Below are 72,089 nucleotides of genomic sequence, written 5' to 3' on the forward strand. Positions count from 1 at the left end.
CTGTGGAAGCGGTTTAGTTGATGATTTTCGAGGCGGCAGCGACTCAGTTTTCCTTGACTATATCTGACTCAACAGGGGTTGTGTGCTCTCACGAATCCAAACGTCACATGTGGAAGCATTTTTTATGATGATTTCTGAGTCGGCAGCGACTCAATTCTCGTTGGCTATTTCTAAGTCATTAGGGGCCATGTGCGCTGACGAATCCTTGCCTGATCATTGGAAGCAGTTTCGTTGATGATTTATGATTCGAAAGCAACCCAGTTCACCATGACTGTTTCTAACTCAATAGGGGCTCTATGCGCTGATGAATCCAAGCATCACCTGTGGAAGCAGTTTTGTTGACGATTTTTGGATTGGCAGCAACTAAGTTTTTGTCGACTATTCTAAGTCAACAGGGGCTGTGTGCGCTGCCGAATCCACACGTCACTTTTGGAAGTTGTTTCGTTGATGATTTATGAGTCTATAGCGACTCAGTTTTCGTTGACTATTTTTTGAGTCCACAAGGGTTGTGTGCGCTAAGGAATCCACTCGTCACATATGAAAGCAGTTTCATTGATGATTTCTGAGTCGTCAGCGACTCAGATTTCCATGTCTATTTCTAAGTGAACAAGGGCTTTGCGTTGACGAATTCAAGTCTTACCTCTTGAAGTGGTTTCGTTGATATTTTTTATTCTGTAGCTACTCTGTTTTCGTTGACTACTTCTGAGTCAACAGTGGCTTTGTGCGCTGACGAATCCAGATGTTACCTATAGAAGCGGTTTCGGTGATGATTTGTGAGTCGTAAGCAACTCAGTGTTGCGATTTCGCGGTCGCACAAATTAATTACCCTAGCTTAAAACACACAAGATAGTATAGAGCAAGCAAGGGGTCGATCCCACGAGGAAGTTTCAAGTCAGATTTTTATGTTGTACGTTATGTAATTGGGGGGATTTGGTTTGTGATTATCTAAACTATGACAGCAATTAAACAAGCAAACAAAATCAATTAAAACCGAAACTTATCAAGAAAACAAACCTTGGTCGGAAGCACACATCCACCAATGAAAATTAGAACCGATCCTTGAAACGAAAATTACAGTTTATGTTCTAAAATTTTATCTTTTCTTAACATTGATTAATTAACGGATCCGCCGTATAACTAATCCTAACCAACAAACAATCAAAGTGTCCGCACTAATGATTCAATTTAATGGTAGCTTTAAGAACTAGATAATTTCATCAAGATTAACATACAAGCTGTCCGCAGCTTGTATCACTTTGTTCAAATGTTCTCCCTAAGTTCAATAACGTAGTTCCGCCACAATTATCAAGCTTAGTTGCTTCACAAGTTCATATATCACAACTCCGGTTTTGATATTAAACTTAGCAATAGATTGTTCACAACAATAACTTAGAGTCCGCTCTAGCAATCATCATCAACAATCATAGGAAATATGCATAGGAAAACAATCATACTCATTCATAACATAAACTGAAAATAAAAGGAAGAATAAATCTCACGGTTCTTGAAATCCGAAGGTTTGTTGTGTCCTTGCAACCAAGCAAAGAGCTTAGCCTTGCATAACTATTGAACAACTACTTCTAAAGAATGAAAAGAGCATGATTTTTGGGTTTGTAGAGGAGAGAATTTGTGTTTATTCTCTGCTGGCTGCTGCCTCCTTCTGCTCTCCCTCTTTTCTTTTGCTGCTGCCCCTTCTCTCTTTCTTTTTATATGCTAAGAAACCCTAGTCTCTATTTTACAAAATAGTCCTTCCTTAAGTTGACAGTTTACATTTAAGTACTTCAATAACTATTTTTCCTAAAAAGGAGAAATAGCCTTGCATGAAATCTTCAAACTCTGACTTAGAGGAGCTAAATTGCTGATATAAAAACTTGGATGTCGGTTTAGATGCTTCGGAATGTAATTTGGACTCGTTTCTTCACGAAACCCGTTTGCTGGCAGAATTCTGTTGTCATCTTTGGAAAATCATATCTCCCTCATATGACATCGTTTGTGGCTGAAATTTGTAACGTGGATAGGTCTTTGAATTAGGAATCCATGAAAATTGAGTAGCTCCAGATATTAAATTTTGAATGGCCAAAGGTCAACATTGGCAGAATGCGAGATTTGACTTTGCAGGATGTGATTTCCATGATCTTTCTCCTTTTATTTTTCTTGCATTACATTTCCAGAAATGTATGGATGTTAGCTTTTTAGTGCCACTAGAATCACTTCATTTTGATCTCTAAAACTCACGCTCTGCACAAAACATCTACTGAACGTCAAATCTGCCAATTACCTCCAATTTACTCCTTTTTGCATCTTTCATCCAAAAATACCTTCAAAACAAAAAACAAAGAATATCAAGGCATTTTATATATAAAACATGGACAAAACATTAGGTAGATGTGGGTGAAACTATCGAATAATATGGTTACATCACTCAGTGTTCCTTGACTATTTCTGAGTCAAATGAGGCTTTGTGTAGTGCCGAATCCAAACATTACCTTTGGATAATGTTTCAGTGATAATTTCTGAGTCCGCGGCGACTCAGGTTTCGTTGATTATTTCTGATTCAACAGGGGCTGTGAGCGCTGACGAGTCCACACGTCACCTGTGGAAGCGGTTTTGTTGATGATTTCTAAGTCGGCAGCAACTCAGTTTTTGTTGATTATTTCTGAGTCAATTTGGGCTATATGCGCTTACAAATCCACACGTCACCTATGGAAGCGCTTTCATGGATTATTTCTGACTCGGTTGGGATTCTGTTTCCTTGACTATTTCTGATTTAACATGGGTTGTGAGCGCTGCCGAATCAACGTGTCACGTTTGGAAGCGGTTTCGTTGATGATTTCTTATTCTATAGTGACACAGTTCACGTTGACTATTTGTGATTCAATAGGAGCTGTGTGCGCTGACAAATCCAAGCTTGACCTGTGAAAGCGGTTTAGGTGAGGATTTCTCAGTCGGCAGTGACTCAGCTTTCCTAAATTATTTCTGAGTTAACATGGGCTGTGTGCGCTAACGAATCCATGAGTCACCTGTGGAAGCGGTTTAGTTGATGATTTTCGAGGCGGCAGCGACTCAGTTTTCCTTGACTATATCTGACTCAACAGAGGCTGTGTGCTCTCACGAATCCAGACGTCACATGTGGAAGCATTTTCGATGATGATTTCTGAGTCGGCAGCGACTCAATTCTCGTTGGCTATTTCTAAGTCATTAGGGCTGTGTGCGCTGACGAATCCTTGCCTGATCGTTGGAAGCAGTTTCATTGATGATTTATGATTTGACAGCGACCCAGTTCACCATGACTGTTTCTAACTCAAGAGGTGCTTTATGCGCTGACGAATCCAAGCATCACCTGTGGAAGCAGTTTTGTTGATGATTTTTGGATCGGCAGCAACTAAGTTTTGTTGACTATTCTAAGTCAACAGGGGCTGTGTGCGCTGCCGAATACACACGTCACTTTTGGAAGCTGTTTCGATTATGATTTATGAGTCTACAGCGACTCAGGTTTCGTTGACTATTTCTGAGTCCACAGGGGCTGTGTGCGCTAAGGAATCCACTCGTCACGTGTGAAAGCAGTTTCGTTGATGATTTCTGAGTCATCAGCGACTCAGATTTCCATGTCTATTTCTGAGTGAACAAGGGCTTTGCGCTGACGAATTCAAGTCTTACCTCTTGAAGCGATTTCGTTGATATTTTTGATTCTGTAGCTACTCAGTTTTCGTTGACTACTTCTGAGTCAACAGTGGCTTTGTGCGCTGACGAATCCACGCGTTACCTATGGAAGCGGTTTCGGTGACGATTTGTGAGTCGTAAGCAACTTAGTTTTCCTTGACTATTTCTGAGTCAAATGAGGCTTTGTGTAGTGCCGAATCCAAACATTACCTTTGGATAATGTTTCAGTGATAATTTCTGAGTCCGCGGCGACTCAGGTTTTGTTGACTATTTCTGATTCAACAGGGGCTGTGAGCGCTGACGAGTCCACACGTCACCTGTGGAAGCGGTTTTGTTGATGATTTCTGAGTGCAGCAACTCAGTTTTTGTTGATTATTTCTGAGTCAATTTGGGCTATATGCGCTTACAAATCCACACGTCACCTGTGGAAGCGCTTTCGTGGATTATTTCTGACTCGGTTGGGATTCTGTTTCCTTGACTATTTCTGATTTAACATGGGTTGTGAGCGCTGCCGAATCAACGTGTCACGTTTGGAAGCGGTTTCGTTGATGATTTCTTATTCTATAGTGACACAGTTTACGTTGACTATTTGTGATTCAATAGGAGCTGTGTGCGCTGACAAATCCAAGCTTGACCTGTGAAAGCAGTTTAGGTGAGGATTTCTCAGTCGGCAGTGACTCAGCTTTCCTAAATTATTTCTGAGTCAACAGGGGCTGTGTGCGCTAACGAATCCATGAGTCACCTGTGGAAGCGGTTTAGTTGATGATTTTCGAGGTGGCAGCGACTCAGTTTTCCTTGACTATATCTGACTCAATAGAGGCTGTGTGGTCTCACTAATCCAGACGTCACATGTGGAAGCATTTTCGATGATGATTTCTGAGTCGGCAGCGACTCAATTCTCGTTGGCTATTTCTAAGTCATTAGGGGTTGTGTGCGCTGCTGAATCCACACGTCACTTTTGGAAGGTGTTTCGTTGATGATTTATGAGTCTACAACGACTCAGTTTTGTTGACTGTTTCTGAGGCCACAGGGGTTGTGTGCGCTAAGGAATCCACTCGTCACGTGTGAAAGCAGTTTCAGTGATGATTTTTGAGTCGTCAGCGACTCAGATTTCCATGTCTATTTCTGAGTGAACAAGGGCTTTGCGCTGATGAATTCAAGTCTTACCTCTTGAAGCGGTTTCGTTGATATTTTTGATTCTGTAGCTACTCAGTTTTCGTTGACTACTTCTGAGTCAACAGTGGCTTTGTGCGCTGACGAATCCACGCGTTACCTATGGAAGCTGTTTCGGTGACGATTTGTGAGTCGTAAGCAACTCAGTTTTCCTTGACTATTTCTGAGTCAAATGAGGCTTTGTGTAGTGTCGAATCCAAACATTACCTTTGGATAATGTTTCAGTGATAATTTCTGAGTCCGCGACGACTCAGGTTTCGTTGACTATTTCTGATTCAACAGGGGCTGTGAGCGCTAACGAGTCCACACGTCACCTGTGGAAGCGGTTTTGTTGATGATTTCTGAGTCAGCAGCAACTCAGTTTTTGTTGATTATTTCTGAGTCAATTTAGGCTAGATGCGCTTACGAATCCACACGTCGCCTATAGAAGCGGTTTCTTTGATGATTTATGAGTCAATAAGGGTTTTGCGCGCTGCCAAATCCACGCGTCAACTTTGGAAGCAATTTCGTTGAGGATTTCTGAGTCGGTAGCGACACAATTTTCCTTGATTATTTCTGACTCAATAGGTGGTGTGTGCGCTGACGAATCCATGTGTCACATGTGGAAGCAATTTGAGTGACGATTTATAAGTCGGCAACCATTTAGTTTTCCTTGACTATTTCTTAGTCAACAAGGATTGGGTGCACTGCGAAGCCACGCCTCGGTTGTCGAAGAAGTTTCATTGATGATTTTGAGTCAATAACGACTCAGTTTTCCTTCACTATTTCTGAATCAACATGGGTTGTGTGCGTTGATGAATGAAGGCGTAACCTATGGAAGCAGTTCTGGTGACGGTTTCTTAGTCGGCACCAACTTAGTTATTGTCAACTATTTCTGAGTCAACAGGGGTTGTGTAAGCTAGTGAATTCAAGTGTCACTAGTGGAAGTAGTTTCGTTGACTAATTTTAAGTTGGCAGCAACTTAATTTTCCTTGACTATTTCTAACTTAACATGGGCTATGTGCAGTAAGGAATCCATGCCTCAGCAGTGGAAGCAGTTTCGTTGATGATTTATTAGTTGACAATGACTCAGTTCTCCATGACTATTTCTGACTCAACAAGGGATGTTTGTGGTCATGAATCTATGCATCACCCATGGAAGAACTTTTGTTGACAATTTTTTAGTCAACACGGGTTGTGTGCATTGCCGAATCCACGCGTCACCTTTGGAAGCAGTTTCGTTGATGATTTCTGAGTCGGCAGCGACTGAGTTTTTGGTGACCATTTCTATGTCAACAGGGGTTGTTTACACTGTTGAATCCACGCGTTACTTTTGGAAGCTCCTTCATTGATGATTTCTAAGTCTGCAGCGACTCAGTTTTCATTGACTATTTCTGAGTTAATAGGGGCTGTGCTAGCTGACGAATCCATCGGTCTCCTGTGGGAGCAGTTTTGGTGACAATTTCTGACTTGGTGGAGACTTAGTTTTCCTGACTACTTCAGAGTCAACATGGGCTGTGTGCGCTAACGAATGCACGCCTCACCTGTGGAAGCAGTTTCATTGATTATTTTTTAGTCGATAGTGACTTAGTTTTCCTTGACTATTTATGAGTCAACAAGGGCTGTGTGCGCAGATGAATTCAAGCGTCACCTGTGGATTTGTTTTCGATGATGATTTCTGAGCCGACAGCGACTCAATGTACGTTGACTATTTCTAAGTCAACAGGGGCTGTGTACATTGACGAATCCACGCATCACCTGTGGAAGCGGTTTCGTTAACTATTTCTGAGTCAACTGGGGCTGTGTGCGCTGACGAATCCATGCCTCACATGCGGAAGCAGTTTCGTTGACGATTTCTAAGTCTACAGCGACTCAGTTTTCGTTGACTATTTCTTTGTCAATTGGGGCTTTGTGCGCTGAAGAATCCAAGTGTCACTTGTTGAAGCAGTTTCATTGATGATTTCTGAGTCAACAGGGGCAATGTGCGTTGTCAAATCCACGCGTCACCTTTGGAAGCGGATTCGTTGATGATTTTGAATCGGCAGCGACTCAATTTTCCTTGACTATTTCTGAGTCAAAATGGGTTGTGTGTAGTAACGAACCCACGCTTCGTTTGTGGAAGCTATTTCGTTAATGATTTATGAGTCGACATCAACTCCGTTCTCCTTGACTATTTCTCCCCTATGGAAGAACTTTCGTTGATGATTTTTTAATCAACAAGGGATGTGTACGCTACCGAATCCACGCGTCACCTTTGGAAGCGGTTTCATTGACGATTTTTGAGTCGACAACGACTGAGTTTTCGTTGACTATTTCTAAGTCAACATGGGTTGTTTGCGCTACTGAATCCACGTGTCACCTTTGGAAGCTGCTTCGTTAATGTTTTTGGAGTCTGCAAAGACTCAATTTTCGTTGACTGTTTCTAAGTCAATAGGGGCTTTGTTCGCTAACGAATCCACGCGTCACCTATGGAAGCGGTTTCGTTAACTATTTCTGAGTCAACAAGGGCTGTGTGTAATGATGAATCCATGCCTCACTTATGGAAGCAGTTTCGTTGATGATTTCTAAGTCTGCAGCAACTAAATTTTTGTTGACTATTTTTTAGTCAACAGGGGCATTGTGCGCTCACAAATCCAAGCATCACCAGTAGAAGCGGTTTCGTTGATGATTTTTGAGATAGCAGCGACTCAATTTTCATTGACTATTTCTGAGTCAACAAGGGTTGTGTGCGCTGACAAATCCACACGTCCCCTCTAGAAGCAATTTCGGTGATGATTTGTGAGTCATCAGCGACTCAATTTTCATTGACTATTTCTGAGTCAATATGGGCAGTGTGTGCTTCTGAATCCATGCTTCACCTGTGGTAGTTGTTTCGTTGATGATTTCTGACTCGGCAACGATTCAATTCTCCTTGACTATTTCTGACTCAACAATGACTCAACAGGAGATGTGTGCGGTCACGAATCCAGGCGTCACATGTGGAAGTACTTTCGTTGATGATTTCTGAGTCTACAGGTACTATGTATGCTGCTGAATCCACGCGTCACCTTTGGAATTGGTTTTGTAGATGATTTCTTATTCGGCAGCGACTTAGTTTTTGTTTACTATTTTTTAGTCAACAGGGGTTGTGTGCGCTGCCAAATCCAAGCGTCACCTTTACAAGCTGTTTTGTTAAAGATTTCTAAGTCTGCAGCGACTTAGTTTTTGTCAAATATTTATGAGTCAACAGGGGCTTTGTGCTCTGATGAATCCAAGCATCACCTGTTTCATCGGTTTCATTGATGATTTCTTAGTTGGCAACGACTCAATTTTCGTTGACTATTTCTCAGTCAATAGGTGTTGTATGCCCTGACGAATCAATGTGTCACCTGAGGAAGTGGTTTCAGAGACAATTTGTAAGTCATCAGTGACTCAGTTTTTCTTGACTATTTCTGAGTCAACAGAGGCTGTGTGCTCTCATGAATCCACGCCTCACATGTGCAAGCAGTTTCGTTCACGATTTATGAGTCGACAACGACTCAATTCTCCTTCACTATTTTTTACTCAATATGAGCTATGCACGCTGACAAATCCAGGCATCACCTGTGGAAGCAGTCGTTGATGATTTCTGAGTCTGCAACAACTTAGTTTTCATTGACTATTTCTGAGTCAACAAGGGCTGTGTAAGCTAGCAAATCCATGTGTCACCTGTGGAAGCTGTTTCGGTGATGATTTATGTGTTTACAACGACTTTGTTTTCCTTGACTATTTCTAAGTCAACAGGTGTTGTGTGCGATGATCAATCCAAGCGTTACTTTTGAATGTTGTTTCGTTGATGATTTCTCAGTCGACAGCGACTTAATTTTCATTGACTATTTCTGATTCCACATGGGCTGTATGCACTGACGAATCCACGCGTCACCTGTGGAAGTGATTTCATTGATGATTTTTTAGTCTGCAACGACTCAGTTTTTCTTTACTATTTATAAATGAACAAGAACTATATACGCTGACGAATTGACGCCTCACCTATGGTCGCAGTTCCGGTGATGATTTATGGGTTGGCAGCGACTTTGACTTTTTCTGAGTCAAAAGGGGTTATGTGTAGTGAAGAATCCAAGCATCACCTTTGGATGCTGTTTCATTAACGATTTCTGAGTCGGCAGCGACTCAGTTTTCGTTGACTATTTCTGAGTCAACACAGGCTGTGTGTGTTGATAAATTTTCACATCACTTGTGGAAGCGATTTCACTGTTGATTTTTTAGTTGGCAGCAACTTAGTTTTCCTTTACTATTTCTAAGTCAACAAGGGCTGAGTGCACTAACAATTCTACGCCTCACCTGTGATAGCAGTTTCAGTGATGATTTATGAGTCGCCAGCAACTCAATTCACCTTGACTTTTTCTGACTCAGCAAGGGCACTATGCACTTTCAAATTCAGGCGTCACCAGTGGAAGTTGTTTCGTTGATGATTTCTGAGTCGGCAGCGACTAACTTTTCATTGATTATTTTTTAGTCAACTGTGGCTGTGTAAGCAGGAAAATCCATGTGTCGCCTGTGAAAGTAGTTTCATTGATGATTTCTGACTCGGTAGGGACTCAGTTTTCCTTGATTATTTCTAACTGAACAGAGGCTGTGTGCACTGACAAATCCAGGCATCACATATGGAAGTGGTTTCCTTGATGATTTTTGAGACAGCAGCGACTCAGTTGTCCTTGATTATTTCTGAGGTCGATAGGGGCGGTATGTGCTTAAGAATCCACGTTTCACCTGTGGAAGCAATTTCGTTGAGAATTTCTGAGTCAACAGGGGCTCTGCACGCTGACGAATCAATGGCTCACCTGTCAAAGACGTTTCGTTGATGATTTTAAGTCGACACCGACTCAATTTTCCTTGACTATTTTTTAGTCGACATGGGCTATGTGCACTAACGAATCCACGCCTCACCTGTGGAAGCAATTTCAGTGACGATTTGTGAGTGGATAGCGACTCAGTTCACCTTGACTATTTCTGACTCAACAGGGGCTATGTGCGTTGACAAATCCAAGTGTCACTTGTGGAAGCGGTTTCAGTGATATTTTTTTAGTCGGCACTGACTTAGTTTTCCTTGACTATTTCTGAGTCAACATGGGTTGTGTGCGTTGACGAATCCAGGCGTCACCTGTGGAAGCAGTTTCATTCATGATTTCTAAGTCAATAGTGCTTCTGTTAGCTAGAGAATCCATGGGTCACTAATGGAAGCAGTTTCGTTCATGATTTGTGACTTGGGGGGACTCAGTTTTCCTCGACTAATTCTGAGTCAACAAGGCCTTGATGTGCTAACAAATCCATGCCTCAGTTTCAAAGAAGGTTCATTGACGATTTTAGTCGACAGTGACTAAGTTTTCCTTGATTATTTCTGAGTCAACATGAGCTGTTTGTACTAACGAATTCACGCCTCACCTGTGGAAGCAGTTTTGTTGACGATTTATGAGTCAACAGGGGTTGTGTGCGGTCACGAATTTAGGTGTCACTTGTGAAAGCACTTTCGTTGATGATTTCTGAGTCAACAAGGGTTGTGTGCGTTGCCAAATCCATGTGTCACCTATGGAAGCAGTTTTGTTGATGATTTCTGACTCGGCAAGTACTCAGTTTTCCTTGACGATTTCTGACTAGGCAGTGACTCAGTTGTCGTTGACTATTTCTAAGTCAACACGGGCTGTGTGAGCTGACGAATTCACGCGTCACTTGTGGTAGGGGTTTCGTTGATGATTTCTGAGTTGGCAACGACTGAGCTTTCCTTGACTATTTCTGAGTCAACAAGGGCAATGTGTGCTTACGAATCCATGCATCATCTATGGAAGCAGTTTCATTAATGATTTCTGAGTTGGTAGCGACTTAGTTTTCCTTGATGATTTCTGACTCAACAGGTGTTGTGTGCGTTGATGAATCCAAGCATCACCTATGGAAGCAGATTCGTTGATGATTTCTGACTCGGCAGCAACTCCGTTTTCATTGACTATTTCTAAGTCAACAGGGGTTGTGTGAGCTAATGAATCCACGCCTCAACTTTCAAAGCAATTTTGTTGAAGATTTCTGAGTCATCAGGGGCTGTGTGCGCTGACAAATCCACGTGTCAGCTGCGGAAGCAGTTTCATTGAAAATTTCTGAGTCGGCAACCACTTAGTTTTTGTTAACTATTTTTGAGTCAATAGGGGTTATCTAAGCTGGTGAATCTATGTGTCTCCTATGGAAGAAGTTCATTGATGATTACTTAGTAGAGCATATACTTGTGATATCTCATGGAATTATGGTTAAAAATTATGTGAAAAGAAAGAAGTAATGCTTGATGAAAAGATGGGCAAAGTTGCAAAAGGTAAAAAAGAAAAGAAAAAGAAAAAGAAAGGAAAAAAGAAAAAAGTGCTCCTTTATGTTCTTAAGATTTTATATTGAGAGAGCTTGAAATCAAAAGAAGTTAAGCATTGGTGATTAAAGATGAAAAATTTATGTGCTTTGATGGAATATCTTGTTTAAAATATCATTTTTTAGAATTCTCTACTTTCTTTGGTTTGAACCTTTTCTTTTACTCTCTTTTACCTCACCTTAACCTTAGCCCCATTACAACCGAAAAATAAGACCTTTTGATTCATGCATTGCTTGTAATATGTTAATAATGAGATGAGATTGAAGAGCAAGCTTATGGTAGAACATATTCATTTATTGTTGGAGTGTATATCAATGAGAGGAGCTATCACTTTGGCATGGCATAGATTTCATTTAAATCCCAAAGATCAATTGAGTTTTGAAGTTTGCATGTAAATAAATTCATGAAAATTTATACTCTTTATCCTTCTTGATTGTATTCTTATTTATAATGCATATATTCTTAGATATTGATGAGAGATTAGGAGATTAGTCATAGTGATTTGATTTAATTTAATTTCAATTTGATGTTACCAATCCTTTCTCGAGGATGAGCAAAAGCTAAGTGTGGGGGTATTTGATGCAACCATATTATTTGATATTTTCACCCATATTTAACTAGTGTTTTGCCTATATTTTATATATAAAATGCCTTGATATTCTTTATTTTATGTTTTAAAAGCACTTTTTGATGAAAGATGCAAAAAGAAATAAATTGGAGGTAATTGGCAGATTTGACCGTTAGTCAATGTTTTGTGCAGAGCGTGAGCTCTAGAGATTGAAATGAAGTGATTCTAGTGGCATTAAAAAGCTAACATCCATACATTTCTGGACATATAAGGCAAGAAAATAAAATAAGGAAGAGCATGGAAATGCAGCCTTCAAAGTCAAATCTTGCAATCTGCTAGTGTTGACCTTCGGCCATTCCTACTTGAATATATGTAGCTATAGAAGTCCAATGATGCAAACTCAATTGTTTTGGATTCCTGGCCCAAAGACCTATCAACACTTAAATTTCAGCCAAAAAAGATGTCATATAAGGGAGATATGATTTTTCAAAGATGAAAACTGAATTCTGCCAGCAAACAGGTTTCGTGAAAAAACGAGTCCAAATTATGTTCCAAAGTATCTAAACCGACATCCAAGTTTTTATTTTAGCAATTTAGCTCCTCTAAGACAAAGCTTGAAGATTTCATGCAAGGTTATTTCTCCTTTTTTAGGAAAATAGTTATTGAATTACTTAATTGTAAATTATCTACTTAAAGGAGGACTATTTTGTAAAATAAAGACTAGCATTTCCTAGGATATAAAAAGAATGAAAGAAGAGGAGGGGGGTAGCCAGCCAAGAAGAGAAAAACGCCCCCTTCCTCTAAGAAACCCGAAATCATGCATTTCTCCTTCTTTTTGATTAGTTGTTTAACAAACATGCAAGGCTAAACTCATTTTCTTGGTTGCAAGGACACGGAAACCTTCGGATTTCAAGAACTGTAAGATCTATTTTACCTTTTCTTTTTAGTTTATATGATGAACATGTTTGTTCTCCTATGCTTATTTTTTCTATGATTGTTTATTTTAATTGCTAGAGCAAATTCTAAGTTATTATTGTAGACAATCTATTGCTAAGTTTGATATCAAAACCGGAGTTATGGTATATGAACTTGTGAAGCAACTGAGTTTAATAATTGTGGTAGATCTACGTTATTAATATTAGGGAGAACATTCAATCAAATCAAACATAGGATGCAGACAATTATGTTTTCTTGATTAATCAACTTATCTAGTTCTTAAGGCTGCCATTGAATTAAATTACTAGTGCGGACACTGTGGTTGTTTGATGGTTAGGGTTAGTTATATGGCGGATCCACTAACTAACCAATGTTAAGAAGAGATAAATATTCAGAATATAAATTGATGTTTCGTTTCCATGATCAGTTCTGATTTTTATAGGTGGATGTGTGCTTGGGACCAAGGTTTGTTTTCTTGATAATTTTCTGATTTTATTTAATTTTGCTTGATAGTTTTCTATTTTCTTTTGCTTTAGCCTAGATAACGTCCAACACCCCCCCCCCCCCAAATTGCATATCATCTAGCATAAAAATATGACTTGAACCTTCCTCGTGGGATCGACCCCTTGCTTGCTCTATACTATCTTGTGTGTTGTGTTTGAAGTTAGGGTAATTAATTTGTGCGACCGCAACATCGCAACACAATCTGCCCTACAACTATTGGTCAGGGTTCACATGTGTGAAACACCCAACTCATATCTGAGTGTTTGCTTGGTAATGGTGCACATACGTGCCTTAATCATTTCTCGTAATGCCCCCATACTGTCTTTACGAAAATCATCATTGGGCAGATATAAGACCATTTGAAGACTAGATAGAAAGTCTACCCATCATGTAATGGCCTAGAACCTTTCTTTAGAGTATAAGCTCCCTAAATAGTCATCTTGCATGGGTTCTCACCATCCATACCCAATGTGCATGTACATACATTTGCATCTGTACATATACGTCCATTGTAAATACCGTACATACATGTGAGGTTGAAATATAGGTCCCCAAAGAGTCTACAACACTCAACTCAGAGCAAGAAACATGGAAGATGAAGAGTGGGCTCACCGTGACGTCTATTTTCAAGAAGAGTTGGAGTCTCTGAAAACAAGCGTGGCTTACCTTACTAGCTTACTCGAGCAAACACTAGAAAATACCTTTGGTGAAGTTCCTTCCAACCAACCTATCATCTTTGTTCAAACCCCAACATCAGCTCAGTCTAAAGAAATAATGGGTGAACATGGTTAAGAGCCTCAACACAATCCAACCTTTCTGCAAAAGCTTTTGTGGGGAGGCTGATCGAAGGGGAATTTTTACCAGAGTTGGAGAATGGAGCTTGGTTCCTGTTATGTAAAAAAAAAATACCTCTTGATCATGCCTACAATGCTTTAGTTTCAACCTGTTTCAGTCTTGTTGTAATTTGGCTCATAATGCCACAAGACTTTCTCTGTCAAATGAGCCTTTCTTGTTAATAAGATCATGTGTTTTTCTGTGTTTATAACATGTGTCATAACCCAATTTTTGACCATTTTATTTTAATTATTATTATTATTTTATTTACTGAAAAGAATAAAAAAAATGATGAAAAAATAATAATAATGATGATGGAAAAACAAGTAAAATGAAATAAATGAAGAATGAATTAAAATTTGGGTTAAGCGCAAAATGATTGGAAGTTTTGGGGTTTAATTAAACTTTGAAATTAATCTAATTAAGCTTGGAATTAATTTAATTAATTCAATTAAGGGTTTAATTGGAGAATTGATAAATTTTTAGACTTAATTAAGCTTGAATTAATTTAATTTATCCAATCAAGGGTTTAATTGGAGAATTGATAAGTTTTGAGACTTAATTAAGCTTGGAATTAATTTAATTAATCCAATCAGGGGCTTAATTGGAGAATTAATAAGTTTTAGACTTAATTGGACTTTGGATTTAATGGAGTTAATTTATTCAGGGACTTAATTGAAAAATTATCAAAGTATAGGGGTGATTCTGGTCAAAATTGCAACAGATTAGAGTCCAAGGATTGTTTTGTAAAATACACTAAACTGCAGGGGTCCAATTAAAGTTTGTCCATGGGCTTGCTTATGAAAATTCCAAAACGTCAAGGACCAAAACGCAAATGGCCATTAGCAATTGAACGGCGTCGTTTCAGGAGAACTGTTCGTCTTCTTCCGCTCACCAAACCAGAGAAACGGATGCCCCTGCCATCACTACTCCTGCAATAAACGGTCCTAAGTCTTCATTACCAAGGGAAACGCATGCCATTCACTGACTATAAAAAACCAGAGAAGGGATGCGCAAACAAAAAAAGGGGAACGGAAGCTAAACCCAGATAAAAAACCAAAAACCAGAGGATAAAACAGAAAAAAAACGCAGAAAAGAGAAGGAAAATTAAAGGAGCAACACAGAGAGGAGAATTGGCTTTGCAATTACTTTCGTCCCTGCAGACAGAGAAAGACCCAGAATCAAAACCAATTCAAAGCAGGTCGGCCTCTTCATCACCTTCTCAGCTTCAAAAGTTGCTGAGAAAACAAAAGGAACATGTAGGCAGGTGAGCGCAGAAGGAAGACAAAGGGAAGGAGCGGGTGAGGATCCATCAGCACTGTAAGCGTCTTCGGTCTCCAGCACCAGGTAAGCAAACTTTTGCTTCTTTGTTAATTTAATTAGCATTGGCTCTGTGCAAGTGAATTTTAATTCACTTGCACACTGAAGCAACGCGCGTGCGTTAGCACACGCGTGTTGCTCAGCCCAGCCTGGTCACCGGCTTAGGCCAGTGACCGGCTGGGCTGGGCTGGGTCTAGCCCAGCCCATATGGGTTGAGCTGGGCCCAGCCCAAAAAATAAAAAAAACAAAAAAGTAAAAGGTAGAAAAAATAAAAAAATGTGTATGCATGAATAAAAATAATGTAAATTTATTGGTTTATTCACTGACTCCAGAGTCAGGAATAAAAATATCGGTTTAAATTTATATTATTTTTATTCATTGTATTTTATTTTATTTAGCTAGAAAAATAAAAAAAAAATATGCGCATGCGTAAGAATCAATTTATTTTTATTTATTTATTCATTGGCGCTAGAGTAGGGAATAAAAAATATTGATCTAATTTTTCATAGCTACGAATTTTTACCAACGCCAGAGTTGGAATTATTCCAGCTCGAATATTCACTAGCGCCAGAGTCAGGAATATTGTAAACAAATCATCATAGCATAAGCGAATAAATGTTTAGCAATTTAAGACAAAACCAGCAATGCAGTCTGCCTCAGGCAGAACGTTTAAGGGATGATAATATCTTCCTTTTTACGTAACCAATCCCGAGCCATAGAATCTTTGTTGACCAGTTAGGATTCCTAGTGATCATAATACTAGGTGGCGACTATTCAAACAAGACCTTTTCCCCTTAAAGAACCAAATGCCAGAAATCTGTTCTTTTTCCATAATCTAGAATTATTTGTGGGCCGCCGCGATGTTAGGTGCGACAACGTGCCTTTATTTTTGTTATTATTTCATGCAAATAATACATTGAGCACAACCTTTACTCACAAAACAACTACAACAAGAATCCTTTGGTGTGTTTCCTTTTTCTTCCAAAACCATGCATGATCTCACATGTTCACAAATATTTTTGGGAATTCAAAGTTTTAGTACAAGACAGAAATCATAGTGGTGTTTGTCCAAACAAATAAGTTCTGGAAATTCAAGTAATCCCTTAAAAAGGTAACCAAACACCTAGAAAACCTGAAGGACAACCCAAAACTTTAAAGTTGAGCTTTAGTGAGAAACCATTTTACATATTCGTATGAAGGTAAGGCTTACTGATCCTAAGTGCATACATTTGAATGAGGAAAGGCCTTATTTGGTAATCCTTTCACGAGGCTAAAATAGGCCTTTTGCAGTCCCCATTTGAGCCTAATACTTCTCTTGAGATAAATAACCTTGGTTAGGATCACACCCCTATACTAGGGGCAAGTGTAAAAGATATACAAAAAACCTCGACGATTGACAGTGCCCAAACAACACTGGGGTGCATGAAAGAAAATTCTTAATGATCAAAGGTGCCTAAAAAAAAACTAAGGGGCGTGAAGAAAAATCCAAAGGGTCCAAATGATTTGAGCTTTTCAAAATAACTGATATGATGATGCTCAACCAAGTGAAGAAAAAAAAACAAACAAAAAGCCCAAACCCAACACTAGGGGGCACAATAAACCATTTTGAAAATAAATTCAAATGACATAAAGTCAGGAAACAAGCACTAGTGATCCTTAGTCTTGAAATTCCTTAAAAACCTTTTAGGCCTATAAATATCCTTTTGTTCAACCAATGTTGGGATAGGTATCGAGATTTTCTTAATACTTGCCCTCATCATGGTTTTGAAACATGAAGATTGGTTTCATATTTTTATGAAGGGTTAACACCTAAAGATAGGCAAATGGTGGAATTGATGTGCAATGGAACTTTTGAAAATAAAGACCATGATGAAGCAATGGAGTACCTAGACTTGCTAGCTGAAAATGCTCAAAATTAGAACATTACAGGCACTTATGAGGCACCAGATAAAACTCACCCTCATACATCTAGTGGAGGTATGTACAACCTTAGGGAAGATCATGACCTCCAAGCTAAATTTGCATCTTTAGCTAGAAAAGTTGAGGCACTTAAATTTAAAAAGAGTGGTCAATTAAAATCTGTTCAAGACATTGTGTGTCAAATCTGTGAAACGAATGAACATGCAACCAATGACTGTCCAATTTTGCCTTCTTTCAAGGAATGCCTCCATGAACAAGCTCATGCTTTAAACAGTTTTCAAAGGCCCAATCATAACCAAAATACAACCCTGGTTAGAGAAATCACCCAAATTTTAGTTGGAAGAGTGGTAACAATAATGCACAAACTTCACAGCCACCGTTTTAAGCACACCATAACTTCCAAAATTCTCATAGATATACACCTCCTTATGCTCCACCTCCTAAAAGAAATCTTGAGGAAACATTGCATGCATTCATTGAAAAGCAGGAGACAATCAACACTTAAAATGCTCAAACCATGGCAGATCTAAAAGATGCTCTTGCAAAATTCACATATGCTCTCAGTTTTCAAGAAAAATGTAAGTTTCCATCTCAACCACAGCAAAATCCCAAGGGGCAATACAATGCAAATGCAAGTAGTTCCGGAAGTCAACACCCATCAAGTCAAATCAATCATCACTCTTCGCAGTGGTAAGGTTTTTGAAAAACCCACTCTTGAACCTTGTGAGAAAGATGAGTTAATCTCTGAGGGTAAGGAAGGGGTTGAATCTGAATATTGCAAAGAAAAGACTGATTCCCCGCCAGCACTTCCATTTCCTCATACCATGACCAAACAAAGGAAAGTCAATCACAACTCTGAAATCTTTGAAACTTTCAAATAGGTAAAGATCAATATACCTTTGTTAGATGCTATTAAACAGGTACCTTCTTATGCTAAATTTTTAAAAGATCTGTGCACTATGAAGAGAAAACTGAATGTGAAAAAGAAAGCCTTTTTAGCCGAACAAATAAGTGTCATTCTTCAGAACAATAATGCTTTGAAATATAAAGACCCTGGTTGTCCTACAATTTCTTGCTTTATTGGAGAACATAAAATTAAGAGAGCTTTACTTGATCTTGGAGCTAGTGTGAATTTACTTCCATATTCAGTCTTTCAGAGTCTCAATCTAGGTGAGTTAAAAACCAACTTTTGTAACTCTTTTACTTGCTGATAGATCTGTAAAAGTGCCTAGAGGAATAGTTGAAGATGTGTTAGTACAAGTTGATAAATTCATTTATCATGTGGATTTTATTGTCTTGGATACACAACCTGTTGAAGCATGTAATTCAATTCCTGTTATTTTAAGACGTTCATTTCATGCAACTTCTAATGCATTGATTAATTGTAGGAATGGACTGATGAAGTTATCATTTGGAAACATGACATTGGAGATGAATATTTTCAACATTTGCAAGCAACCTAGAGATAATAATGATTTACAGGAAGTGGACTTTATTGAAAAAATAGTTCATGATCAATTTGAAACTATTTCCAGTAAAATTGAGTTTAATGAATCTGAGATTTTGCAAATGGTTTATTTTCAGGAAGAATCAAAGGCAAGTAATTGGAGACCATAAATTGAACAATTGCCACCACGATCAATTGAGTCTATACCTTCAAGTATTCAACCACCAAAACCTAATTTGAAGCCATTACCATTCAATCTCACATACTCATTTTTTGGAGAAAATGAAACTTTTCTGGTAATAATCTCTTCCAAACTTAATGCACATCAAGAAGGTAAGTTATTACAAACTCTAAAAATGCACAAAAATGCATTAGGATGGACTATAGCTGACATAAAAGGAATTAGTCCTTTGATTAGCACACACAGGATTTATTTGGAGGAAAATGCTAAACCCTCTAAAGAATTGCAACAAAGGCTTAATCCTAATATGAAAATAGTGAGGAATGAAGTCATCAAGCTTCTAGATAATGGAATCATTTATCCTATTTCTGACAGCAAATGGGTAAGTCCTACCCAAGTTATACTGAAGAAGTCTGGAGTCACTGTGATAACAAATGAGAAAAATGAGTTAATTCCAACTAGAACTATTACTGGTTGGTGCATGTGCATTCACTATAGGAAATTTAATTCAATGACTAGAAAAGATCATTTCCCTTTACCTTTCATGGATCAAATCCTAGAAAGAGTTGCAAGTCATGAATTTTATTGTTTCCTAGATGGCTATTCAGGTTACAACCAAATTAAAATTACATTGGAAAATCAAGAGAAGACTACTTTCACATGTCCATTTGGAACTTTTGCATATAGACAGATGCCTTTTGGATTATGTAATGCACCGACCATGTTTCAAAAATGCATGCTTAGCATATTCAGTGATATGGTTGAATGTTTTCTTGAAATTTTTATGGATGATTTTTCTATTTTTGGCGATTCATTTGATGATTGTTTGACTAACTTAGAAAAAGTTTTGAGCAGGTATGAAGAGAAGAATCTAGTGCTGAATTGGGGAAAATGTCATTTTATGGTAACAAACGGCATTGTACTTGGTCACATTGTTTCATCAAAAGGAATTCAGGTTGACAAATCTAAAATTGAGTTAATTGCCAACTTGCCAACACCAAAATCTGTTAAAGATGTTAGATCATTCTTAGGACATGCTAGTTTTTATAGAAGGTTCATCAAAGATTTTAGTGTCATATCTAAGCCATTATGTAACTTTCTAACAAAGGAGAATGTTTTTGAATGGACTAAACATTGTGAAGAAGCCTTTGTTAAACTTAAAAACTTGCTTACTTCTGCTCCTGTCATTCAACCTCCTGATTGGTCATTACCTTTTGAAATAATGCGTGATGCTAGTGATTATGCCGTAGGTGCTGTTTTATAACAAAGAAAAGATAAGAAACCTTATGTGATTTACTATGCAGGTAAAACTTTAAATAGTGCTCAAATGAATTACACTACCACTGAAAAGGAATTACTTGCAGTAGTATTTGCATGTGACAAGTTCAGATCTTATCTTGTTGGCTCACCTGTTGTTGTTTTTAGTGATCATGTAGCTTTGAAATATCTTCTTTCAAAAAAGGATTCTAAGGCTAGATTGGTACGATGGATTTTGTTACTTCAAGAATTTGATATCACAATCAAAGACAAGAAAGGCACCGAAAATGTTGTCACGGATCATTTGTCAAGATTGACAATAGATTCCACATCTAACATCACACAAATCAATGATTACTTTCCTGATGAATATTTACTTTATGTTGCTACAATGCCTTGGTTTGCTAATATTGTTAATTTTCTTGTTTCAGGACATTTTCCAGCTCATTGGAGCACCCAAGACAAAAGAAAGTTCTTGAACGAAGTGAAGAACTTTTATTGGGATGACCCTTATTTATTCAAATATTGTCATGATCAAATATTTCGAAGATGCATTCCTGACAATAAGGTAAGTAGTGTCATTAAATTTTGTCATTCTAAGGCATGTGGGGTTCATTTCTCATCAAGAAAGACAACTGCAAAAATCTTACAAAGTGGATTTTACTGGCCCACCATGTTCAAGGACACGCATGCATTCTGCAAGATTTGTGAAAATTATCAAAAGTTGGGATCTATTTCAAAACGTCACATGATGCCTTTAAATCCTATTCTTGTCAATGAGATCTTTGATTGTTGGGGTATAGATTTCATGAGTCCATTTCCTCCATCATTTGGTTTCTTGTACATATTAGTCGCAGTAGATTATGTTTCAAAATGGATAGAGGCAATTCCAAGTCAAAACAATGATCACAAAACAGTGATAAAGTTTTTGAAAGAAAATATCTTAAGTCGATTTGGAATTCCTTGAGCCATGATAAGTGATGGTGGAACACATTTCTGCAACAAGTCATTTGAGTCTTTAATGAAGAAATATGGAATCACACACAAAGTTGTCACCCCTTATTACCCTCAGACAAGTGGACAAGTAGAACTTGCTAATAGGGAGATCAAACAGATTTTGGAGAAAACAGTGAACCCTAATAGGAAAGACTGGTCTTTAAGACTTAATGATGCATTTTGGGCTTATCGAACTGCTTATAAAACATCATTAGGTATGTCACCTTATAGACTAGTCTATGGAAAACCTTGTCACTTGCCTATGAAACTTGAACATAAAGCTTATTGGGCTATTAAAGCTTTCAATTCAAACCTTGATGATGCTAGTCAGCTGCGAAAATTACAAATAAATGAGCTTGAGGAAATAAGAAATGATGCATATGAAAGTTCAAGAATTCATAAAGTAAGAATCAAAGAGTTTCATGATAAGAAAATACTGAGAAAAACATTCAATGTTGGTAAAAAAGTCTTGCTTTATAATTCTCAACTCCATTTATTTCTTGGAAAACTAAGATCAAGATGGAGCGGTCCTTTTATTGTGAAACATGTGTATCCATATGGAGCCTGTGATATCGAGAATCCAAAGAATGGTAATGTTTTCAAGGTAAATGGACATTGTTTGAAAGTTTACTTTGATAATTTTTCAGTTGAACATGACTCTATTAAATTGGGTACTCCTGTATATAAAGATTGATTTTTTTTCTCACATTGTTTTTGTGTTTCTTTTTGGTGTGACCTTTGTTTTGCTAGTTTCTCTCACCCCAGTCAAATGGCGGATAACGGTACTCCGTGACTCTTAAGTCCATTCTTTCAATTTCCCATGATAACTGATATCTGTGTATATATTTGTGAAATTCTTTGCTCTTTCTCCCTTCTTTGCATCTCTTTTCCACTTTTCATCTAAAAAAAAGGACACCGCTCTTGAAAAATTGAAAAAGTATTTTCCCACTCTGCCTTAGAATGCAATTACAAAAATTTACCGTGCTAGGTGTGAAAGATTGAGATTGTTAATGAACCATGGAATTCCTGAAGATATTCATTGGCTAATTGAAGCAAAGGTCCGATTATCAGATGAATCCTCCATTTCTTTCATTTCATACATGCCTAGAACAGGTAAAAGCACTTTTGCAAAGAAACGTCGTGCAAAACGACTGAAAGTTTTTCACAGATGTGCTAGATGGATTTGTAATGCAAAATGTCATTATTTAGATAATCTTCTATTGACTCTTGAGATGCACCCTAGTGGAGATGTGCATCGTGCAATTCATGATTTATGGCCACAATTCCATAAAGAACATGCTCGACATAGTCTTGGGAATCTAACTAAAAAAGTCCATGTTTGCCAATTTTTAAGAAAATTGGATAGGAAGCCTATCCCCGACTCATAGAGGGCGTTGAAGCCGTTCTTGGACGTAAAACCAAGGGAAGATGTGAGCCACAATCACAACTGCATGTACATACACATGTTTTTTAAAAAAAATAAAAAAAAAAGAGAGAAAAGAGAGAGAGAGAGAGAGAGAGAGAGAGAAAGACTCCAGTTGGCCTACATATAGGTGGTATGATTGCATTTTTAATTTCTCATCTATAAAATCTTCTCTTCCTTCCCTTCATTTTTACTCAACCCATACATTCAACAGATATCGAAGTGTCTAGAAATGGCAGGTTCCTCAAGTCATCAAATAAGAAATATTTGTGTTTTCGGTGGATCCAGTCTTGGGAAAGAAAAGGAGTTTTTAGAATCAGCAAATTATCTTGGTCAGGTATTAGCTGAGAGAAAGATTCATTTAGTGTATGGCAGAGGCAGCCTTGGGTTAATAGGGGGTGTGTCAATAGCTGTATTTTTAAGAAGCAGTCAAGTTTTGGGGGTCGTCCCCAAAGCTTTAACAAAAGAGGACCTCCTTGGAAAAACAATTGGAGAGGAACTACAGGTCTCCACAATGTCTAATCGGCTGAATACAATGTTTAAACACGCTGATGCCTTCATTGCCTTACCAGGTGGTCTGGGCACATTAGAAGAGATCTTTCATATTTCCTCTTGGGCCCAACTACACATTCACCATAAACCGATCGATTTGTTAAATGTTAATGGTTTTTAAGATAAATTGTTGTCTTTTCTTGATCAAGCTGTGGAACAGAAATTTCTAACATCTTCAGCACGACAAATCATAATCTATGCTGCTACTATTAAACAATTGATTGACCAACTCCAATCTTTCATCCCAGTAATTGATCCCTCCATGAGTCGCATAAATTGGTCAACTAAGGAAAGCCGTAAAAAGCTTAGATTGGATTTGAGCCTTCGTTTGTGAAACCTTGTGTCTTTTTGTTTTATTATTTTGTTTTGTTATTTCTTATAGTTGTTTAAGTGTGTTTCAGGTTTGTCAGTGTTTGTTGTTTCAGGTGATGTCTTCTATACTCTATCTATCTACCTTAGCACATTGAGGACAATGTCTCATTTTGGTTAGGGGGGAAAGGGTAGTCGATACCTAAGAAAAAAAAATTAACTAACTGTGTTTTCTATTTGCAAAACTATTATTACTAATATGGCAAAGTCAAGGAGTTCTTTTGTTAAAGTGACTCTTGAGACGCATCTTAGTAAACATTCTTAACAAGGTCTATCATAATACTTCTTGAAATATTCAAGTTTACAAACTCTCGCATTATTATCAATTGATTCTGCTTATATACTAATTTAACAAGTATTCTTAAACCTTCATTTTCACACACACTTTAACATATGATTGTGGGTTGCACATTGGATTATTACATTATTTATGTTCTTTTGTTAAAGGTAACAACTAAGGAAAATGGATAGTATATAATTTGCAAAAAAAAAACAAATAAAAACAAATAAAAAAAAACGTAGATAAGTTTGGTTTCCTAGCCTCCCTAATCTAAGCAATTAAGCACGAAGGGATGTTTTAACACCTAATACCCTAAAGTCAACTGACTTGGGAGATATTGGCCCAACGTTTGTTACATAGGTTGAGGAGAAAAGCTTAAAAGAATCAAACATTGCACTATCTACGTATCAGTATCTGCAACCCGAGTTATTAAGCTCGAAGGGGTGTCTCAATACCTAATGCCCTAAGACCAACTGGTCTGGGAGTCATTAGCCGAAAGCTCGTTACATGGGTTAAAGAAGCATTGTGTTTTAAGTTATATGTATATATATATAGATATAAAAAAGATAATAACCTCAACCCGAGGAAATTAACATTAAACATTAGAACAAAATATTGTTTTCTTCCAATAAAAGCCTCATCATCTATGTTTTCATACATTTGAGCACATAAAAAAAAAGGTTTATTAATATTTTATTTAAGAGGTATTGAGCAGATATATATAAATTTAATGAGAGTTTGTTTACTTGGATAGATTAATGGAAGTTAAATGATGAATGTCTTGCTTTGTGGAACTTCCAAATTGTTTTTCTATTTTAACGCTTTGATTTCTAGGGACTAGTAATAACCTGGTTGGGGGGTGTGATTAGTACTTAAAAGTATATTTTTATCAAGGTTTTATATCATCATTTTGCACTTGAAGCATCAATAACTCCTTAACTAGAGCATGTTTTATAATAACAAGTCTGATAATATAAGATAGCTTTAATTTATGGCAAATGCTTATTTTAAATGCAGGCATATCTCACAATTCAAAGGATTGATTGATATGATTAACTATTGAAAGTGAAAGGACAAAGAAAAGGCTATGCTTAGAAAGGAGATACTGATTCAATTCAAATTCAAACACTGTTCAGTTATTGGGTCATATCTGGAGATGTAGAACTTGGATTTCAGTTTGATTTATATGGATAGAAAGCTAAGAAATAGGCCTACAATTTTCATGGATAGTGGAAGATCCAAATCTGCCTTTTTCAAATTCAAAGTTTGGCCACAAAAGAGAAGTCAGAATCTGTTCTGCAATCTAGCCCAAACACTGCTCAGACGTTTACCTATATCTGGAGTTCTAGAAGTCAAAATGACATGAAATATGGTGGGTGGAAGGAAACGACAATTTCCAACAACTTTCATGAAGAAGACCTGCTCAAATTCTGATGGTAACAATGACATTTCATCTAGACAAGAGCTTGAGGGCTATCCACCACGTTCACCAGCAGCACTACTCAGTATTTTAGCCATATCTCAAGCTCTAGTGATCCAAATGCTCTAACATTTTATAGGTGGAAAGATAAGATGATTTCCAACAACTTTCATGAAGAACACTTTGCCAAATTCTGATTGCATCAATGTCATTTCATCCAGCCAAAATGTTTGAGTATTGTTGTCCACCAAGTCCACTAAATCAATAATTGGCCACTACATCAATAATCAATTACCAAATGAATAGTTCTCAATTTTAGCCTATAAAAGGAGGCATTTACCATTCATTTAGGAATCTTGGTTCTTCATATCAAGATCTTGCTCTTGCTCTCTTTCTTTGTAATGTTCAAGTTTTATTCTTTAATCTCTTGTTTATGTTTTTCATTTCCTTTACTATACTTAGTTAACTTCTATCATGTTTATTTATGTTTTTCTTCTTCAAAATATCTAGCTAAGTTAATTATGTCAAGGTAAAAAGGTTTTACTAATGGTGTTAGAATATGTATAATATAAACTCAACATGGACTTTAATGTTTATATCCAAGAAAGTTTGTTATTAACATGTCTTATTATTTTTATCTTATTAACTCTTAATACCTTACTTGTTAAATGGTTAATCTAGATTTGTGTTGTATAACACTTGGTACATCAAACACTTGATCCTTCATAGTCTTCAGCCGACATCGTTGTTATGAGAAGAACTTGATTTGTTGTCAATATAAGTTAGCATCATGAATACCTGATAAAATTTATAAGTATAGTGTTATGTAAATAAGATGATTAATATGATCATGTTGATAATTTATAAAGAGTTTATACTTTACTTATCTCTAATACTATTAGTGGATCCTCTAACTTTGACATTTGTTTTTATCATTGTTTAATCTTCACATTTATCTTATATCTCAAAGTCCTCTTTAACTCATCATCACCATCATCATTGTTGTTGTTGTTGTTGTTGTTGTTGTTGTTTATAATTTATATAGTTCACTTCCCTGTGGTTCGACCCCGGTCTTGCCGGGTTATTTATTACTTTGACACTCTTGCATTTGAGATAAGACATCAACTCTTTGATCGTGTCAGATTGAACAAGTAGTTATTAATTGTATTATGAGTTTTTAACAAGTGTAGCTTTATCTTTCCTCAAGTGTAATGAACCTAGACTTCTTTTCTTTGGCCAGTTAGCATTTGCTGGTATCAAATTTATTGAAATGTATAGTCATTAAAGTTAGTTCTTCTTCATTTCATTCCTATATTTCTTCTTTTGTTCCCTTTCCTTTTCTTGATACATTCTTGGGCTAATCAGGTGAAATCACTGGTCACCTTCCAACATGATGCTGCACGTATGACTCTATTAATGGATGGCAGTGTTGGTTGGGTCTTGATTTGAGCTTTTAACTTATGTATTCTTAATAATGGAGCAAATTTGAGATAAAAGCTGATATTTTTTTTTCAAACCCTAAATTGCTCACTATCTCTCTTTTCCATTCTTGCAAATAAGTATCTTACATCATGATTTCAAATTTCTTAGCTAGATGTTATTCATATGTTACTCCTGGTTCAACATTTTGTTATCTACCTCCAATTTTCGCTTTCATTTTCAAGCTAAAATTATAGCATAAATGTATTGGTAAAACAATATTTGTTTAAATCCTATCATCATATAGGAATAAGTGATTGGTCAAGCTTACTGAATGGGAGCTAATTGCCCTGTCAAAATGGAGACTTTAGCAATGCATCGTACAATTAAGGAGCAATGCTAAAATTCCTACAAGTCTAACTTATTAGATTGTATTTCTATAGATAAACAACTTAAAAGCACCTTTATTATTTTTTTAATGAGTATACAAGCCAAATTGTTGAAGAAATTCTGTTGTTGTCTCTTTGCTTGCTTTATTTGTTTTTTGTTTCCTATATGTCTTTAGGGATTTTTCTGCTCTGTTGAATTGAAATCCTTTGCTTTGTTTTCCCCTTTTTTCTGTTCTTTTAGAAGCTTTTCTACTGTCTTTTGGTTCACATTTTTTTTTATTTCATGATGGTTTTATCAAACTGTTGAATTTTCTTCTTTGCTAATGATATTCATTTATGCGTCACTCTTTGATTCTTTTTTTTTTTTGGACTCTATTAGGTAGTCTGCTTTTAGCCAATAACCCTTTTCTTTTTTTAAACTATTTCTTCAAATTGCAATTTCATTATTCTCTGCTAGCAGCAAGTTCGTAGGCCCCCTTTTCATTTTTTGGGTTGTTTCTTTTCTCTCATTTTGGCATCTATTATTTTCTCATTCCAACATATCTACAACCTATGTTATATTGCAGCTTTATGGTTTTGCATATTTTTTGTGCCCTTTTCCATGTTTTAACAGTGTCCACAGCTCAGTTAAGGGACATGTAATAGGTCTTTGTGGCCACTTTCACTACCTTTCGTCAAGGTATGTTCAAGCAATTTCTTTCCCACCTTAATTTTTTGTTTCTTTTTGTTAATTTCTTAGTTTTTGTAACATTTGTGATTCTTCATTTTCTTTTTTCTTTTTTTATGTTCATATTTGAGTTGCGATGTTGTTTCTAAGCTTCCCATCCATTCTCCCTGTCTATTAATTTGGTTTTTCTATTTTTCCCTACTTTTATTACAGCCCCTTTTTTAGATTGATCTTGCTATCTTTAAGTTGCTTCAATTCTTTTCTAGATTTTTGTAGATGGCAACCTTCCTACCTTTTACGGATGGCTATTTTTTTTATGTGGCTATCTTTAAGTTGCTTCAATTCTTTTCTGGATTTTTATAGATGGCGACCTCCCTATCCTTTTATGCATGGCTATTTTTTTTTCAATGTGTATTTTAGTTACAATAATTATGAAACATTTTGTGTTCTGCTATGATGACTATACGCTTGCTTGAGATTTGATTGAGACTTTTGGAATGCTGCCACATCTACAGCATTTGTTTTCCTTACCATTTATGCATGCTTTCCATCTTTTTTCCATCTATTCATGCTCATGCCATGGGATGTTGGCTGTTGTGTTGGATTCTGGACTGCCATAAGTTTCTTTCGTGTTTTTTTTTACTATGTTTGCTATACTTGAATCTTTCTTGTTGATTTAGTTTGTCATTCATGTGATGGACAAGATGGAACAACCTTTTCATGCATGTTTGGTTATCTTTTCATACATTAAGTTTTACTGTGAAAAGGAAATTTAACAGCTGAGTTTCAACCATTGTATCCTGCCTTTTTTTCCCACGCCTTCTACATTTCTTTATGGCTTGTTAGGGGGTGTTGGTTACGTTTTTTTCTCCATTGACATACACTTGATTTGGATGCTTATCCTCTCAATTTGCTCTTCTCTTGCTATATTGCTCCTTTGTGTTCAAATTGTTTGTGTAAATAAAAGAATGTTGATACGATTTCTTTGCTGCAGGATCATTGATCATCCAATCTCCTTTCCAGTATTTTAGCAGCGTCATGTGTAACCATACACCATTTCTTAACAAACACTTTTGTTGTGATCTTAAATTTCTCTATTGCAGAACAGTCTGCAGTTTTTTTGGCACACCATTGAGGTTTCAGAGTTTTTGGGTTTTTGGATGGACTGTTGCAAAAACTGTTTTTTTCTATCAGTCTTTTGTGTGCCAACTTCTCAAATCTTAAGGGAGCTTTAGGATTTCTTTCTCGCATCGCAAATGACAATTTTGGGTTTTGTTGGTCAAATGATATACAATGAAGTTTGATTCTATGCTTGCTTTTATTTTCCCCAATAAAACACCACTCTAATTTATATTCATGCACGTGGAAAAATAATGCCCTGCAGCGTAGCGTGGGTAATGTATGTAGTGCTTATTATTTATGGATTCATTTCCTAATTAGGTTTGAGAATTTTATTTAACCAGAAAATTATTAGCAGGGTTAGTTTAGCTTCCTACTTAAATATTTTTTTATGCTATTTGTGGAAGCCTGGTTGGCATTCATAATTTATTAAATAAAAATTCTCTTTCTATAGTTTAGCATTATTTAGGCTATGAAAGTCAAAAAGTCTTACACATATATAACACATAAAAGAGTTTAAATAGAAAACTAAACTAATCTTTCAAATAAATCCAAACTAGTTTTGCTTGCAACTATGATCCTTTATATGCCCAAATTAGACTTAGAAGTTTTTTTTCATAATATTTATTGTTTTCCTTGTTATTAACGAATTCATTTCCTAATTAGGTTTCATGATTTTATTTAATTAAAAATTTATTAAAAAAATCAATTTAAATTCCTAATTAAATTTTTTATATGCCATGTGCACAAGGCTTTTTGACTTTTATAATTTATCAAATAAGAATTTTCTCTCTCCATTTCACTTGTAATTTTAGAATTTGCAAGAACTTGTTTTTCTCTTACAACCGAGATCATTTTATGTCCAAATTTTACATATAAATTGTTTTTTTGAAGTATTAATTGTATTCCTTGTTGTTTAAAGATTCATTTTCTAATTAGAATTAAGAGTTTTATTTAATCTGAGATTTATTAGCTAGGTTAATTTAGCTTTTTATTTTAACACTTTTGTATGTTTTATACATAAAGCTTTTTGACATTCATTATTAAAACCCTAGTTTCTCTCTTACAACTAAGTTTTGATTTCCAAATGAGGCTCAAACATTGTTTGTTTACAATATCCTCTTGCTTATTATTTATGGATTCAAGTCAAGGAATTATTTAGCTAGGTTAGCTATGCTTCAGAGTTTTTTTTTTTTTTCATTTTACTTGTTATTTATTGATTCATTTACTATTTAGGTTTGAAAGTTTTATTTAATCAAGGAATTATTAGCTAAGTCAGTTTAGCTTCCTATTTAAACACTTTTGGATGCTATTTTGGGGTCTAAAGGTATATTTTCACGTGCCAATGCACTCCAACCTCTTCTAAAGAGTTCCGAGAGTTTTGTTAAAAACTACGAACTTCTTCTAGTAAATGAGCTTCAAGTTCCCACAAACTTCTCGTGTCCAAGTTCGTTAAAAATAATAATGACAAAAATTTCTCATATCTACGGCCATGCGAGATCCATATATCCAATCTAACTCCAGTGCAATTGAGTAAATTTGATGTACAATATTTATGGATAAGTTAAATAGTCGAACCATTGCATGATATTGTAAAACTAGAACACCAAAAAAAGCCTTGGAACATAATTATACAAGATGCTTATCCGTTTCAAGACATTTCTGATAAATAGACATGCAATCGTTCAAAAGAACGTATCATTTGACAGGAACAAACTATAGAACCTTAGCTAACACATTACACAAATCTGTTAGTTAATTGAACTGAATCGAAAGGGGGAAGGGAAACAAGAATGTAAAAAAGGGCCTAATTAAAACATCGATCTAGGTAGACATCATGACATGATCACTTGACTGTAGTGCTTGAGTAGCAAAGAATCTTACATCAACATCTGGGTCCTCACTTAGCTCAACCAAACATGGACGAATTGTCTTCTCCACAACCTGCATTGTTAGAGAACATTGTTAATACCTTCTGATACGGCAAGCAGAGTAAAAATAAAAGAGTTGAACAGGGAGCCTGACTCGACTAATAGAATGATTTCTCTTCACCTTACCTTGAACATACTAATCTGGTTTAAGGTAAATTATGTATGTATTTTATTAGAGAATTTAGTACTTCCATAAATATCACGAAGTGAAATGTAATAATTAAATCTTTTGAAATGAAGAGCAATAATGTTTTCAGAAACAAAGTAGAAATGTCAACTATTGTACTTACAGACTGATCAACTATAGGAATAAGTGATTGCAACACCTTAGCCACATTAAATTTGATGTTGGGTACCCTGTGACATGCAACTCTCTGCTCAATCCAAGTTATAACAAACAAATCAAACAAATTAAGCTTATGCAAGCAACTAATTCACCTGTCTTTTGATGCATTGATGACAATAGGAAGAAGCTGGGAACAGGTAATTTCCGACCCCATTACGGGAGAGAGTAGAGAAACTGCATGTAAAATGGTCATCCGATACAGATAGTGTGGGTTGTTAATCAGGTCCAAAACCTGTCAGCCAAAGTCAAAACAGTAGGTCAACTGACTTGGGAGAGTTCGGGTGGGGGGGGATAGAAGTCCCAATCTATATATGCTGGCCAATGTGCTTTTCTTGTTCTTTCCCTATGCTGTTTCCACTACCAAAAAGTCCAAAGGATTAGCCTCATATTTCTCCATAGATACGCTTTGCTCATATCATGTAACATTTTTACTCAAGAAAGAGAAATGAAGGCATGGTGATAAATAGTGTGACAACTGGCAAACCTGAGGAACTATGTGCTGCATTGCCCAATCTGGGCCAAATTCTTCAGCAAGGCGCTTCACATTGTTAGCAGCTGCATCACGAATTGAGTAAACCTATAAAGATAGCTAGTATAGTTAGTTAAAAACATATTGCAAAAATAAATAAGAACACTATGCTTGAAAATTATGAAGAAAAGCCATAAATCAAATGATAAGATACCTTCTTCCACTAAACAGACCACGCATTATGCATATGATTAAATAGAGGGAGTGAGGAAAATGGGCTAAAAAAAGATAGAAGTAGATGGAATCACATTCTTGATCATATTTCATTTTGAGATAAACTTCAAGGGTTTGATGATTTTGTAATCTCAGCATCAAATACTTAAACGAGGTAACCAAGCATCTGGGAACCATTTGCTGATAATGAAAAGTGAGGTGGTCTCCAGCATTACTTCATATATAAGCAAAGACCAGGATAGGCCTCAGTACAAAATCACAGAGCTCGACAAACCTTATCTTTCAACCATTGCATGCACAGAGCACCAAGCTTATCATCGAAAAACCCTACTCCCAACTGACTTGCCAGCAATGGTATGTATTCTATAATTGCAAGCCGAACTCTCCAATGTCTATCCTCTGCAAGCTCCACAATTGCTGGCAATAGAGATTGGGAAAGCAAATCAATTCCAATCACCTGCAAAGGAATTCAAACAACAAAAAAATCAGGCTAAAGTACCTTAAAAAGGAGAGAAAAAATGCAGGTATGAATTGCAGGTCTACGTAAGGTTTACGAATAGATCACAAATTGCTGGCCCCAATTAACCCTCAAAATGTCATTTACGAATCTATGTCAAATCAGAATTGATAGGAATAGACTTTAAAGCTGCTTTCTTAATCCACATATTTGGGACACAATTTTGGTTTCGAGTTCAGTTATGCTAATTAGTGTTACCAGATTAGGCAATATTTTATATATAGCAATAGTTTATATTTACAGGATCTTTGTGGTTGGTAGAGCAATGTTAGAGATTTTGAATGATTTGATACAAAATATCATGCATGTAATTATAATAATTAGGCTGTAAATAGAGAGAATTCTAGCTATTTAAAGAGAGGCATTCAAACCTAAACCAATTTCAGTCTTCTTAACATGGTATCAGAGCACCTAGCTTAAATTTCTGGAGTTGTGAGAAATTCTCATCTTGGTTTGTGGGCTGATTCAGTTCATTTTTTTAGTTCGTGATATTCTTTGGCTTGGGCTGAATTGTATCAGCATCTTGTCTTGTGGCATTGGTGTTTTCATTAATCTTGTCTATTTTTTTTAGGCTGTTGTGTTTTCTTAGTCATGTCGAAAGAGAGAACTTCCATTGTTCGCATGAATGGCAAGAATTACTCTTCTTGGGAATTTCAGTTTTGGATGTTTGTTTAAGGAAAAGAATTACAAAATCGTTGGATGGATCCTCTACGGTTCCAACTGATCCCATAAAACTGGGTTATTGGGAAAGCAGGGATGCCAAGGTTGTTTCATGGTTGTTGAGTTCTCTATTGAACCTCATATGGTCAACAATCTTCATTCCTTCAATACTGCTAAGGAAATGTGGGATTCACTTCGACGGATGTATCATCAAGATAACTTTGCTCGAAAGTTCCAATTAGAGTTGGACATTGGAAATTATTGCCAAGGGAATCCGTCAATTGACCAGTATTATTCGGGTTTCCTAAACTTATGGAGTGATTATTCTGGGTTGGTGTAATCTGAGGTTCCAAAGAAAGTGTTGGGGGCAGTACAAGCGGTCCATTCCGAGAGCCAACGAGACCAATTCTTAATGAAGCTTCGCCCAGAATTTGAGTGTATGCGTTGGGTTGATTAACCGCAAACCTGTTCCAACCTTGGATGAGTGCCTGGGAGAGCTTCTGCATGAGGAACAATGTCTTGCCTCACAACATGGCATTGCCCAAGACACGGTCAGTACTGAGATATTCAATATGGCCTATGCAGCTCAAGGAAAAGGTAGATTCAAATCCCCGCCACAGTGCTACAATTGCAAGGAGTTTGGGCATGTAGCAAAGAATTGCAGTAAAAAGTTCTGCAATTATTGCAAAAAGGAAGGTCACATTATCAAGGACTGTCGCATACGACCTCAGAATCGATCTGCCCATGCCTTGTATACTGCTAACCAATCCAACCTTGTGACCACGCCTCTAAATCAACCAGCTATCCCGAGGTCTTATTCTACTCTTACACCAGAGCTTGTCCAACAGATGATAGTTTATGCTCTCTCTGCTCTTGGACTTCAAGGTAAGACAAAGTTACTCTCCTCTCCTTGGTTAATTGACTCTGCAGTTTCCAATCACATGACTGGCAATTCCAAAGCACTACAGGATGTTCGTAAGTATGATGGTGAGCAAAACATTCAAATAGCTGATGGTCATACTATTCCTATTACTGTCATTAGCAATCTAGGGTCTGCCTTTACCAATGTTTTTGTGTCTCCTGACTTATCTTCCAATTTAATCTTTGTTGGCCAATTCATAGAAAATGATTATTCCCTTCATTTTGACCATCGTGGTTGTCGTGTGCAGGATCAGGTATCGGGACAAGTAGTAGCAACGAGGCCTAAAGTGGGACGTCTTTTTCCTCTTCAGTCTTTTTCTATACCTTTTTCAGTATCCCTTTTTCAGTATCTTTAGGTTGTTGTTCTATTGCCAATACTAGTCATCTTTGGCATAAGAAATTAGGACATCCTAATTCTGTTATTTTGCAGCATCTTGTTAAAAGTGGCTATTTGAATAATATACATGAGTTTTCCTCCCATTTATCTTTTGATTGTGCTTCTTGTAAACTTGATAAAAGCAAATCCATATCATTTCCTATGCAAGGAAGTCAGACTTCTGCCTATTTTGAAATTATTCATATTGATGTTTGGGGTGTAAGTCCTGTTCTTTCTCATGCACAGTATAGATACTTTGTAACATTTATTGATGACTACAGTTGATTCACCTGGGTCTATTTCCTTCATTCTAAAGCTGATGTGTTTTCTATTTTCCAAACATTTGTTGCTCTTGTAGAGACAATTTTTTACCAAAATTAAGATGTTACGTTCCGATTCTGGAGGAGAATACATGTCTCGTGACTTTCAATCCTTCCTACAACAAAAGGGTATTATCTCTCAACGTTCATGTCCTTGCACTCCTCAATAGAATGGAATCACCGAGCGTAAGAATCGACATCTTTTTAGAGGTTGTTCGTATCTTATTGCTTGAATCTTTTGTACCTCCTCGATTTTGGGTAGAAGCTTTATCTATAGATGTCAATTTGATTAATTGTCTGCCTTCTCAAACCTTGAATCTTGATTCTCCATATTTTCATTTGTTTGGAGTCCCTCCTGACTATAATTCTCTTCATGTTTTTTGTTGTATTTGCTTTGTTCACTTACCTCCCATCAAACATCACAAGCTTGCTGCTCAGGCTGTTCAACGTGCTTTTCTTGGCTATGGTAATTCCCATAAAGGATTTGTATGTTATGATGCGGATAATAACAAGATTCGCATTTCACGAAATATGGTTTTCTTTGAAAATCAGTATTTCTTTCTGTCTCGTGTAGATTATGTTTCTTCTTCTGCTTTGCTTCCTTCTTTTGATGATGTGTCTACTATTGTTGATCATTTTAAGCCAGGAATTGTTTATCAACGACGTTGCCCACTTCCTCTTTCTACTCCTGAACCAACATCTAATCTTGTTTTACAAGAGCCTCGACGGTCAACTTGGGTTTCACAACCTCCAGATAGGTATGGCTTCTCACATTCTGCTCTTCAGACCACTATTGATACTATTTATGTGCCTAAATCTTATTCTGAGGCCTTCACTCAAGAGTGTTGACAACAAGCTATGCAAGACAAACTTCAAGCTCTTCAAGATAATCATACTTGGGACATCATTCCTTGTCCCTTTGGGGTAAAACCTATTGGATGCAAATGGGTATACACCATTCAGATGGGTGCCAATGGATCTCTTGACCAATATAAAGCTTGTCTGGTGGCACTAGGAAATCGACAACAATATGGCCTAGATTATGAGGAAACATTTGCTCCTATGGCTAAGATGACTACTGTTCGTATTGTTATAGCCATTGTTGTCTCGAAAGGATGGTCGCTTCATCAGATGTATGTGAAGAATGCTCTTCTACATGGTGATCTGGAAGAAGAGATTTACATGATGACTCCTCCTGGCTTGTTTTCTTCCTCTTCTACTGAGGCTCGTCACTTAAAGCGATCTCTATATGGTTTGAAGCAAGCACCGCGGGCATGGTTTGAGAAATTTCGTACTACTCTTTTGGATTTCACCTTCACGCATAGCCAGTATGACTACTCTCTCTTCTTTCGCAAGACTGATATTGGGATCGTTCTACTTCTAGTGTATGTCAATGATAGTGATTACAGGATCTGATTCCCAGTTAATTGAGCAGCTTCAGAAGTGACTCAAATCTTCCTTTCATATAAAAGATCTTGGTCCACTATAGTATTTTCATGGTCTTGAGGCCTAGCATTGTCCAACTGGCATACTTTTGCATCAACACAAGTATACCCAGGAGCTTCTTTCCTTAGTTGGTCTTTCAGACGCTAACTCAGTTCTTACACCTATGGAGGTCAACTTGAAGCTACATCATGAGAATGGTGATCTCTTGCCTGATCCCCCCATGTATCGGCAGCTGGTAGGAAGTTTGAATTATTTGACTATTACCCAACCTGATATCTCATTTGTTGTACAGCAGGTCAGTCAGTTTATGCAGACTCCTTGCCAAACCCATTTAGCCGTTGTCCGTCGTCTCCTTCAATATCTTAAAGGGACGCCTGGTCGTAGTTTGTTCTTTTCTTCAAGAACTTTTTTACAATTGTAGGCTTATAGTGATGCTGATTGGGCTGGTTGTCCAGATACTCGTCGTTCTGTTTCGGGTTGGTGCATGTTTCTTGGCAGTACTCTTATCTCTTAGAAGAGTAAAAAGCAAGCACGTGTCTCAAAGTCATCTACCGAGTCTGAATATAGAGCCATGTCATCTACCTGTTCTAAAATTACATGGCTTCGAGGGCTATTAGGTGAACTTGGTGTTCCACAGCTTACTCCCACTCCTCTTTATGTGATAACATCAGTGTTATTCAAATTGTTACCAATCCAGTTTTCCATGAGAGCACCAAGCATATTGAGGTGGATTGTCATTCCATTCGTGAATCACTTGTTTGTCAGGAAATTACTCTTCCTCACAGTTTCACCAAACATCAAAATGCTGACATCTTTACCAAGGCTCTCTCTCGTCACCGCCATAAATTCATGATTGACAGATTGATGCTTCTTGATCGACCAGCATCAATTTGAGGGGGGATGTTACCAAATTAGGCAATATTTTATATATAGCAATAGTTTATATTTACAGGATCTTTGTGGTTGGTAGAGCAATGTTAGGGATTTATGTGGTTGGTGGAGTAATGTTAGGGATTTTGAATGATTTGATAGAGAAAATCATGCATGTAATTATAATAATTAGGTTGTAAATAGGGAGAATTCTAACTATTTAAAGAGAGGCAAACCTCCATTGAGAGGCATTCAAACCAAAACCAATTTCAGTCATCTTAACAATTAGCAGGTTCTCAAAAAATATATCCAAATGCTCTATAGTAGACATTTTTAATGATTTGCCCACAGTGTCCAATAATGAACAAATCATCAATCTAATAATAAGAAAGCAACTGCATTCATTTTTTCATAGGGGACATGATGCTATTCAAGTTCAGTCTTGGATTCCTTATAGTAAGCATTCAGTTATGTATTTGAGATTGGTTGTTAATATAGTTCAGTATATGGTTCAGCCTTGGGTTTTTCATGACGGGTCTTTACCTAGAGATGCATTCGGTCAGATTGAGGTTCTTATGGCATGGGTTCAGCCCAATTCTTTTGGTGGGTAATTCGACCAAATCAAGACAGGCTATGCATGGGATTTTTTGGGCTGCAAAGGAAGTTTATTTAGAGTGTATTTTGGGTCTAATTTGGTCCCTATTAATGAAAATGGGTTTGGGCCACATGGGGTCCAAAGTTGGCTTAGGTTAATTAAGATGTTGGGGTCAAATCAGATTTGTTTGGGGTTGATTTCCTAATTCTACAAGACCATAAATCAGACAAATATTCTCCTAAAATTCAAAGAAACTTCGTTCATTATTTTCCCTATTATTTAGGAGAATATTTATCAAGGAGAAAGTTTCCTAATCAACAAAGGATACTAGGGAGGCTGTCAGATCTCATTTCCCAAGTTATGAAGGATTAATTAATGATTCACCTAGTCTATAAATGAAACTAAATTTGTAGGTATACAAGAGGGAGATTTTCTTCATTAATTGTTCATGTAAAACAAGGAAACCAAGAACAACAAAGCAAGAAGACTTCAGAATTAATTCCACATTTAGATCAAATCTGATTCTAGCATATTTAGAATATTAATTTTGGATTTTTATTATTTTGATTATTTTCTTCTTAGTCTTTGGTTTATTATTACTCATTTGAGTCAATTTTGTAAATAGACTCAAATCAGCCCCACATATAAGGATCCATTAGGGTTATTTGAAGCATTATATAAGTGTTTTGTATGCTGAAAAGCAAGGGGCCATGGATTTATGAAATAAACTTTTGTTTTGCTTGATGCAACACGTTATCTTTGCTGGAACAAAGATCAAATCTGACTTATCAAGGTATAACTAACCTTGTGGCATCATTCAATTCAATTCCAATAGTGGTGCCTTGAAACAGGTTTCCATTGCATCACACTTCCCAAACCTGATTTTCAATTTTCTTGGGGAAGTATCATCTTCATTGGAGGTTACTTGACCACGCGATCAAGAGGTTCGCATCAAGACATTTAGGCGATCAATAAGAATATGGGAATCACCACCTAGTTTTGAAGGAAACTACATCTATAAACTAGTCTATGAGATTCTAAGAGTAAGGGAACTGATTATGCTAACTAGGAAGATAAACATCACCCAAAGGCATCCTACAAGGTGGTTGCTATAGGTTTCTTGCACGGGGAATCAATCATTCATCTATATTTTTTGCCTCATTTGATTAAATTATCTAGCAATGTGTTATTTATTATTTGAGCCTGGATGTGTTATATAGTCCTAATGAAAACTCTCTTAAAAGGCCCCCACATTGTCCAAGTTACCCTGCATTACCAGCAGGTTAACTCAACCCTGATTATGTGTCATTTAATGCTTCAAAGAAGTACTAATCATAAACGAAACTATTTCAGTTAGATTAGTCCTCATAATAATCTCCTAATTCTAGGTTCAATATGGTAAAGTTTAGAAGCATTTTGTAGTTCATTTTTACAAATGAGTGGTAATAAAATCACACTGCTAATTCTCATTATGTGATGCAGTAAATTGTTTCAAGATCTCTCAAAGAACAATAGCATGCATGAAGAACTTTCTAAGCAAATGAAGTTATGGAATCAATTTTAACAGCTTCCACAAACCTGATTGACTTGATCAAGTTTGCTGATAATATTCAATCTAACATCAGGAAATTCATCTTTCAAGAGAGAGAGGAAAATTGGAAGCAGCTGCTCAATTGTTGCATCCTAGCACCATCAGCAGAAACTGTGTTTTAGTACAGTGAAAGATACAAGCATGCTTCTTTGAGGAACAAATACCATAGATTGCAATAATAGTGAAAAAACTTCTGAAAGCCAATGGCAAAGCAGCAAAAACTCAAGAATCAATGTCCTCCAGGATAAATAGAAAACCAAGAATACAAATAACAAAGAAATCTACAAGCTAAAAAGGCTACTATAATAATGACATAATCAATGTTCTTACATTATCCACTTGCAAAAAGCCATGCTAGCTCATGCTCTAGTTCAAATTTTAACTAGATCAGCAGATAAGGTGGTAAGAAAAAAACAACTCATGTACGTTAGCAAAATCATCAGTAAGGTGGTAAGAATACAAATAAAAATGACATAACCAATGGTACTATAAGAATGACAGAAATCTACAAGCTAAAAAGCTACTATAATAATGATACAATCAATGCTCTTGCATTATCCACTTGCAAAAAGCCATACTAGCAGCTCATACTCCAGTTCAAATTTTAACTAGATCGACAGATAAGGTGACAAGGAAAAAACAACTCATGTATGTTAGCAAAATCACCAGAAAGAAAACATGAAATTCCATTTGACAGAATACTAAAATTAAACAATTTCCAGAAAACGATCTTCACATTTTATCTGCAACTGTTTCTGATAAACATCACATAAGTTTATGCTGCACCAAACTCTACTTCAATAGAAATGTATGAACAAATAAATGAGCTCCACTTTCCTTCTTGCTGCTTATGTAATAATGAATGACATGATACTTACCTTCCCCAAAACAGGAGCCATTCCCATTATAACAGAAGCCAAAGCAGAACGAACATGTTGGGATGAATCTGTGGATAAATCCTACAGAAGACAGAGAACGAATTATAGCTACCAAAAGCAAGTGCTATTTAAACTGTAAAAATACCAGAAGAAAGCTATATGATTAAAAAAATAATTTTGCATGAATAAAATTGAATTATTTCGCGTGTGTATACTTTTACACAAGGAAGAATATGCTGAATTGCAACTTCTGGATTCAAAATCCTGCAAAACTTAGTTACTTTTCCTGCTGCAGCTATACGTACTTCAGCTTCATTATCACGAAGTAGCCGAACATATGCAGGAACCAGGTCAGACCTGAAATATCAAAGTCAAATATATGAACTTAAATCCAAGGAACAGGTCCATTAACTATTAAAGGATCTATATATATATAAATCAATAATTAACCAAGTAATAAGCATTTAAGAGCATTTTCCTACATTATTGAATCATAACAACTTAACCTTTGACGTTGATTTTGGATGAAGGAGAAAAAGGAAGCAACTAGATTGCAGGACATGCAATTCATTTCAAACAAGTAACAGCTAATCCAAGGTTTTAAAGTGATTGCTTGGTAGGCTCAGGACCAACAGCTTCACGGAGCTCATACAATTGATTAATCCATTTCAAACAAGTAACAACTAATCCAAGGTTTTAAAGTGATTACCTGGTAGGCTCAGGACCAACAGCTTCACAGAGCTCATACAATTGATTTGCAACCATGTAGCGAACACGCCAAGACTTATCCTGCTTGGGAAAGTATTTGGATCATGCATAATGGTCAAAACAAAAACCATGAACCGAGTTTTCCATTTAGTCATGAGATGACAATATAAAACAGAAGATACATTTTTGTCCACGCATTGTTAAAAGCTTGGATCATGGATAACCACAATACAAAGAAACTAACAATTAGAAAAGCTGAACTATGTTATACCTGTGAGAAATTAACTATGACTGGAAGGATATGCGCCACACAATCTTGGGGTTCCAGCAATTTTCCAAGAGCTGCACAACCCTCAACAGCCAATAATCGAACAGAATCTTGATCTGAAACAAAGACAAATGGAGACATGGTTATATTTGCACTTCATGACAAAGAAAGAGAATACTGATGCCAGTTATGAAATTGGATAAACATAAAAGGTTTCATTTCTATTCAGAAGAAAAGAGTACAGGTCAGAACCTGTTTATGATTTTTAATCGATTAAAGTTTCCTAGGTTTTGCTGTATTTTTAAAAAGATGAAGAGAGAAAGGACTCAAGAGAAGTACAAAAATTACAAAGAATAACAATAATCAATGACATGGCCTATCGGATAGGTTAACCAAGATTTTATGGATTTTCAATCTAACAAAAACACAATTGGGAGGCACTTTATCCTAGACCATTTAGAAAAAGTCAATGTTCATAAATATATAGAAGACAGAATGTGGAAAACAAAATTGATAAAGATAAAAGCTGGAATTCAATTTCGTTATTGCACTTTAATGTTCTACAAAACATACATCAAGAGGCACAGAATGGAATCAAAAGCAAAAGAATTCATTTCCTGGAATAGTTTTATTCCAAAACCTGAAATGCATTCCTTAGTTTTAAAGGCTTAAATGCATATTCCCTAGTCAGAATCAAAATCAGCCAACACAATAATGAAAGCAAAATCAACTAGTTAACACAAACATAGAACTTGATTAGAGTAAAAAATGGAAGTATGTTCATACCATCCTGAGTCAAATCATCAAATATAGACATGATATCAGTCTTCAAATGAACAGGCTCAACAGTAGCAGCAAACTTTCCTAGATTAGTGGCAGCAGATCTACGAACCATGGGCATATCATCTTGACAAAGCTGACTGTATAGGGCTCGTAATTCAGTCTTTAAAGTCTCTGGAGCACTGGGATAAGCAATATGAAACAAACCACAGGACGAAACCCGTGCAGTAAACCATTCACCCGCTGCCAATCTCTGAACAGCAAAGATCACATCCCGTCAATACGTATCAGTAAAAAAACAAACAAAATTATCAGCAAAATCCAAACCTTGACGAGCGGAATAAAATGGTCAACTAAGTCTTGCTCTATCATCTGTGTTCCGATTCTACACAACGACTCGACTGATTTATCTCTAACACAAGTTTCCTCGACGGTGCAGAGCGTCTCGAGAGGCGGAAGCAGCACATTGGCATACTCAACACCGCCAACATAGGGAATAAAAACTCCTAATTCATCAGCCATAGCGAGAAGCACTTCGTCGTCGTCGTCGTTATTCTCGCTTAGGAAAGGAATTAATTCCTTGCGAGTTCGCTCCTCGCCGAGGGCACGAGCGATGGTAGAAAGGCGACGAATTGAGTTCAATCGGAGCTGAATGTCCTCGTTTTTTAACTCGTCGATTAGAACGGCGATCGGGTATAGAGGCTCGTCGATCGTCGCCATCTTGCTAGAGATCTTGTTGCAATTGCAAAATTGCAAAATTCTAAAATTACAATTAGAGTTAGTTATTAATGAATAATAATTAATGAAAGATCTGAATCTAATTAAAGAAAAGAAAAGAATATAAAGGTTTTGGTGTTGGTACCGTTAGAAATGGAGAGACGAAGGTTTCTTCTTCGATGGGATGGGATGGGATGGGATGGTGGATCTGTTAAATGGATAGACTTAATTTTGTTGTTAGTGTTTATGCTTATGGAGAGAGAGATACAAAGCAATTCGTTTGAGGTAGTTTTTTAAGTAGTATTAGTTTCTTTTTCTTTTTTTTCCAAGCAGTAATTACTACTGTTTGTTTATTTAGATTTTATCTAGCTATTTGATTTCTATTCCACCGCATATATTTTTTCTAACAAAAAAAAATTAAATATATAGATTTTTTTATGTGTTTTTTTATAAAAAAATTTCGAGTATAAATTACAAATTTTTATATATATTTTTAATTAAATAAAATAAAAAAATATTTATTTTAATAAATAAAAAAAATCATTAATACTAACTAAAAACAAAATCAAAAAAATCAAAAGATATATTTATATGATATTTCACCTTGTAACACAAATTATTTATTTAGTTTGTTTAATAACTTTGTTTATCAAAATAAATTTTTGATTAAATAAAAATATACAAACACATGACATTATTTAAATAAAACTAAACGGAAAAAAATATTATAGGTTATACTTGTTAGAGATATTATCAAAAAAAAATATATGTTTTATTTTTAAAAATATAATTCATTTATATAAAACTTTAAAAAAAATATAAATGAATTATAATAATCTCTTCAAAAATCAAATATATACAAAATAATTAAAAAAACAAATGTTATTTAAAAAAACTAAACAAAATAAAAAATCAAATAGGATTAATTTAAATATAAATTAAAAAATTATATTTAAAAAATACATATTAAAAAAGATTCAGCGCACATAGCCCATTTGGAAAGGGCATGCACGCGAGCTTGAAGGGTAGGCTCGCACGCATTGGCCCTTATTTTTTAACTATTAATATGTTGCCCAACCTAATTTTTTTAAAAAAAAAAAAAGTTTAACAGCACATCATCAGACTTTCTCTAGATTTCGGCACTATGATGTCTAAAAAATCAAGGTTGATGGCTTTTTTACTTAAAAACCCGTTTTCAACCTATTTTTGACCCAAAACATCTAAAAAAACATTTTAAACACATTGATAAACTCATCAATGACATTAAAAACCTAAAAAGCCACATAAAAATCAAATAAAGCTTTATATGTGTTTTTTAGACAATTTAAAGTTGAGAAAAATCCGTACGTGGAATTTTCCTTATCATATAAAACTTGTTGATACCAAGATCGACCATTTTGATGGCATGAATCGATGTCAATAGTGGTTTTATCTCTCTCCTCTCGTAAACTAAGGATTTAAAAATAAGAAAAATGAAGTTTTAGATTAAAATTGACTTTGTTTTGAGATTTTGAAAATTGAAGGGACAGAATATTTATAATTTGGAAAGTATAATGACTACAATAAACATTTCATCCAAAGCTTGAAAAGTCATCTATTTCCTCCGCTTTTTCCTAACAAATTAACCTAAATTAGCCTACAATTTGGTTTTATAAGGGCAAAATAAATAAATAAAAGGATAAAAAAAACACTACAAACAGTGAGTCCATAGTGTTTTGTGAGGAGATCCATAATTCAATTTGTATAGTGAATCCCCCACACCTTTTTATATTTGTGTTATTGGTTGCACTATGTTGTGGGTTGGAACAAATTTTTTAAAATGTAAAAAAATTGTCCAAGCATTGCTAATATTGTTTTGCAAAAAAAAAATTTCACTATGTAGAAGTTGACTCAATATGACCTGGTCAGCTTGGCGGGTCCAAAGACAACCTAAACGACCAGTAAAAACATAGTTTGACTCAATAAAAATATTTTAAAACAATATTTTTTAAAAAATATTGAGACAATAATAAATTTGATCGACCTAGGTCAACCCAAGTCAACCTGCCAAATCCATAACTATGGTCATGAGACCATGATAACCCCATATAAAGCAAATTAAAATAAATTATGAAATCTAATTTCTAATCACCTCAATGTTAAAAGATAAAATTAAAAAAAAAAATTCATTGAAAAAAAGGACCCAAAAAAACGACCCGAGTCAGCCTAAATTAACTTGTCAAACCTGTAACCCATATCATGAGACGAGATAACACCATAAAAAGCAAATAAAAAAATTATAAAACTTAATTCTCAATCAAATCTAGTGTTGAAGGATGAAATTGAAAAGAAAATCAATTAAAAAATGACACAATAAATAAACTAAGTCAATTTGGGTTGACATGTCAAATTCGTGATGCAAGTTATGAGATCATGATAACCTCATAAAAAACAAACCAAAAAATAACTTGAGTCAACTCGAGTTAACCAATAAACTCACAACCTAAGTCATAAGGTCAAGATAATCTCATAGAAAGTAAATTCAAACAAATTATGAAGTATAATTTCCAATCAACTCAATGTTGAAATAAAATCGAAAAACAATCAATTTACAAAAAGACTAAAAAAAATCACCAAGTAAACTAGGGTTAACCCACCAAACTCGTGACTCAGGTCAAGAGACTAGGATAACCTCGTAGAAAAAAACTAAAGCAAAAAAAATCATAAAGTGTAATTCTCAATCAATAAAATGTTGGAGGATAAAATTAAAAAAAAATCAATAAAAAAAAGAAAAAAAAACTTGAGTCAACTAGGTTAACCCACCAAACCCGCGACTTGGATCATGAAACTAGGATAATTTCAAATAAAATAAATCAAAGCAAATTATGAAGCTCAATCTCCTAAAAATCAAATGTTATTAAGAGATAAAGTTGAAATTGAAGAAAAACAAAGATTGTTTTTTTTTTTTAAATAACACAATTAAAGTGGATAATGCATTATGAGTATAACCAATAAAAGAATTATAATATTTTAAATTATAGAAATAAATATATTTCTTTAGATTAAAATTTTATCAAAACATTTTTTATTTTACAAAACAAGTATTTTTTTTATATAAATAACATGACTTTTAATGAAAACTAAATTCAAAGGATAAAAACTTTTGAACCCATAAACAAAATAGAAACAACTGAAGAAAACTAAAATCAAATTGAAAAGCACTCAACCCAATGATTACATGAAGCAAAAAACCAAATTTATTGTGATGCAAACCTTGTAGTAACCATGCGGTCACGCAACCCAAAATCAAGATTGAGATCTGATCCAAGAAAGTCGAAATAGGTTTGATAGGAGTGTGATACAATGAAAACTTGTCTCGGGGCACCAACACTAGATCGTTATCTTATGTGTAGGTATGGAAACCCATGTATTTTAAGTTTGCGGCAGAATTAAATCTCAAATTGAAACCTCAAGAAAATAATATTGAAATAAGCCCAAATTTCAAATATAGTGTGATGTCACCCCAGTAGTAAATATATGAAATTTCAATTAATTATGAGGTGTCTTGCTTAGAGTTCTCCATGAGTTATGTTCTTATGACAGAATTGCAACAAGCTTTGAATAATGTCTCTGGTTTTTTTTTTTTTTTACTTTTATGCTACTGATATGTTAGAGCTAACAAAACAAATTATTAATTTTTTTTAACTAGTATGTCGTAGACACAAAAAAGAAGAAGAAGAAGATTGACCCAAACACCAAAATCTTTGTCGCACATGTGCGGCGTTACGACGAAAACATCCACCCTCAAAATATCTAATGTGACAAATATGGGGAGACAAGGAATTATTTTTTTTTTATTAGTGGGATCGCCACTTAGTATTTTGGTCACTAGGAACCCTAACTAGTCTTAGAGATCGGGTACGGGGATTAGTTGCGTAAAGGAAAAGTATTAGCACCTCAAATACGCCTTACCTAAGATAAGTTGTATTGTTTTATTGTCTGATAAAATTTAAAGTTTTGTTGTATTTTCTAGTTGTTGGTCCGTCTATGATTTAAGAAAAAGTTCTCTTCGGTAAAGAAATCTTTATCTTATTGGGTAAAACCTAACTGTTCTAATGTCAACAAATAATTTAATATCCAGAATACATCTTACGTATAAGGTCGTAATCCTAAATATTAAAAGAAAAAAAAATAAATTTTTTGAAATTTTTGAAATATTGGTCAGTTCTCGTGACTTTAATAAACTGGTTATTAAAGCCAAAATGCATGTTAAAACTTTTTTTATATGAAGATACAATATGATTTTTTTATTATATATATATATATATATTTATATATATTTTTTAAAGAGACTTGGCCGTATGCATAAAAACAAAACATTTTATTTTATTTTTTTAATTGTTTTTGATGAAAACCAGGTATTTAATAGCGGATTTGTATCTTTAAAGTATAAAAATACAAACCAATATTGATTAAAATGCAGAAAAATATTTGCAGAAAATCATAGATTTTTAAAAAGAATGTTTTGAATTTTTTTTATTTTTCAGGCCGGGCCCAACTCAGCCCGCGTGACTGGGCTGGGCTCAGCTGGTTTAGACAAGCAAGCCTGCGTGAACAATTTACGCATGCCTGCTACAGTAACGATGTAATTAATCTTCAAGTGCACAGTGTTTGTGCATTATCTGCAAAGTTGGAGGCATTTACTAGAAGCAAGACGAAAGCAACAACATGCTTTAGACTTCTCTCCTCTCCTTTCGTTTGTTTTTCTTCTGGTTCCTCTGGTTCTTCCTTTTTTCTGTTTCTGTTTGCAGTTCTTCTTGCGGTCCCTTCCCTTTCGTCTCTGTCTTCTCCCTCCCCCTCTGTTCTTTTTCCTTCTTCCTCCCGGCTACTCTCTGTTTTTTATCTTTTTTTCACGTTCCCTCCTCCTCTATTCTCCCCGTGTTCTTTCTGCCCATGCTCTCCCTTACTCTTCTTCTTTATCCTCTCTCGATCTCCTCACTGTCTCGTTCTTTCTTCTTTTTTTTTTTCTCTCCTTCTCTCCCTCTGTTTCCTATCTCTTTCGTTCCCTCTCTCTCCTTTGGCTGCAACCGTTTTCCTTTGCAGGGACGGAGTAACAGCCGGAGAGATATCACCCGTGGAACATGGCCCCTTGATCACTGCCTTCGCTGCTGCAGCTGTTTCTCCGCCAGCTGCACTGTAACGTCTTTCGAAGAAGACAGTGAGCAATGTTGAGCGAAACAGCGCTGTTTTTGCAATTTTAAATAATATTTCCGATTTGATCCCTGGATGTTTATGTAATTTTGTAATCAAGCCCCCCGGAAAATTGTAATTAGACCCCTTTATTTTAGCGCCTTTTCCGATTTAGTCCTTAGTTTTGGATTGTTTCAATCAAGTCCCTAATTGGCCATCAAACTTCAATAATTATGCAATTAAACCCCTGATTTGACCAAATCAACTCTTTAAAATTATAATTGGACCCCAGAACTTTAATTTCTTCCAATAAAAACCTAAATTGACTTGAAAGATCAATGTTCTTGCAATCAAACCTTCCATAAATTTAATTAAACCTTAGATAAAATTTAATTGAGTCCATAAACATCTGATTTTGGACTTTTCTTTGTCAAATTGAATTTTCCTTGTCAACAGGGCTCTCACCAGTCAAAAATATAATGTCAAATTTCAACCTTTTGCAGTTTTGAACCTCCTCAACCAATTTTATTCTTTTTTCAGCATTTCAGCATCCTTTTCTCGCTCCTATTATTTTTTTTAAATTTCTTTCAAATATTTTTTTTATATATTAATTTTTTTGTATTGTCTTATTTTCATTTTTTTGTTTTGTGGGAACCCAAAAATGGGTAACAATAATCTTAACGAAACACTAGGAAAACAAAAATTTCAGAAAGATATGACCTGTTATCGGAGCCTAGCTCTGACATCAATTGATGCAAACCTTGTGATCACGTGGTCATGCAACCCACAATCAAGATTGAGATCTGATCTTGGAAAGCAAAAAAAAATCTGATTGGAGTGTGACATAATGAAAACATGTCCCAAGGCATCATCACTAGTGGAATGAAGTCGAATGACACTACAAAGCCAGTTAATCTTTGATAAGTCAGATTCAATTCGTGTAAGAACCAAAAAATACAAGAATCTCTCTTACATGTTAAAACTGAAAAATTCAGAAGTATTATTCCTCAATGGTTGTCGAAATTTAGCCTTACATGTGTTTAAATAGTTCTGAAAAATTAACCCTAATGGATCTACTCTTGTGGCCTGAATTGACCCACTTATAAAATTGACCAAAAGCCTTTACTACTAAACTCAAACCTTGATCCAAACAAGCCTTGGATCCTAGCTGAAAACAAAGTATTAATTAAGCCCAAACAAGCCTTTCGCTATAACTAACAAAAAAATAAAAATAAAGCCCATAAGTCCTAAGTCTTTATATACCCAATGATCATAGAAACCAATATGTTATTAAACACCACCAACCCTTCTTTCTTTGTATAGCTAGGATGGATAAGAAATCCTTATAAGAAAAGGATTTTTAAACATTAATAAATCCTTGCCACTTGGAAATTATGTTGCAGCCCATTAAAGATCCTTTTAGAACTAGAAAATTTCGAAAACAAGTTGCCACATCCTTGTAGAAAAATTATCCTTGCCAAATAGGAAGTCCAAAAGTCAAAATGAAGTAAATAATAAAATTCATACAGCTTGTTCTTATTTATATCGCAAGTCCTTTTTTAACTTTGATGTACCTGAAATGTAAACACCAAAAAAAAAAGAGAAGTAAAGTTGAAATGACTCCACCATCATTATCGATTTCTGAATTGACAGCGACACAGTTTTTGGCTGTCGATTTCTAATTTGGCAGCGGCACAGTTGGCTACTAATTTCTAAATCGGCAGCACCACAATTTGGCTGTTGATTTCTGAATCGGCAGCGATAAAGTTTTTGGCTGTTGAATTCTGAATCGACAGCGGCACAATTGGCTGCCGATTCTGAATCGGTAACACCGTAGTCTTTTTGTTGATTTATGAATCAGCAGCGACAAAGTTTTTGGCTGTCAATTTCTGAATCGGCAGCGATAAAGTTTTTGGCTTCCAATTTCTGATTCGGCAACGACATAATTGGCTGCTGATATCTGAATCGGCAGCGGGATAATTGGCTGTTGATTTCTGAATTGGCAGTGCCGCAGTCTTTCTACTGATTTCTGAATCGGCAGCGACAAATGTTTTTGCTGCTGATTTTGGATTCGACAGCGACGCGGTTTTGATGCCGATTTCTGAATTGGCAACAATAGTTTTTATTGCCGATTTCTGAATCGGCAGCGAGAATGTAAAACCTAACAAAAATTAGAGTTGGACCGACCTATTCTAGGGGAGAATGGGAATAGAAATCAACCCAAGATAACCTAAAAAAGGGATAGGAACAACCTTATCCAGCCCTCCAAACACCCCTTTTGCATTTAAGAGGGGTATAAATGCAGCAAGGAGAGAGAAAGGGGCAGTTTTTCCAAAACAGGCTGCATGCTCTTGCCTTTTTCCTCTCCCCAAGATCTAGCTATAACTCTGCTGGGAACAACCCTCTCTCCCAAAGAGAAGATTGAAACCGACCAGCTGCATGCAGATCTCCTAGGGTGCTACGTGAGAAGAGAGCTAGAGGGGAGGAGAAGTGACCGAAAACATGGTGGAAGTTGAAGCCTAGACCTTCTTGCCAGAACCGGCAGCAGTCATGACTGCAACACACACATCCCTCCTCCAAGCAGAAAATCGAGACTTGAGGGAAGAACCATACCATTAAGACCTGCTCAAAACTGTCTAAAAATGTGAGGTAGGACCAATATCCTTCTCTTGGCTGGTTGTTACCCCATATTTTAGACAAAAGGGATTAAAAGATTGATGTCTTTTCCTAAGTGTAGGAGTGTCGAAGTAATAAATAATCCGGCAAGACCGAGGTCGAACCACCGGGAGGTTAATTATATAAACTACAAATAAAGAAATAGATAATAACATAAAAAGAGTTGAAGAGAGCTTTGAGATGTGATATTGATGTAAGGATTTAAACAAATATAAAACAATTATCAAGGTTAAAGGATTCATTAATGGTATTTCAAATAAGTATAGTATGAACTCTTTTTATTACTCAACTGGAAACCACACACAAAGGAGGTTCCAATTGGATTATAAATTATTAACATGATTACATTAGTTATCTTATTTGAATAATGCTAATACTTGTAAATGTTGTCAGGTATTCATGATGTGAATTTATGTTAAAAACAAATCAAGTTCATTTCATAGCACAAGTGTCAGTTATACCATATAGTAGGCTATGAAAGTGCCAAGTATTTGTTGTACCAAGGGTTATACAACACAAATCTAGATTAACCATTTAACAAGCAAAGTATTAAGAGTGAATAAGATACTAAATACAAAATATGTTAGTATCAAACATTAAAGTCCATGTTGAGTTTACACTATACTTATTCTTACACCATTAGTATAACCTTTTCACCTTGACATAATAAACTTAACTAAACATAATGAAAGAGAGAAACATAAATAAACAAGATAATAACATAAATAAGATATAAGTTAACTAAGTAGAGGAAAGGAAATGAAAAGCATAAACATGAAATAAAACTTGAACATTACAAAATACAAAGAAAGAGAATAAGAGTAAGATCTTGATCTGAACAACCAAGATGCCTAAATGCATGGAAAATGCCTCCTTTTATAGGCCAAAATTCTGAACTATTGATTTGATGACTAATTGTCACATCTTGACTTGGTGACAATCTTTATCTTATTGTCTGAACAAAACGTCATTGCTAAAATTAGAATTTGAATAGATAGTCTTCATGAAAGTTCTGGGAAATTATCTCAGCTTTCCAACAAAATAAGAATCGGCGTATTTGGACTTCTAGAACTCGAGATATGGGCTGAACACTAAATAATGTTTGGGTTGTAGGACAGATTCCGACTTCTTCGTTGTTGCTACCATTTGAACTCGAAAATGGCACTTTTAAATCTTGGACTCTTTATGAAAGTTTTAGGCCTATGTCTTAGCTTTTCATATGATTAATTAGTACTTAAAAGTGCATTTTTATCAAGGTTTATATCATCATTTTGCACTTGAAGTATCAATAACTTCTTAACTAAAGCATGTTTTATAACAAGAAGTCTGATACTATAAGATACCTTTAATTTATGGTAAATGTTCATCTTAAATGCAAGCCTATCTCATAAATCAAAGGATTGATTGATAAGTTGAACTACTAAAATTGAGAAGACAAAGATAGGGTTAAGCTTATAAAAGATATGCTAGTTTAGTCCAAATTGGAATGGAAAGAGCTTTACTTGATCTTGGAGCTAGTGTGAATTTACTTCCATATTTAGTTTTTCAGAGTCTCAATCTAGGTGAGTTAAAACCAACTTCTGTAACTCTCTTACTTGTTAATAGATTTGTAAAAGTGCCTAGAGGAATAGTTGAAGATGTGTTAATACAAGTTGATAAATTCATTTATCCTATGGATTTTATTGTTTTGGACACACAACCTGTTGAAGCATGTAATTCATTTCCTGTTATTTTAGGACGTCCGTTTATTGCAACTTCTAATGCATTGATTAATTGTAGGAATGGACTGATGAAGCTATCATTTGGAAACATGACATTGGAGATGAATATTTTCAACATTTGCAAGCAACCTGGAGATGATAATGATTTACAAAAGGTAGATTTTATTAAAGAATTAGTTTACGATCAACTTGAATCTACTTTGAGTAAAATTGAGTTTGATGAATCTGAAGATTTGCAAATAATTTATTCTCAGGAAGAAATCAAGAATGAAAAAGGCACTGAAAATGTTAATGCAGATCTTTTGTCAAGAGTGACAATAGATTCGATATCCGACATCACACAAATCGATGATTACTTTCCTGACGAATCTTTACTTTCTCTTAGATCAATGCCTTGGTTTGCTAATTTTGTCAATTTTCTTTCTTCAGGTTATTTGCCAGCTTATTGGAGTACCTAGAGACAAGAAAGTTTTTGAACGAAGTTAAGAACTTTTACTGGGATGATCCTTACTTATTCAAATATTGTCCTGATCAAATATTTCGAAGATGCATTTCGGACAATGAGGTAAGTAGTGTCATTAAACTTTGTCATTCTGAGGCACGTGGGAGTCATTTCTCGTAAAAAAAATGACTGTAAAAATCTTACAATATGGATTCTATTGGCCCACCATGTTCAAGGACACGTATGCATTCTGCAAAACTTGTAAAAATTGTAAAAAAGTTGATACTAGTCAAAACGTTTTGCTTTATAATTCTCGACTCCATTTATTTCCTGGAAAGCTAAGATCAAGATAGAGTTATCCATTTATTGAGAAACATGTGTATCCTTATGAGGCCTTTGATATTGAGAATCCAAAGAATGACAATGTTTTTAAGGTAAATAGACATCGTTGGAAAGTTTACTTTGATAATTTTCCTAGTGAAAATGAATCCATTGGTTTGAATGATCCTGTAGATAAAGGTTGATTATTTTGTTTTTCTCACATTGTTTTTATGTTTCTTTTTGGTGTAACTCTTGTTTTGCTAGTCTCTCTCACCCCGATCAAATGGCGGATAACAGTATTCCGTGACTTAAGTCGGTTCTTTCAGTTTCCCATAATAACTTATATCTGTATATATATTTGTGCAATTCTTTGCTTTTTTTCCCTTCTTTGAATCTCTTCTTCAATTCTCATTTGAAAATGGACACCACTCTTAAAAAATTGAAAAAATATTTTCCCGCTTTGCCTTCAAATGCGATTGTAAAAATTTACTGTGCTAGGTGTGCAAGATTGAGGTTGTTAATGAATCATGAAATTCCTGAAGATATTTGCTGGCTAATTAAAGCAAAGGTCCGATTATCAGGCGAGTCCTTTAATTCTTTCATTTCATATATGTCTGGGACAGGAAAAAGCACTTTTGCGAAGAAACGTTGTGTAAATGACTGAAAGTCTGTCACATATGTGCTAGATGAACTTGTAATGCAACATGTCGTTCTTTAGGAATGGTATCTATAAACTGTGAAAATAAAATACAATTCATTAAGGATGGCCTGAGTAAGGGGTCTTTAGATAATCTTCTATTGACTCTTGAGACGCATCTTAGTGGAGATATGCATCGTGCAATTCATGATTGATGACCATAATTCCATAAAGAACATGCTCGACATAGTCTTGGGAATCTGATTAAAAAAGACCATGTTTGCTAGTTTTTAAGAAAACTGGATGGGAAGCCTATCCCCGACCCATAGAGGGTGTTTAAGCCGTTCTTGGACGTAAAACCAAGGGAAGATGTGAGCCACAATCACAACTACCTGTACATACACATGCTTTTTCAAAATAAATAAATAAAGAGAGAGAGTGTGTGAGACTCCAGTTGGCTTACATATATGTGGTATGATTGCATTTTCAATTTCTCATCTATAAAATCTTCTCTTCCTTCCCTTCATTTCTACTCAACCCATACATTCAACATATATAGAAGTGTGTAGAAATGGCAGGTTCCTCAAGTCATCACATAAGAAATATTTGTGTTTTCCGTGGATCCAGTCGTAAGAAAGAAAAGAAGTTTTTAGAATCAGCAAATCATCTTGGTCAGGTACTAGCTAAGAGAAAGATTCATTTAGTGTATTGGGGAGGCATCCTTGGGTTAATGGGGGGTGTGTCAATAGCTGTATTTTTAGGAGGCAGTCAAGTTTTGGGGGTTGTCCCCAAAGCTTTAGCAAAAAGGGTACATCATTGGAAAACAATTGGAGAGGAACTAGAGGTCTCCATAATGTCTGATCGAATGAATGCAATGTTTAACCATGTTGACGCCTTCATTGCCTTGCCGGGTGGTCTGGGCACATTGGAAGAGATCTTTCATATTCCCTCTTGGGCCCAACTGCACATTCACCATAAACCTATAAGTTTGTTAAATGTTAATGGTTTTTATGATAATATGTTGTCTTTTCTTGATCAAGCTGTGGAATAGGAATTTCTAACATCTTCGGCACGACAAATCATAATTTCTACTGCTACTGCTGAACAATTAATTGACCAATTACAATCTTTCATCCCTGTAATTGATCCCTCAACGAGTCGCATAAATTGGTCAACTAAGGAAAGCCGTAAAAAGCTTAGATTGGATTTGAGCCTTCGTTTGTGAATCCTTGTGTCTTTTGGTTTTATTAATAGCATATTATTTTGTTTTGTTATTTCTTATATTTGTTTAAGTGTGTTTCAAGTTTGTTAGTGTTCGCTGTTTCAGGTGATGTCTTCTATATTCTATCTTTCTACCTTATGACATTGAGGACAATGTCTCGTTCTGGTTGGGGGGATAGGGTAGTAGTTGACATAAATAAATAAAAAACTAACTTACTAATTATTTTTGCTATTATTAAAACCATTTGACAAAACTGTCATTAGGATTGCAGAGTAAGGAGGAATTTTATTGACTCTTGAGACGCATTTTAGTAAATAGTCTTATCAAGGTCTATCAACTTCTTGAAATATTCAGGTTTACAAACTCTCGCATTGTTATCACTTGATTCTGCTCATATACTCATTTAACAAGTATTCTTAAACCTTCATTTTCACACACATACTTTAACATATGATTGTGGGTTGCACATTGGATTATTACATTATTTATGTTCTTTTGTTAAAGGTAACAACTAAGGGAAATGGATAGTATATAATTTTCAAAAAAAAAAGTTGATAATATTGATGATAATAAAAATGTAGATAAGTTTGGTTTCGTAGCCTCCCTAACCTAAGCAATTAAGCCTGAAGGGGTGTTTTAACACCTAATACCCTAAAGTCAACTGACTTGGGAGCTATTGGCCCAAAGCTTGTTACATGGGTTAAGGAGAAAAGTTTAAAAGAATCAAACATTGCACTATCTATGTATTAGTATCTGCAACCCGAGTTACTAAACTCGTAGAGGTGTCTCAACACCTAATGCCTTAAGACTAACTGGTCTGGGAGTCATTAGCCGAAAGCTCGTTACATGGGTTAAAGATGTATTGTGTTTTAAGTTATATATATAATAATCCCAACCCAAGAAAGTTAACCTTAAACATTAGAACAAAATATTGTTTTCTTCCAATAAAAGCCCTATCATCTATGTTTTCATACATTGAGCACATAAAAAGAAAGGTTTATTAATATTTTGTTTAAGAGGTATTGAGCAGATATATAAATTTAATGAGAGTTTGTTTATCTGGATAGATTAATGGAAGTTGAATGATGAATGCCTTGCTTTGTGGAACTTGTAAATTGTTTTTCTATTTTAACTCTTTGATTACTAGGGAATAGTAATAAGCTGGTTGGGGGGTGTGATTAGTACTTAAAAATTCATTTTTATCAAGGTTTTATATCATCATTTTGCACTTGAAGTATCAATAACTCCTTAACTAAAGAATATTTTATAATAACAAGTCTGATACTATAAGATACGTTTAATTTATGATAAATGTTCATCTTAAATGCAGGCCTATCATATAAATAAAAGGATTGATTGATGAATTGAACTACTGAAATTGAGAAGACAAAGAAAGGGTTAAACTTAGAAAAGAGATGTTGGTTTAGTCCAAACTAGAACATTATTCAGTCATGGGGTCATATCTGGTGCTGTAGATCTTGGATTTCAATTTGGTTTATATGGATAGAAAGCTAAGATATAGGCTTAAAACATTCATGAAGTGCAGGACTCAATTCTGTTGTTTGGAAATCTAAATCTTAGCAATAACGGAGAAGTCAGAATCTATCCTACAGCCCAGACACTGTTTAGTGTTCAGCCCATATCTCGAGTTCTAGAAGTCCAAATGCACTAATTCTTTTATTATTGGAAAGCTGAGACAATTTCCTAGAACTTTTATAATTTAAGTCTGTTCAAATTCTGATGTTATCAATGATGTGTTGTTCAGACAAGAAGATAAGGATTGTCACCAAGTCAAGATGTGGCCACCCACTCAACAATTAGTCATCAAATCAATATTTTCAAATTTTGGCCTACAAAAGGAGGCATTTGCCATGCATTTAGGCATCTTGGTTTTCAGATCAGGATCATGTTCCTGCTCTCTTTCTTTATATTTTTATAATGCGTAAGTTTTATTTATATTAATATCTTGTTTATGCTTTTCCTTTCCTTTCCTTTACTTAGTTAACTTATATCTTGTTTATTTATGTTTCTCTCTTTCATTATGTTTAGCTAAGTTTATTATGTCAAGGTGAAAAAGTTACACTAATGGTGTAAGAATAAGTATAGTATAAACTCAACATGGACTTTAATGTTTGATACTAACATGTTTTGTATTTGTTATCTTGTTCACTTTTAATACTTTGCTTGTTAAATGGTTAATCTAGATTTATGTTGTATAACCCTTGGTACAAAAAATACTGGGCACTTTCATAGCTCAACCGTATGGTATAACAGACTCTTGTGCTATGAAAGGAACTTGATTTGTTGTTAACATAAGTTATAATCATGAATATCTGACAACATTTACAAGTATTAGCATTATTTGAATAAGATAACTAATGTAATCATGTTAACAATTTATAATCTAATTGGAACCTCCTTTGTGTGTGGTTTCCAATTGAGTAATAAATAAAAAGAGTTTTATACTATATTTGTTTGAAATACCATTAGTGGATCCTCTAACCTTGACAATTATTTTATCCTTGTTTAATTCTTATATCAATATCACATTTCAAAGCTCTCTTGAACTCCTTTTATGTTATTATCTATTTCTTTATTTGTAGTTTATATAGTTAACCTCCCTGTGGTTCGACCCCGGTCTTGCCGAGTTATTTATTAGTTTGACACTCCTACACTTGGGAGAAGATATCATCAACTCTTTGGTCGTGTCAAGTTTTTGGAGTCGTTGCTGGGGAGGTAAATTCTTGTACAAATTATAGTATTTATTTTATTTTCTCTTTTCACTTTTCATTTTATCTAACTTTTGTTTCTTTTGTTTTGTTTTGTTTTGTTTCTTTTCCTTTTTCTTTTCTTCCTTTTATTCTCTTCCTACACGTGCATAAGAGTTTGGTCACGTACATTGATTAGTACTTAAAAGTGTATTTTTATCAAGGTTTTATATCATCATTTTGCACTTGAAGTATCAATAACTGCTTAACTAAAGCATGTTTTATAATAACATATCTAATTATATTAGATACCTTTAATTTATGGTAAATGTTCATCTTAAATGCAGGCCTATCACATAAATGAAAGAATTGATTGATGAGTTGAAGTACTGAAATTGAAAGGACAAAGAGATGGCCAAACTTAGAAAAGAGATGTTGGTGCAGTCCAAACTTGAACACAGTTCGGTAATTAGGTCATATCTGGAGCTGTAGATCTTGGATTTAGGTCCATTTTATATGAATGGAAAGATAAGAAATAAGCCTACAACTTTCATGTGGAGCCCAAGATTTAAAAAGGCTGTTTTCAAGTCCAAATTGTAGCAACAACAAAGAAGTCCGAATCTGTCCTCCAGCCCAGACACTGTTCAGTGTTCAGCCCATATCTCAAGTTCTAGAAGTCCAAATGATCTCAAATTTTTATCCTGGAAATATGAGACAATTTCCTAGAACTTTTATGATTTAAGTTTGTTCAAATTATGACGTCATCAATGACGTTTTTGGCAGACAAGAAGATAAGAATTGTCACCAAGTCAAGATGTGGCCACCCACTCATCAATTAGTCAACAAATCAATAGTTCCGAATTTTGGCCTATAAAAGGAGGCATTTGCCATGTATTTAGGCATCTTGGTTTCCAGATCAAGATCATGCCCTTGCTTTCTCTCTTTATATTTTTTAATGCTTAAGTTTTGCTTATATTAATCTCTTGCTTATGCTTTTCATTTCCTTTCCTTGTTTATTTATGTTTCTTTCTTTCATTATGTCTAGCTAAATTAATTATGTCAAGGTGAAAAGGGTACACTAATGGTGTAAGAATAAGTATAATATAAACTTAACATGGACCTTAATGTTGGATACTAACATGCTTTATATTTGTTATCTTGTTCACTTTTAACACTTCGCTTGTTAAATGGTTAATCTAGATTTATGTTGTATAACACTTGGTACAACAAATACTTGACACTTTCATAGCCCATACTGTATGGTATAACCGACACCTGAGCTATGAAAGGAACTTGATTTGTTGTTAACATAAGTTATAATCATAAATGCCTGACAACATTTACAAGTATTAGCATTATTCGAATAAGATAGCTAATGTAATCATGTTAACAATTTATAATCTGATTGGAACCTCCTTGTGTGTGGTTTCCAATTGAATAATAAGGGTTTATACTATACTTGTTTGAAATACCATTAGTGGATCCTCTAACCTTGACATTTGTTGTTATCATTGTTTAATCCTTACGTTAATCTTTCATCTCAAAGTTCTCATCAACTTCTTCCTCTTCTTCTTCACTATTATTATTATTATTATTATTATTATTATTATTATTATTACTATTGTTGTAGTATTATTGTTGCTTATAATTTATACAAGTAACCTCCCTGTGGTTCAACCCCGGTCTTGCCGGGTTATTTATTACTTCGACACTCCTGCACTTGGAAAAAGACATCAATCTTTTGGTAGTGTCAAGTTTTTGGCGCCGTTGCCGGGGAGGTAAATTCTTGTACAAATTATAATATTAATTTTATTTTTCTTGTATCTAACTTTGTTTCTTTTGTTTTGTTTCTTTTTCTTTTGTTTTTCTTTTCTTCTTTTTATTCTCTTCTTACACGTGCATGAGAGTGTGGTCACGTACATTAAGTGGTAGACTTTGTAGGGTATCCTTATCATTTTCAGAAAATATGGCTGAAGAAGATAACCAATCGCTTCATAATGAGAATAATGAGAATATTCGGGTTAGAACTCTTAGAGACCACATGAATCCCACAAGAACAAGTGCACCCTCATGCATAGTTTTTCCTCCTGATGCATCTCATTTTAATTTTAAGACAAGCATTATTCAACTTTTACCATCTTTTCATGGCTTAGATTTAGAAAATCCATACTTGCATTTAAGGGAATTTGAGGAGGTTTGCAACACGTATAATGACTCAAATTGTAGCATGAACACCATTAGATTGAAGCTTTTTCCTTTTTCATTAAAAGATAAAGCTAAAACATGGCTACAAAATTTGAGACCTGGATCCATTCGTGCTTGGGATGAAATGCAACAACAATTTTTAAAGAAGTTTTTTCCATCCCACAGAACAAACTCTTTCAAAAGACAAATCATTACTTTCTCTCAAAAACCAGGAGAAACATTTTACCAATGTTGGGATAGGTATCGAGATTTGCTTAATACTTGCCCCCATCATGGATTTGAAACATGGAGATTAGTTTCATATTTTTATGAAGGGTTAACTCCTAGAGATAGGCAAATGGTTGAATTGATGTGCAATGGAACTTTTAAGGATAAAGACCCTAATGAAGCAATGGAGTACTTAGATTTGCTAGCTGAAAATGCACAAAATTGGGACACCACAGGTACTTATGAGGCACCAAGTAAAACCCAACCTCATACATCTAGTGGGGGTATGTACAACCTTAGGGAAGATCATGACCTCCAAGCCAAGTTTGCATCTTTAGCTAGAAAAGTTGAGGCACCAGAATTAAAAAAGAGTGGTCAACTAAAATTTGTTCAAGATATTGTGTGTCAAATTTGTGAAACCAATGAACATTCAACCAATGATTGTCCAACTTTGCCTTCTTTTAAGGAATGTCTCCATGAACAAGCCTATGCTTTAAACAGTTTTCAAAGGCCCAATCATAACCCATGCTCGCAAACATACAACCCTGGTTGGAGAAATCACTTAAATTTCAGTTGGAAGAGTGATAATAATAATATACAAACTTCACAGCCACCATTTCAAACACACCATAATTTCCAAAATTCTCATGGATATGCACCTCTTTATCCTCCACCTCCAAGAAGAAATCAATTTTGAGTGTTGATTGTCTCCTGCTTTTCAATGAATGCATGCAATGTTTTCTCAAGATTTCTTCTTGGAGGTGGAGGATAAAGAGGTGCATATCCATGAGAATTTTGGAAATTATGGTGTGTTTGAAACGGTGGTTGTGAAGTTTGTGTATTATTGTTATCACTCTTCCAACTGAAATTTAGGTGATTTCTCCAACCAGGGTTGTATGTTTGCGAGCATGGGTTATGATTGGGCCTTTGGAAACTATTTAAAGTATGCGCTTGTTTATGGAGGCATTCCTTGAAAGAAAGCAAAGTTGGACAGTCATTGGTTGAGTGTTAATTGGTTGAGTGTTAATTAGTTTCACAGATTTGACACACAATGTCTTGAACATATTTTAATTTAGCACTCCTTTTCAATTCTAATGCCTTGACTTTTCTAGCTAAAGATACAAACTTGGCTTGGAGGTCATGATCTTCCCAAAGGTTGTACATACCTCCACTCGATGTATGAGGTTGAGTTTTACCCAGTGTCTCATAAGTACTTGTAGTGTCCTAATTTTGAGCATTTTCAGCTAGCAAGTTTAGATATTCTATTGCTTCATCAAAGTCTTTATCTTCAAAAGTTCCATTGCACATCAATTTCACCATTTGTCTATCTTTAGGTGCTGACCTTTCATAAAATTGTGAAACCAATTTTCATATTTCAAAACCATGATGAAGGCAAGTATTAAGCAATTATCTATACCTATCCCAACATTGGTAAAATGTTTCTCCTTATTTTTGAGTGAAAATGGTGATTTGTCTTTTGAAAGAGTTTATTCTGTGAGATGGAAAAAACTTCTTTAAAAATTATTGTTGTATTTCATCCCAAGCACGAATGGATCCTAGTCTCAAATTTTATAGCCATGTTTTAGCTTTATCTTTTAATGAAAAAGGAAAGGGCTTTAATCAATGGTGTCCTGGTACAATTTGAGTCATTATAAGTGTTACAAACTTCTTCAAATTCTCTCAAATGCAAGTATGAATTTTCTAGATCTAAGCCATGAAAAGAAAGTAAAAGTTGAATAATGCCCGACTTAAAATTAAAATGAGATGCATCAGGGGGGAAACTAAGCATGAGGGTGCACTTATTCTTGTGGGATTCATGTGGTCTCTAAGAGTTCTAACTCGATTATTCTCATTATTCTTATTATGAAGCGACTGATTATCCTCTTCGGCCATATTTTCTGAAAATGATGAGGATACCCTACAAAGTCTACCACTTAATGCATGTGACCAAACTCTCATGCACGTGTAGGAAGAGAGTAAAATGGAAGAAAAAAAAGGAAAAAAAGAAACGAAACAAAACAAAACAAAACAAACAAAAGTTAGATAAAAGAAAAGAAAAGAAAAGAAAAGAAAAGACAATAAAATAAAATATATAATTTATACAGTCATTTACCTCCCCGGCAACGGCGCCAAAAACTTGACACGATCAAAAGATTGATGTCTTCTCCCAAGTGTAGGAGTGTCGAAGTAATAAATAACCCGGCAAGACCGGGGTCGAACCACAAGGAGGTTAATTGTATAAACTACAAATAAAAAAAATTATAATAACATAAACGGAGTTGAAGAGAGTTTTGAGATGTGATATTGATGTAAGGATTTAAACAAATATAAACCAATTGTCAAGGTTAGAGGATCCACTAATGGTATTTCAAATAAGTATAATATAAACTCTTTTTATTACTCAACTGGAAACCACACACAAAGGAGGTTCCAATCGGATTATAAATTGTTAACATGATTACATTATTTATCTTATTCAAATAATGTTAATACTTGTAAATGTTGTCAGGTATTCATGATGTTAATTTATGTTAACAACAAATCAAGTTCCTTTCAGAGCACAAGTGTCGGTTATACCATACAATAGGCTATGAAAGTGCCAAGTATTTGTTGTACCAAACACAAATCTAGATTAACCATTTAACAAGCAAAGTATTAAGAGTGAAGAAGATACCAAATACAAAACATGTTTGTATCAAACATTAAAGTCCATGTTGAGTTTACACTATACTTATTCTTACACCATTAGTGTAACCTTTTCACCTTGACATAATAAACTTAACTAAACATAATGAAAAAGAGAAACATAAATAAACAAGATAAGAACATAAATAAGATATAAGTTAACTAAGTAGAGGAAAGGAAATGAAAAGCATAAACATAAAATAAAACTTGAACATTACAAAATACAAAGAAAGAGAGTATGAGCAAGATCTTGATCTGAACAACCAAGATGCCTAAATGCATGGCAAATGCCTCCTTTTATACGCCAAAATTCAGAACTATTGATTTGATGACTAATTGTTGAGTGGGTGGCCACATCTTGACTTGGTGACAATCCTTATCTTCTTGTCTAAACAAAATGTCATTTTGAACATCCAAATTTGAACATATAGTCTTCATGAAAGTTTTGGGAAATTATCTTAGCTTTCCAACAAAATAAGAATCGACGCATTTGGACTTCTAAAACTCGAGATATGGGCCGAACACTTAACAATGTTTGGGTTGCAGGATAGATTCCGACTTCTCCGTTGTTGCTACCATTTGAACTCGAAAATGACACTTTTAAATCTTAGACTCTTCATGAAAGTTTTAGGCCTATGGCTTAGCTTTCCATACATATAAACAAATCCTAAATCCAAGTTCTACAACTCCAGTTATGATCCAATAACTGAATGATGTTTCCAATTTAGACTGAACCAACATCTGTTTTCTAAGCTTAGCCCTCTCTTTGTCTTCTCAATTTCAGTAGTTAAACTCATCAATCAATCCTTTGATTTATGTGATAGGCCTGCATTTAAGATGAATATTTACCATAAATTAAAGGTATCTTATATTATTAGACATGTTATTATAAAACATGTTCTAGTTAAGAAGTTATTGATACTTTAAGTGCAAACTTATGATATAAAACCTTGATAAAAATGCACTTTTAAGTACTAATTAAGAAGAAAACTTGAAAATAGAAGGGGTGGTGTTCTTGTACCTTAACTCAAAGAATCTTGACTAAATGGACAAACTTATGTAGAACAAAAGATGAGTGAACACATGCATAAACTGTTACTCAAGAAACATGAAAGATTTTGAATGCATGAACCTAGGGGAGGGCTGGACAAAATGTGAATTAGAGTGACAAAATGCATGGATGATGATCTTGTGAGACTTCTAAGAACATTTTTGAATAAAAAACAGAATCATGGTGGTGTTGATATATTACCATAATGTAAGTGAAAACATGGAATGAATGAATTCAAAAAACCTTGCTAAATGAACTTGTGTTGTCCGTAGTAAACTAGTGTTCGCTGCCATAAACTGTGTTGTCTGCAGCGAATCAGGTTTTCGCTGCTAAATTTATGTTGTCTGCAGCGAAGTAGGTGTTTGCCGTTGAATTGTGTTGTCCGCAACGAATCAGGTGTTCGCTGTCGAATTGTGTTGTCCACAGCGAAGCACATGTTCGTTGCCGAATTGTGTTGTCCGTAGCGAAGCAAGTGTTCGCTGCTGAATTTGTGTTCAAGTGTGTTGGCCGTAGTGAACTGGTGTTCGCTGCCGGAAGTGTGTTGTTTGCAGCGAATCCGCATTTGCTGCTGAAATTGTGTTGTTCAAATCGAATCAACATTCGCTGCCAAAATTTTGTGTTGTTTATAGCGAATCAATATTCGCTGCCAAAATTGTGTCGTTCACATCGAATCAACATTCACTGTCGAAATTGTATTGTCTACGGCGAATTCGTATTCACTATTGAAATTGTGTTGTTCATAGCGAATCAACATTCGCTGCTAAAATTCTATGCTGTCTACAGCAAATCAGCATTCACTGCTGAAATTGTGTAGTCTACAGAAAATCAATATTCGCTGCCAAAATTGTGTTTGCAACGAATCAACATTCACTGTCAAAATTGTGTTGTCGATAGTGAATCCGCATTCGCTATTGGAATTGTGTTATTTGCAGCGAATCAACATTCGCTGATGAAATTTTGTGTTGTCTGCAGCAAATCAGCATTCGCTGATGAAATTGTGTAGTCTGTAGCAAATCAGCATTCGCTGTTGAAATTTTATTGTTCGCAGCGAATCAACATTCGCTGTCAAAATTGTGTTATCTGCAGCGAATTGGTGTTCGCTGGCAAAGTTGTCTGCAGCGAATCTGTGCTTGGTGCCAAAACTGTGTTGTTCATAGTGAATCAGCATTCATTGCTGAAATTTTATGTTGTCTGCAGCGGATCAACGTTCGCTGCCGAAATTGTGTTGGTCGCAATCAACATTCACTGCTGAAATTGTGCTGTGGCAAATTCACGTTCGTTGCTGAAATTGTGTTATCTGCAGCGAATCGGCATTCGCTACCGAAAGTGTGTTTTATGCTGTGAATCCGCATTCATTATCGAAACTGAGTTGTCTGCAGTGAATTTGTGATTTGCTACCGAAATTGAGTTGTCTACAGCAAATTAGCATTCGCTGCTGAAAGTGTGTTGGCTGTAGCAAAGTAGCATTCACTGCCGAAATTGAGGTGCTTGCAGCGAAACAGTTTTCGCTGCCGAATTGTGTGGCCAGTAGCAAACCAGTTTTCGCTGCTGATTTCTACAATAGACTCCCTGATCATAAATGATTTAGATGCTTGTAACAATTTCATTGTATGATGGTGTAAAATGTGGAACACTTGAACATGAGCATATGGATTCTTGAAGTAAGTATGGTGATGAATGTGATTTAAGGATGCAAATATACTGATTTGTGGCCATTGATATCTTAGGTGGTGCGACTAGGATCAGACCATCGTTAGGACAATGACAACCCGCAGGTGGAACATATAAGTGGTTTCCACCTTTTTCTCGTATGAAGTTTATGTTTTGAAATGATTTACTTATGATGATATTTTATTAAATCCTTGTTGAATGATGAAACGACGATGACGTGTGTCGCGGGGGCGACGTCGTCTGGCGATGACGGAGGCTCTCTGTCATGCCTCCTGATGAGGGGAATTGTGTGTTGGAAAGGGTTTTGGATTTAATCATAAAATTATGATTAATGTCAAGAGTCGTCGCCTAGTATTATATTCACTAAGAACCTATGGTCTGCGAGAGTCTGAGTAATTAACTGGTTGTGCAAGGGGAAGACGCATCACCCTTAGTGCACCCTACCTAAGGTAAGTGCTTGACCGCTTTTTATGATCGGCTTGTTTTAACTCGCAAGTGCACGAGTGTGCGATGTAGCAATTAACTCGGTAAGATCGAGGTCATATCCACAGAGAGCTAGATCTGGAAATTAAGCTAGGTAACAAAACAAAACTCAAGAGAAATTAAATTAACAATAACTTGGTTGAAAATGATTGATGGATTTGTTTTCAAAGATGAAAAAGTGTAAATAGATTTTAAATGACAAGAAAAAGTAAGTCTTGGTCCAAATCAATTTTAATGGTGATGTATTGGTGATTCCTTCAACATATATAAGATAACTCAACCTAATATCAACGATGGTGATATTAGATCGGAAGATATTACAATGAAGTTTAAAAAGATGAAGATTGATTATTGCTCAAGAATGAACAAGTATTTTCATATTAAGTAAGACATTGAATCAAGCAATCTTTATACCAAAACTAAGGTTTGTGCATAAAAATTCAAGATTATAACATTACCTAAATGATTTCTAAAATTTCTTTGCAATAATAAACATTCATGAAGAAAATGAAAAGATAGACATTAAGATTCATTCATATCTTAAAGAACTCACCTCAACCACCATCATCCTTGATTTGGATCCAAGAAGAAGATTAGCCAACCATGAATATATATAATAACACTTTAATAAACATAAAATAACTTGAATCAAACTGAAATAATGAGTTTTACAAGCTAAAGAACCGAAATCTATAAAGAAGAACACAACACAATTTCAGTAAAAATTCGGACACAAATCTGACTCTAACTTTGGACAACAATTCGACCCTCTTTGAAGCCTCCTTTGGAGATGGCTATTAGAGACATATTTATAGGACATTCTGTTAGCTTTCCAGATCATTAAATAACAGCTCATTTGGACATCTGAGTCAAAAGTTATGGGCAAAACACCGAAAGGTGTTCTGGAAAATCAAACCAGGCCAGCTTGGAGAACACTTTGGTGCACGTTTTTCTTCCTCCTTTATGAGTTGTCTCTTTCTTATTTTAACCCAAAATAATGTCACAATGTCCCCTCCAGCTTTCCATCCATGTGCTTGCCCTCTTGGATCAATGAATTACCAAAATAAATCAAATGTTATTTGTTGTGTGGACATGTAGGATCATGGATTGTGTTTGGGCTGATTTGGGGCTGATTTTGGGGTTGAATTTAAGCATCAAATAAGGATACAAATGTACCTTTTATTTGGGCTAAGATTGACATTGAAACCTTGAGTGTTTGATGGTTGAAGTTTGCACACAACATAAGGCAAGTTTGGGCTTGAAATAGATCATATGATATTTTTTTCTAGAATTGGAATAGAATTGATTTTTGGGGCAAATTTGGAGCACTTATTTGAACTAAGATTTGCTTCAATCTTCAACTAAATTTCTCTTCAATTCTTTGTTCTGAATTTCGAATTTTTTGAAATAATTCATTTAAGCTCCAAAAACCTATCGAAACATTAAAAGAAACTTCATTACTAAAAAGCACATCAATTATTATAAAAAACCCAAATAAAAACAATAAATACATATGTAAAATAAGAGACTTAATGATACTTTTGATGCACAATCAGTAAGCTGCAATGTTGTTTGATTGTTTTTTTTTCCAAGTCGGGTTTCTATTCATTGGTTTTTTCTAAGGTTCAAGGCAGATCTCTCTTTATGAGAAAATCTCTACCTTATCAGGTTAAATCCTAATCGTTCTAAAGTTTGAATTTTAGCATTGCATTTATTTACACCTTGTATCTTTAACACCCGAGGATATACTTTATCGTGTAATTTTACACCTCACAAATATTAAAGTCTACATCTGGATCCTAAAAAAAAGATTAGAAAAAGATTTTTGACATGTTGGCCAAATCCTAATGGATAATGATAAACTGGTTATGATATCCATTTTTAGATTTTTTAAACAGGATGCAATTTTTGTTTTTGTTTTTTTATATGAAAAATATGCTTGGAAAAATTTTAAGATTTGACCGTATGCAACAAAATATTTTTTCTTTTTGAGAATGTTTTAATTTTTTTTTGAAATATTTTGGAGAAAACCGGGTATTTTAATACCAGATTTCTATTTTACAGTGTAAATATACAACTCGATATTATGCAAAAATGGTAGAAAAATATTTGAGAAAATCATAATTTTTTTCAAAGAATTTTTGATTTTTTGTTTTTTTAATATATAATATAATATTATATATTAATTAAATATTATTAAAACATGTGGGGTGGGCCGGCCTAGATAAATGGGCCAGGCGCAGCCCAAGGGAAAGGCGGGCCAACAGCGGGCCAAAATGGTTGGGCCAACCTCGGCCCAAAAGTTTTTTTCTCTTTGGGGTGGGCCGGACCCGACCCATACATATGGGCTGGGCCGAATCAGGTCCGGTTGACCTCCCATGTTAATTATTTTTGCAGAAACGTGAACAGTTACTATTCACATTATGCATGCAACCAAACAGTTGTAGAAGCTGTAGACGGGCAGAGTGAAGTGGGAGGCAACCTTGCGGAGGAGAAGAAGCCGTTGTCACTAGCCTAGTGTGGAGTTGGCGGAGGTGTTGGTGGAAGAAATGGCGGCGGGGTTGGCTGCTTGTGGTGGAGGAAGAAAGAAGAAGAACAGAAGAAGAAAATCTGCAAAGGGAGAGGGAAGACCTTGCGGTGGCTGCCCCTATCGCCGGTGAGGATTTGGGTTCGTGGGGAGGCTGAGCAGTCGTCAGTTGGTGGAGGAGAAAGCCTTTTGTGGGGGCTTCAACGACTGAAGACATGGTGGAGAGAGTTGCTGAAGGCTGACGGGGAAATAAGGAAAATGAAAACGGGGGGAAGGCTGGTTTTTTACGATTTTTGGACCTGATTTTCTCTTTCCTCAGGCCATCAACTCAGCCTCTATTTATAGGCGGTGGAAGAGGGTAATCTCTTCTGCACCGGGGTAAAATTTTGGCTCTTGATTTGGTTGGTAAGGATCCCAACCGTTGGTTCAAAGTAGCCTTCCTGAGTTGTCTAATCTGCAGGAAAAGGCTGCCTGAGATGACCTCTTCACATCGTCGTCGTGCAATCATTCATCCTGAAACGTTCACATGGGGTTGTAGAGGAACTTCAGGGGATTCATTTCGTGCAAGTTTTGTTCGATTTGATGGATAAATCAAGCATTAAATGCATCTGCAAAGTAGGCTCCCACGCTGTTTCTTTCGGGTAAAACGGGGAAGACAGTGAACAGTTTTTTTGATGTAACACGACGCCGTTTTTGACTGAATTAGGGATTTAACTGATTTTTAATTTAGTCCTGCAGCTTTCAATTTCTTTCAATTGAGCCCCTAATTGTCCCTAAACTTTTGATTCAATGCAATTAAGTCCATGATGAACTTCAATTGGAACCCCGAAGTTACGTATTGGATTTTGTCAATTTAACCCTAATTGACCATTAAACTTTCAATTTCTTCAATTTCACCCCCGCTTTTTGTCAATTAAGCCTCTAAAGTCTGACGCCTTTTGCAGATTGATCCTTAGCTGTCAATTCTTCAATTTAACCCCTAATTGACCCCAAAACTTCAATTTTCTTGCAATTTGGCCCCTAATTTCGATCAATTAACTTCATACAAATTAAATATGATCTCTTAAAATTCCAATCTCCTCAATTAAGCCTAAATTAGGCTCCCAAACTTAATTTTTCACCAATTAAGCCTCAAATAAAATTAATTTGACCCATTTGAAGTATAATTAAGTCTTTGCACTTAATTAAATCCTTCAATTGGACCCAAATTAATTCTGAAACATAATTAAAATTCAATTTGGCCCATGATTAAATCAAATTAGCCTATTAAAAATTTAATTATGTCACCGGACTTAATTTTTATGCAAATTCAATAATCATTTAATTTGACCTTGAATTTGCATTTTTTTTCCTCCATTTTTGGGCATAATAGGGTACAATTAGGCCTTGAATTTCCTCCAAAAATTGCAGCTTGATTTTTCAGCCTGCTTTCTCCATATTGCAGCCTTTATTTTATTTTTTTGATTTTGATTTTTTAAAAAACTGATTTTTGGGGAATAACCCAGAATTGGGTTATGACTGTTGCCCCACTCTTTACAATGCTTACGATAAAAAGTCTCGTAAGAGACTTTAGATAGTAAGCGATGTAAAGAAGAAAAAGAAGAATGAGAGATGATGGACAAGGTGCATGACAAAGTTGTGAGGAGGGTGTGGGAAAATCACGCGGCAACTAGGTAACATCGAAAACAATACAAGATTTTTTTACAAAAAAATTTATGTGTCAACTTCTAATTTCTCGCTATGGAAGTAGGTTGCGTGATTTTTGGTATGAAGCACAAAAAAGGCAAAAAAGACCGCAAAAGATAAGGGTCTCCAAGGCTGGAACGACAAGGCAGTTTGGAGGGATTTCAAATTGATATACATCCTGGAAGATATATGGCCGCACTATCTTGAGCATGTCACGTCTGAGCGGTTCATATGACGGTCATAGTCTGGTGCTGGCAACCGGAATCGACCAATTCATGGCTCGGTGACAACGCACACGGGCGACTCTGTCCATTTGCTGCACATGCGAAATGGATGGTAAGATTAATTTAAATGAATTATATCATTAAATTAATTTGTTGTTAATCAATCTTTTTTCATTATAGGCTATGTCTCTTGGACGTGAGCCGAGCCTGATGGAGCTGTTTGTGGAGAAGCACGTGCGGAGTCAAGACCGCCAAAAGGGGACGCAACAGTTCGTTGACAACCATGCTCAACACTTCGTGGTATGTTTGTTCAACCATTTTATTTTGTAAGTTATTATTTTTATTGAATTGAATATGATTACTTTTTTATTTTCAGGAGACCTATAATAGGCGGTTGAGGGAGAAATATGGGGACGATCCTTTGACCTATTCGAAATTCGATCCGAATTCATGGATGAAGGTTGGATCATCTGGTGGGCCTGATAAAAATCAGGTTTACGGGCTCTCCAACACTACGACTGAGAACTTGCAGGCGGCCCGTAGTGTTTCAACTGTTGGGAGCTCCCAATCAGTATCAAGCACCCAATCTAAGAAGTTTGTGGCCTTACAGCAACACACAGCTCAGCTCACCGAAAAATACAGCCACCTATCAATGGCATATGCACAACTCAAAGCGGAGCATGCACAACAAAAAGCGGAGGATGCACAACGGTATGCACAACAAAAAGCGAAGCATGATTAGCTTCACGAATTTGTCATGAACATGGCATCACAAAGTGGTGATACATGTGCGCCTCCTCCTCCTCCTCCAGCTCCACTATTATGTTAATTTGTAATGAATATTATTTATCTTTAATAGTTAATTTAATATTTTTTTAAAACACATTCAGTTTGTAATGAATATTATTTAATATTATTTCTTTTGTTTTTTATGTTTAATAAAAATTTTATTTGCATAATTGGTTTTTTATTACCATTAATTTATATAATTTTATATTATGTATTCTAAATAATTTTTTAAAAACATATTTAAAAATAATCACAGAGGGTTTTATCGACAGAATATATCTGTCGGCATTTGACAGTAGCTGCCACAGTCACCAACAAATTTACAGACGGATATATTTGGTCGGTATTATGAACTCATCAACAACTTTACCTACGGACTTAATCCGTCGGTATTTTACAGTGCCCGCCACAATTACCGACGAATTTACAGATGAAATATTCGGTCAGTATTCCAAACATTCACCGACAATGTTACCGATGGTATGAATCCGTCGGTATGTCACATTATCACCGACGGGATAAATCTATCGGTATATTTCAAGCGGGAAACTTTTTTTTGGCGCGCAATTTCCGTCAGTAAAACCATCGGCAAATATTTTTTTAATATTTCCGACAGATATAGCGACGGTGGTGGTATTACCGACGAAAGGAAAGCTGACGGATGTATTCCGTTAGTGATGACGTCGGTAAATAAATTACCGATGAAATCTCAATGACATACCGACGGAATATTTCCATCGGGAAAACTGTGAAATCTTGTAGTGCATGTATACTATGTTTTGTATATACTAAGTATATGAAAGAACTACGATTGTTATACTTTAAATAAAGAATAATGATAGTTCGGCTAACGATATTCAAGATGAATGATTGGGTTTGAGTATTGTAATTAGCCTTAGTAATTGACAAATTATTAACGGTGGTATTTACATAGGTAAGGAGAAATGAAAGAATTACACTCTTTTGGTCCATGAATCAAATGTAACGTTAATATTGCTCTATTATGTTTTTAAATTGTCTATAATGCTTGAAATTATCTTGTGTTGTAACAGGGACAACATACAAACATGGTGCGTAAGGAAATCCGTTTCGTAGCTCACACATTTTGAAAAGAACTATATATTCGCATGTTATGGGTATATGATGAGTTCTGTATGAACAAACGTGTTAATCACTCAATTAGTCATTCGACCCCTTTTGTAAAGACTAGTAATGAAAAAATAGAATGGAACACGGATGTGAA

The 72,089-nt window shown here is 35.4% G+C and overlaps 1 protein-coding gene across 1 annotated transcript; it reads right to left on the reverse strand.

Annotated features, from left to right (window-relative positions):
* Positions 1-30,424: 30,424 nt before the first annotated feature.
* LOC133678612 (serine/threonine-protein phosphatase 2A 65 kDa regulatory subunit A beta isoform-like) lies at positions 30,425-42,727 on the reverse strand. The gene is made up of 13 exons (XM_062100989.1): positions 42,568-42,727; positions 42,033-42,465; positions 41,712-41,958; positions 40,929-41,041; positions 40,659-40,738; positions 40,165-40,306; positions 39,950-40,030; positions 39,059-39,163; positions 32,050-32,232; positions 31,557-31,649; positions 31,165-31,304; positions 31,017-31,083; positions 30,425-30,739 (listed from the first exon to the last, which is right to left on the reverse strand). Exons 2-13 carry the CDS (start codon positions 42,423-42,425, stop codon positions 30,620-30,622), a joined length of 1,764 nt encoding a protein of 587 aa, XP_061956973.1. The 5' UTR covers positions 42,426-42,465; positions 42,568-42,727; the 3' UTR covers positions 30,425-30,619.
* Positions 42,728-72,089: the final 29,362 nt, after the last annotated feature.

The sequence above is a fragment of the Populus nigra genome, chromosome 18, assembly GCF_951802175.1.
Source record: "Populus nigra chromosome 18, ddPopNigr1.1, whole genome shotgun sequence".
In the NCBI taxonomy this organism is placed as follows: Eukaryota; Viridiplantae; Streptophyta; class Magnoliopsida; order Malpighiales; family Salicaceae; genus Populus; species Populus nigra.

Excerpts from the sequence above, each read along its gene's own strand:
- LOC133678612 (XM_062100989.1), bottom strand. The coding sequence starts at position 42,425 with ATGGCGACGATCGACGAGCCTCTATACCCGATCGCCGTTCTAATCGAC. Across the intron at positions 39,164-39,949 it reads TGGCTCCTGTTTTGGGGAAG|GATGCAACAATTGAGCAGCT; the intron begins GTAAGTATCATG and ends TGATGGTGCTAG. Across the intron at positions 31,084-31,164 it reads ATCAATGCATCAAAAGACAG|GGTACCCAACATCAAATTTA; the intron begins GTGAATTAGTTG and ends TGCATGTCACAG.